Here is a 72,089-nt window from a genome sequence, read left to right on the forward strand (position 1 = left end):
ATTAATATTGTCCTTTACCAGTTGTAAGAAAATTCTAATCTCAGGGCACACACAAGCCTGAGATGTTATCCCACCAGCAGAAATCACAAACTTGACCTGTATCATAATAATAAGCTTAAAAACCAAAAATAGAATCATTTGGTCAAAGCATTTCCAAAATGAAACTGAAGTGTGATGGACGGACGGATAGACGAACAGACCAATTGAACATAAATTAAGTCGGTAGGGACTTAAAAAAATGAATAGTCAATTGGAGATCGTTGATATAAGAAGTCCAGTAATTGAATTCTGTTAATATATAGCTATTAACATATCTTTAATAACTCGTGTTGTACTACTATTCCGCAATTGGAATTCTGGATCTCCGAGATAGACGAATAGATACATCTGCTAAGTTGGAATTGTACTAATCCCGGTAAAAAATTATGCTATTAACGGCAAAAATATATCAAAACAAAGTGATTGTACAAAATAATTGTATAAATTATGCATCATTCTTAACTATGCACCGTACTACATATATCTCATAATTTCATGATTCCGGTAACATTAGATCTTTTTTTGCGGGGGAGGAGGGGATTTAGCTGAAGCACAAATTTAATCCTTCTGAAATTCCCCTCCTCTACTTTTTGATAGTAAACATGTAATAAACAGCTGCGCCATGAGTGCATGATACGTCCGTCGCATTTTCAAAACATAAAGTTCAATTAATTTACTTCTCTATATCTATATCTTATCAGAAATTTATAAAAATCGAAAGGGAGCTTACGTCATTAGATATAAACAATTCACCAAAGTTTCATGAGAACTGCTGAAAGCATTTTTGGTTTATTGTCCGAATACTGGAAAATCCCCCCTTTTCTAATGCATAAAACCCCATAACTCGGAAACGTAAAACCTAAAATTTATAAAAATTAAAATGGAGCTTACGTCAACAGATATAAATTATTCACCAAAGTTTCATTAGACCTGCTGAAAGCATTTTTGAGTTCTTGTCCGAAAACTGGAAAATCCCCCTTTTTTAATGAATAAAACCTCGTAACTTGGAAACATTAAATCTAAAATTTCCAATGTCCCCCGCGTTGCACATATTTTATCTATCCAAGGTACAAGGGCAATAACTAAAATAAACACTTTTTATGCCCGCGCCGCAATGAGGGGGGGGGGGGGGGGGGAGTAAGTTTAACCCTTGTCAGTCTGTATGTTAGTACGTCCTAAAGTTGGTTTCTATTTTCTAACTTTTTAGTTTGCCTCAACCAAATGTTATGAAACATTTAATGCTTATTACCACAAAACAGAGATCAAGTTTGAATTTTGGTGGCGTCACTTTAACCGAGAACCAGATCAGTTTAGAACTGTATAGTTGCCTAAAATGACCTGGTTAACTGAAGAAATTTCTGAAAGTGACCATGCATTTGATCTTAGGTGAACCCTTCTGGAGCCCTTTCTTTTCCTCTAATACATACCATATAATATCTTCGACTTTTCTGGTTTCTACTTTATTTTTTAAACTAACGCCGATCCCGGAGTCCCGATAAAGGTCCAACCCCCCCCCCTCATAGTAAATAATATATGTAATATATACCGATTCGATTGGCCAATAACTGTTTTAACACATGACGCCACCAATTTACTTGTACATTTTGGAAATATGCGGACGATGAATCGCAATCCACGGCTCCAAGGAAAGTTTCTTGTAGGGTAAAGAAAGGGAAAATACGCCTTTAATTATGTAGTAATAAAAGGATGGTAAGTTTTAATTTATTAACTTTTTTAAATTTAGGCTTCTTCCTAAGCTGTTCCATTTTGAAGAATTGCGATTTAATGGTAGATTTTTTTATCGTTTCTGTTAGATTTCTTCTCAATAATTATATAAATTAGTAAAGATTAAGAATTTGACATATTGTGTAGACACCTATAACTATTTTTGAAAACTGTATGTTGCCCGCTAGATGTCTTTAGTTGTTTTTTTTCGTTTGATTGCTGTCTTATTAACGTATAACCTACATCTCCTACAGTTTTAGTTCCGTTTTGGTGTACTTTCAAATAGGTGTATCATAACTGAAAGGGTTATTGAGTATAATAGATTAATTTCTTTTCTTTCCCTCAATAATATGCTGAGAGAAAGATGAACCGAGAAGAGATGTACCTAAATATAGAAAGTTAAATAAACAGAAAAAAAAGTTTCACTTTCCAATCTTTAACTTCCCAGTCCCCCCATTTTTTTTCCTACTGTATCAGTTTTGCCAAAATTTCTTAATTTCTTACAAGTGGTAAAGGACGTTATATTGCCAGAGCACTACTTTCAATAATAATATGGACCTTGACAAAATCTAGAATGGGCTATTGCAAACCCCATGAAGTCCATCATCTGTTAGTAACTTTTCATGAATAATTATTATTTACCAGATTGAAAACTCGGAACAAAACCTGACCAAATGTTGTAGCAAAAGTAAAATAAAATTCAGCGGGTATTTTAATTTCCCGTTAAGGTCCGAGTTTTTACAACAATATTTTTCATAATTTCTTTTTGAACATTATTTATATATAGAATTTTTTCGTTTCACAAAATCTAGGGTTGAAGGAAATCCATTTAAAAATAAAACAGTGATTGAAGTTTGAATAAGTATGATCGTAGAATCTCAGGTCCGTTCAGGTCTTCTTCTTCTTCTTTAGGTTTTCAGTAGTCCTTCATTGATCTGAAGATTATTTACTGTTTTGCGCAGCGTGGCTTATATATTTCATTTCTTTGTCAGGTCCTAGTTTTGGCATCAAACAATTGTTTTTTATTTAAAACATTTTTTTTTATTCTTATTTGTTCCTGTTTATCTTTTAAATTATACTATTTAAATGACATCTCCGAGAGATTGATATCGGAATTCATCCTGTAAAGGGGCGTTTCCAGGGACGCCATCATTCAAAAGTTCGCCAAATGACGGCGTTTGATTTAGAAATACCTCCGATTTTGAAGAACGTTGTAAACAAGTTCAAGGTAACGTAAAGTCCCTCCCGGTCGTTATATTGGTATATGTGTAACATACTGAATATTGCGATCGGGAACCAGTCTAGTCTTTAATAAGCTTTGGATTTTCAATTTTATTTTGGCCTTGAGAATCACTGAAGAGACATTGAAATATAGTTGACCTATTGCTTATAGTTTCTAAGAAACAGTCTTAACCAAGAAAACTAAACATTGACCAATGAACCATGAACATGAGGTCAAGGTCAGATGAACCATGCCAGGCAGATATGTACAGCTTACAATCCTTCCATACAACAAATCTAGTTGACCAATTGCTTATACAGTAGTTTAAGAAAAACAGACCAAAACACAAAATCTTAACACTTAGCAATGAACTATATGCTAGACATGTACACCTTAAATCATTCCATACACCAAATATAGTACACCTATTGCATACATTATAGGAAATACAGACGAAAACACAAAAACTTAACTATAACAAGCGATCAAATTCAATTTAACGGCAAATTCTGAGAAAATATCCGTTGTATTATTAATAGGAAACCATAAGAAAAAAAAAAGAAAATATGTCTGTCAAAATGGTTTAACTTTAATTTGGTCCTTATATATAAATTGTTCCTATGATATCATTAAGCCGCAAGTAAAATCGTAGACTTAAAAAATGGTACTTCGCAAGATCTGGTTTGTGTTAGCCCAGCTTTAATTAGCGTGGGGCGTTGCCTTCCTGCAGATATCGTTCCAACAGGGGCGGATTTAGGCGGGGACGTAGCGGGCGTGCGCCCCTCCCTAAAATTTGCAAAACATGGGTTATCTTCAACTTATTTAAGTATCAGAAGAGACCATTCCATCTTTTTTAACATTCAAAGTATATAAAACAGTCAGTTTAACAAAATCAACGTGATTACTAATCAACTGACGATTTATTTAAGTTCTATAAATATTGTATACTTCAAAGGAAGGTGTCAAACGCGGAGCTGCGTTTGATGACAAATATAATAGGGTTTTAGCAGTCAAAGTAAAAACAATTGTTAAATTGTATTTGCGGTTTTTATATATTAATTTCTTTGATAATCGAAGTTCCAAAACATCCCTTACTCACTTTCACAATTTCATCACGGCCAAGAAAACAGTCCAGGTGAGATTCTTTCTTAATATCCTTAATGAAAGATAGAAATACTGTTTCAAGCGAAAGGTTAGTTTATTAATTTGTATCTCTGTGACTATATATATTTCTCACTTGCATCCTAAATATTTTGCCGAATTATGTACCGTATTACATACATGGGATCCCCAGAAAATAAACATAACTTCGTAAATGCATCTCATTTTGATTTTAGTGGTTTGTGGCGAACACAGTATATATAAAGTCTGGCACGATCTCCGAAAAAAAAAAAGGTGAAAACAGATATTATGAAAGGACAATTAAAAATCGCTGGAAAGATAAAAAAATTTCGTTTGCAAAATATAATACTAGTATTGGTCAGGTGAGCTATTGTGATCTGTCTCGTCTCACTTTGTGTCCGTCGGTCCGCACGTCTATCTGTCAACTCTTCACATTTCCATCGTCTGATGTTTGGCAGGGCTGGTGTTATGGAGTGTTAAAGTAATTCTTAAGTAAACCGGTTTCATTTCACATTATTGAAACCATGTACAATTGGCTAAGACACATTGACGATGTGCAAAACAAGGGTTAATTTTTTTTTGGTGGTATTCCTGTATTTCTTTATGTCACAAATACCAGCACCATGTCTTTCAAGGTTTAGTTAAGATATTACCTGATATTGCTATATAGATAATTTTACAACAAGTGCTGGTGTCTTGATTGTAGATTGGTTTGCATAGGAACACAGAATCAAAATAAAATGTTCGCATGATCTTCAGCTTCTGTTTATGGGGCTGCAGCTTTATAACTGTAGCTTTATAAACTCATATATGCAATATGAATCCCTTAGTGCGTAAGTTAGGGGTGTTAGGAGGTTGTTGTAGATTTTTCCATTTTGTAGGAGACCTTGCCATCATAACTCGGAGGTTCTTCTCGGAACAGGGACATATTGTTTTACCTCTGTCCGACCATCCGTCAGTCAGTCACTTGATATTTGGTCCGGAGGATCCACTTGGACGCATACAAATCTATTGCGTCATTATTGCATTTTCCCCCTGGAGATATTCGATTGACTAATATGAATGCAACACCAGTGTTCCCAGCAACCATTGACATAACATTCGCTAGATTTTTTTTTAATATGGAGGGTCAGCTTGTGTACTCCGGATTGAGGTCTGTCTCTATCCTTGTTGTCTTCAGTCCCGTTTTCTGGGAAATATATGGGGGTAGTCTCAATGAATAGAAGCTCACAGATTTCTTGTTAATTATGGTGATTGTAGATTGTTGTCAGGGATGGATTTAGGCGGTTGCAGCTTGAAACTTTAATTTCTCGCTAATTTTACCACACAATAGTTCGAGATATCTACATTGCACCCAGAAGAATATTTCAATAATTTAACCTCAAAAAAAATTTCGCCTCGCTCCGCTCGCCGAATATAAAACTTTGCGCCCCCCTAAACAAGAAATCCTAGATCCGCCCCTGTTCCAGTGTACCAGCACTATACAGTCCTGCAACTACGGTAGGCTAGCACAAAGCAGTCAAAATTATACATACATCCTTTGTTTTTTTATTTATTTTATTTTATATTATTTATTTCGCTTTTTCTTGAACATACAAAACATTTAACTAATTATTTTTGCAAAAACTCACATACACAAATTTAGGCATATTTCGGATTACACAAAATATTTGGCAACTAAATTCACATACACAATTTGGCATATCAAAATTATCCGCTCTTTACTTGGTTGCTGGTGTACCAGTACAACGTTGCTGCCGCTCACTGCTGTTTGCTTGGCCTAGCTTTCCTCCTGTTCCTACTTTTGGTGGCTCCGTGTTTATCAATTATTTATTTTTACGTATATATTTTTTTATTTATCTTTGATTTTCTATAAAAAAAAAAGTATTTTTATATTTTTTTTTTTTATTTTTTTTTTATATATTTTTCTTTTATTTCTTTTTATATTCTTTTCTTTTATTTATTTATTAAATTATTCATCAATTTATTGATTCATTTAATTATTCAAATTTTTACTCTATTTTACTTTATATTTAACCTTTTTTGTCATTCTAAATTATATCAATTACCATATGGTAAAAATTAAATTATTAAATGCCCCAAAAGGCACAAGCTAGGGCCGAACGTGCAAGGGCTATATAGCCAGTCAAGGTCGTTAAAAACGTCCATTTGTTGTGAACTTTTTTTTTAAATGTGCACTGAAGAGATGAAAAACACGAAAGGCGACACATAACCTTAATATGTGAAAAAAAAACAAACACGCTATGATCCAAAATAAACTCATTTCAGTAAATTATGTTATATGTGAAACTAAATCTTGTTTTGTATCACATAGTAAATGGATGTAATATTTTACCTGAAAAGTTTAAGATTAAAAAAGAATTTTCAGACAACGTGTTATTCTTGACCGTGAAATAAATGCGTGCTCAGACAAGACTGTATAGGTTTTGCTTAACTCTGTTGACTACATCCTTACGAATCTAGTGGATAGTTGTCTCATAAGAGCTTTCTTACATTTTGACGAAAGGAACGAACGAACGTAAAGGGAGCATGTATTACACATTTCTACGATAATGCTGAGAGTCTGTGTTTTTATCCGGTAAAACAGCATTCTTTTCTGAATTAAACTTGAATCTCTTTAAAAATTTAAGCATATTGCAAATAAAACACGTTTTTGATATCTGAATTAAAGAAAAAAATTCAAATACACTTATGTCCGATACGTTACTATTGTTTACCACGATTACACACATTTGCGCGGGAATTGTTTTCAAAATTAACATTTTAATGAAATTATTCAAGTATGATACTCTAAATTTAACGACAAGATTCACACTTATTTTAAATGAGTATGCCATCATCAAATTGTCAACGCGGATCATCGTGATTTGCAAGACAAGGATTCTGCGATGTTTTGAAGTAGTGTGAACCTGAGACTACTATAACACTGTGTTATAGTAGTCTCAGTGTGAACTAAATCTGTGGAAAAAAGATTTTGCGATGAAGTTTTTTTCTATTAATATTACTCTTATATATCTAAAAAAAAAATGAGACTCTTGCGATCGCAGAAAACAAAAGTGAAACGGAACAAATATTTAGCCCCCCCCTCCCCATTTCAAAGTTAATGGTCGTTGCCTTAGTATTCCGCAGATTTTATTAATAATATTCATTATCTTCAGTTGATCTGAACATTCTTTTACACGTCGTTTATTTGTTTCATCTAATAATTGTGGACCTTTCTTTTGTTTATAGAATTTTGTTTCCTGACGAGCCTATATTTAGGAAATTTTGTAGAGTTATGAATCTCCTTCCCCCTGGTGGTATTTTTATTTTACAAACAATGGTACATTAGTATAGAGATTTTTTTGGGGGGCTTGCAAACACTATTATGAAACACCATCGAAGTTCCATGACGCTTCAATTAAGATTACATAAATATGTCAAAATAAAGGATCCCTTAAAACGAGTCTAACGTATGATTCGTCAAGCGTACGTACCTTTCGTCAAATTGTAAGAAAGCTCTATTTATAATTAGTATTGGCAATCATACCACATCTCATCTTTTTTTAATTTTTTTGAATGTATATTTGTATTTCAATACAATGTATGTGCTTGTACGGAAGCATATTAGTGCCGCATATTTTTTATTATATTTCTTCCTATGTTTGCGTTATTACCTTTGGTCGTTTGAATTGTTTTACATTTGTCATTTCAGAACCTTTTATAGTCGACTATGCGGTATGGGCTTTGCTCATTTTTGTAGGCCATACGGTGACATATAGCTTTTACTTTCTGTGTCAACTGAATGCATGAATGAATATTTTATTTGCAAAAGCATATAGAACATGCTATGCAATACATAATATAAACACAATGTGACAAAAGACTGATAACAGAGAACAATACACTAATAACATTACTAACCAATAATATCAGATCTAGCTTTCCATGCATTCTTCAAATAGTTACAGAGCTTAATTGTTAGCGATCTAGAATTAGCTTTCAACAAACAAGATAGATTAAAAATATTAGGCCATGAACAATAATAGTGTGGCAGAAAAAAATATTCTAATTGCCCTATATGCTGGACATACCAATACAAAATGAAATGCATTCTCAACACATTGCATATTACAACATACATAGACGCATTTCTCTTGGTATATCAGAGAAGCGACCAACTTCAACATTAAGTTTCAATGTACCATTTCGTAGTTTTTTAAGAATGTTAATATTATTGTTGTAGCTAAAATAATTCTCAAGACAAAATTGGTCTCTTGTGAAAAGTTTTCTCATTGGCAATCATACCACATATTCTTTTTTATAAAAAATCAAAGTACTGAAGTACTAAACATCGGATGACCGCAAGTTCTCGTGGATGGTCACAAGCACAAAAGTCTTGTCTCAGAAAAAAGTGAGGTTAAGGTACATATATATAGAGACAAGTTTGTGCGTGGATGATGAATAAATGACAGGGTATTCAACCTCACCGTAATAATTATTATATTGAAGGGATACAAATTAGTGTTGTTTTATATTATATTAATATTTGTATATATAATTTTTTATCCATTTGTTTATCATTCTTTTTTACTATTCTAATAATAGTGTAGTGCAAGTGCATGGTGGACACTCTTCTGTATTAATTGGATTTTTCTAAAAGATTGGACTTGAGTTGGCATTCATATTTTCCCGCAAAGTTTCTTGAAATATTCTTCCGCATGCGTTAACACAAATTTTCGGTATTCTTGATTTGTTATTGATATATATATATATACAGTGTTCCAGCTTAAATCTCAGGGCAGAAGGGTGCTAGTTGTCTGAAAGGGCACTTTAGCGTTATAACTCAGATTTTAAGGACACTGTTGGACAGTGTATAAATTACCTTGAATATTGCTAGGCTCATGCAGCTGGAGAACATAAGTTGTATTTAAACCATATTCAGAAATTATGTGTTAATGTGTTCTTGATGTTGGTTCCAGTAAGAATTTTTTTTTATCAAATTATCATACCATGAAGCAAAGCATATCATTTCGATGTTAATCTAAACAAACTTGTACATTTGGTAAGGAAAAAATAATCATCAGAAATTTCAATGTTTTATAACTTATACCAGTCTATAAAAATAAACAAGTAGTTTTGAAAGATGGAGTTATACATGCAAAATTGATTGTTTAATGTAATTAACTTATCTACATTTAAATTACTTGTTCAAACATATAGTATATATGTTATTGAGAGTTATTTATGATCATTTGAATTGTTACATAAAAGTATTTTTAAGTGCACACCAAAGTGCTCCTCAGTAAGGAGTTTTATAAATATAACAGGCGAGACTGTAGATGATCATTTTACATTGATGCAATAATATATTGCAGAAGGTATAAACAGTTACTTTCTTCTCCATCATTGTTAAAAATAAATTTGTTGAGTGCTCCTGTGTCAGGAGGATTATAAAATACAAGAAGTAAAACAGGAAGTAAATCTTGTTATGTTCAAAGTACAAATTTCTTTGATTCTTCTTTAAATTTCATACTCATAGTTGTGAAACAAAACCAATTAAGTCAAAACTGTATGTATGCCTTTAAAATTGTTTAAGATTTTATTTTTTATGTTATGCCTACTGAAATAAATTTTTTCAAGTGTACATGCTGTACATAAACATTACAAATGGATAACATGTGGACATTTCATTCTGTATTAAATATCTAGTATTTGTTCAATTATCTTAAATCCACTAATTAGCAGTAAACAATCATTAACAAAGGTGATAAAACTGCCAAAGCATTAGGTATTTAACTTAATCCCATTGTCAGTTAATTAGTGTTACACAATTCAGGTAACAATTTTACCGGAAACGTCGGTAGGCATGAAATTTGGAAATTTTATTTTTTTGAAAAGGCAGAGGGGTGCATTCTTTTACTTTGGAGGGCAGAAGGGCGGGGGTAAGGGCACCAAGGGCGGGCCGCCCTTCTATTTAGGGCAGGCGGGAACACTGATATATATATATATATATATATATATTTCTCACGACAGAACATTTTCATATCATTTATCTATGTTCCAAAAAAATATTTTCATGAATATTTATTGATGAAATTGATATATAATAAGCAATAAGGAATGTTATTTTGCGTTCGGTTATCAGTCAAAAAAGAAAGTCACGTGGGTGGAAATGACTGTAGCAACAATACACCGGAATGTCCTCACGGTCATCCGATGTAAAAATCAATTATGTGGCGCTAATACGCTTCCGTATTTAATCCTGTTTTACTTAAGAGGCAAAATAATTAGACAAATAGCAAGTCTGGATTCGCCTGCCTGGTGATGCATACAAAGCAGAAGGCGTTTGTTTATCATCTGGCCTAGATCCGTTTTAAGATAATAAGTAACCATAATAAAAAAAGGGAGATGTGGTATGATTGCCAATGAGACAACTATCCACAACAGTTAAAATGAAGTGGATGTAAGTATTTAGAGACCATCGAACGGCCTTCAACAATGAAAAAACTCATACCGTATAGTTTGCTATAAAAGGCAATTAGTGTGTTTTCTCATTTTAAGTATCTTCTTAAATTGTTTTTAATATAAAGGCATAGTCAATTCATAGCCCTAAACACGCATGCCTTGTAAAGGAGAAGCGAAGAATACCAAAAGAGACATCAAAACTCATAAGTGGAAAATAAACCAACAAAGCCATGGCAAAAAAAGACAAAGACAAACAACAGCTATAATATAAAAAAACACGACATAGAAAACTTAACACTGAGCAACACAAACCCTACCAAAAAAAAACCAGGGGTGATCTCAGGTACCCCGGAAGGGTTAGTAGATCATGCTACAATGTGGCACCAGTCGTATTGCTCATGTAAGTACACAACCGGTGATAAGTCTAGATCGGTAGGTCACATTCGGGGAACAGGAGAACGGGCCTGTGGTTACGACGACTAGAAATATATCAGCTGATGGAATTTGCTACCTAGAAATGGAAAGTCCACAATTGGGAGCCTGAAATCATCTCTTTTGTCGTAAAGTATTGTTGCCAACCCACCCGCAATTTTAATCTCTAAATGTAAGTCAAGATATAAGGCAGACTTAACTGTATCTGTAGGGGTGAGCAGCTGAGACATCAAGTACCCCACCCTTTTCATATATTTTCTTTATCAAAAATATATACCTGGTCATATATCAAGTAACAAAAACAGACCTCTGGTACATTAGTTTAGAGATATTTTTTTGGGGGGAGGGGGGGCTTGCAATGCATTGCTTTTTTCAATAAATTCTGAAATACTTTCCTCTATTTGTCCCTTTTATATATCTTTCATTGTGGAGAAATTTCAACAGACAATATTTATAGCATCTATAACTAGCATCAGTGGAAATACTACATTGGAATAAATAGAGATTAATTGGTTGGACAAATAGCTGATACATTTACGATTGTGCTTTAACCGCATCAAAAATAAATACTGACACCTGATAGTTTCAGATACTTATGATTTAACCAAGCAAGTGATAACATCAACCTAGTGGTATATTTAAATTGAATTTCTCACCCTTTTCATACATCATGGAGCATGAAATAGTGACCTATTCCAGCGACTCATCCCTACCACTCATTACATAGGAAGTGCCCCACCCCCCCCCCCCCCCCCACCCCCACCCCCACCTCTCGAGTATATTATAATCTAACTCGAAGTCAACATCCGGATGTAGTGATACTGCGAACTGCTAGCACTTTTGTCAGCTCAAACCTAACAATTATCTCTAAGACTTCATGTCTAACACAAAAAAGACACTGCCGTGTGTTTAGACATTGGAGGCATTGAAATGATGCAACACAACTAATTTAAACCAGAAATCGCTGTTTGATTTGTGCTGTTTATGCATAATTCTAGAACGGTAAAAGTGACGCCACCCAAATTCACACTTGATTATTGATTGGTGGTAATAAACATTGCGTTTAAGTTTCATAACATTTGGCTGAGGCAAACTTAAGTTAGAGAATGGTAACCAATTCTGGGGCGTACGGACGTACAGACGGACAAGGGTGAAAATTCATACCTCTTTGCTACGGAAATAGTCAGATTTCTTTTGTTGAAATCTTTTTTTAAAATAATTTTCGATTTTTGTTCTAATACTAAATTAAATTAAGGGATTTGTCCATATGCATACATTTTATGTATACCCTTTCTCGCTTTTTTTTTCACTCTAGTAAAGGTGCAGCGTAATCGAGAGCGTAATGATTGGCATGAATACTAAACAGATGAGGCTGTTACGATAACAAAAATACAAGAAGTCATTCAACCTTAGGTCACCGAAATACAAGGAAAGCTACGTCAGAGTACTTTATCTGTACATGCGTATATGAATCAGGAAAAAGTTTGTGATCGAGTCTTGTTCTTGTCTAACTTGGAAATTAATTAAACATATATATTTTTTTCGTTTACAAAAGGTAATGTATTTGTTTATATATATAATTTTTATATACAAGTAAATTGTAAATTATATATATGTAAACAAGATTTAAGTAGCAACATACAACGACATAAAGTAATCAGATGCTAAATGTATATAACAACGAGCTGCATCAATTATTTGACGATACTATTTATCATATTAAAGCTAAAACAGTCAGGTTACAGAATTATCTATTATAAACTAATTTTTCATGTTTTGATTTGGTCTTAAATATTTTCATTTTTTACAGAAATTTTGACAGTTTTTACATATAATCATAGAAATAAAGTGTGAACTGATTATCTTAACTACAATACTGGATTCGGTCGAATCGTCATGTTTGAAAACACGCAGAAAGACAAGCAAATTCAAAACTCAATGAAAAAAGTGTGCTCATATCTACTTTAAGAACTCTTTTCACTCAGAGGCGGATTTAAGGGAGAGGGCATCACCTCCACCTTCTTGAGATGCTTCATATACTGTTGCATCATCCACACTTTTTACCTATTCAACTCCAAACTTTTTCTATGTAGGGGCAACGCCCCTCTTTCAAATCCTGGATCTGCATCTCTTACTATACGTTACGGGTTTAATTATCTATTTGGTAACATATTAAAACTTTCAAAAATATATAATTTGTTTACTGGTAAAACACTAACTGGCAAACGATGCAGATTCATGGTTAAAGGGTCATCCAAATGATAAAGTGAATGGAGACGAACAATCGTATCTAAATATTCAAGATACATTCTTCCAACTGATTACTTAGAATCAGTAAATACAACAAAAACTTGCATATTCATATATTATTTTCTTTTGTGTGAAAATGCAGTATTTCGGAATATCTTGTTTCTCTTTTTGTTATATTTTTCTATGAATTTAAAGCATTACATATGATGACATGTAAAACCTTGAAAAAATAGAACGACAAACGATCTGTGAGAGAAAAAAAAAACATTCCTTCACTTCTTTCATCCGTGGCTAACCATATTCGAACTAGTCGCATCGATTTGGTGTAACGATAAATTCTGATGTATAATGAGAATATAGCACTGCCAAAACTTTTTAAACTGAAAAACGCAACAATCAGTGTAGAGGTCCTCATTGTTCCTTTTGATGGCATGTTGGAGGGTATTTTTTCTACTGCAGTCTAACATACTCGCCTTAACCAATGACAAATGAAATACTTGTAGAACCCAATGTGCCGTCAATAATTTGCTTTCAAATTTGCATGTACATGAAATATTTCCCACTGGACGTAGAACAAACAACAATAAATTACCAATCACTTTAATTTATTAACTAATTAGGATAAGAAAATTAATGTATACTCTAGTCTTTCATAATAAGGCTGCTTGATATACACATTTTTTTTTGGTACCTTTAATTCGGAAAAGAAAATCATAAAAAGTTCTCCTATGTACAATTTGTTTTTCTTCTTATCCGAATTCGGATAACGCAAAGACGACTTAATATTGAATATAGATATACTTATCCGAATTTGGATAAGGATCGTCACATTGTATACTTAACTCTGTGCGGTAGGTCATGCATTCTTCTTATCCGAATTTGGATAAGAACAGTTATTATTCCTTGATAATGTGTACTATGTATTCTATACAAATTCGGATAACATTAGTTTCTCTCCTTATGTCTAAACGATGATAATTCAATTATTTATTCCTCTTGTCCAAACTAAGATAATTAAATAACTACTGCAATTTTAACAAATAATGTTGTATAAAAAAAAAGAAATAGGTCTAAATACATTATTGTATTGAGTTCATCTTAAAAAAAAAAGTGTTGCCTTCCAACATTCTTATTTCAGAAATCTCGCTTATCCGAAACACCCATTGACTTGAGCATATGGAAATGCTCAAAAGCAATTGGAAGCTGTTACCAGGTATCTGATTCAGTTCCGTGGAGAACCACTTAAAATTGTCTTGTGGACACAATATCGTCAATCGAACCATAAGAATCGGAGAACACTGTTGGACAAACCACGGTTTATAGTATGTTTATAATTGTGTAACTTTTGAAATATCGTTTTCATCTTTTGATAATTTGCATTGGTAGCTGATCTATAATTTTTAATTTGCATTGTTAACTTATAGTCAGCTCGTACATGTATTCACTATGTGTTCGAAGATTTCATATGGATGTTACTGTTCACATTGGAATTCGGTAGGATCCAGAATCCTTCTAGAACAAATTGGAATTCCTCAACCTTATAGTAGAATTTAACATTCTAAATTGTATGAATTAAATTCCACTATTAATCTACTAGTATCTAGATTTGTTATTACATGTTCATAAACGATCAAACTCTTTTTCTGTACATTGAATGTGAGGTTCTGGATGGGGTGGGGGTTCTTCATTTCTGTATTCTTTTTTTAAGGCCATTTTTCTCTATTTTTTATATGTTTTGCCCATTATTCTCTATTCTTTATATTTTAGCACCTCATTATTTTTTATTCTTTATTTTTTTTTTTTTTTTTTGGTCAATTTTTCTCTATTCTTTATTTTTTTGCCCATTATTTTCTATTCTGTAAACCCCAAATCCAGACCCTCGCGAATGCCATTCATGGTCATAGTCCTTCTTTAAAAACTTTTTCTAAGGTACTCGGTGCTCTGTTTTTCGGCTTTACAAATAATTGATTATTGGTCGCATGATTAATCGATCGAAAAGGACAATAAAATACGATGATTAAAAATAATTCTTTAACAGCCCACTCTGCCCTCTTGGACGAAGAAAGATTCAGAAGTACAATTTTTTTTCCCAGAATTTGCATGCACTGATTATTGTTTCATTTATGTTAAAATATGCGTTCGTGAAAGTGGAGAAACCCTGAAAACTTGCTAACCTACGGCCTCATGTATATATGTTATCCTATTCCAAAGGGGAAACTTGTTATCATATAAATACGGCATTTTTTGGATCAACTCTTGACGAACCTTGTATCTGGGTCACAACTGTTAAGTTCAACTTCTGTACAAGAAATGTAGAAATTACTTGAAAATATTAATTCTTTATATTTTTAACTTTCTTTCTTTCTTGTTTGTTTGTACTATATTTCCTTCTTCGGTTTTAAAAAAGAATCTCTTACAGTTGTATGTTTGTTCAGTTGATATGATACGTAATTTTCTGTTTTTGCATGTGCCTTTGGACTTCCCATCGAATTTATAAATTAACCTTGAAATTTAGAACACTTTTGATTTCTTATTCTTACTGGTTCACTCCAACAAATCATTCAAATAAAACCAGGGTATTTAGTTAATAGATGTTTTATTCGAAAACGTTGTATGCATACCATATGGAAAATATGTTTTAATAGTTTGTTGGGCGGCTAAACGTCCAACAACAAACATAACACTTATATCGAGAACGATTATATTTAAACATAATTTATATTTGGTTTTTGTATACTCATATGGTCAATTACTTGCTTAAGAATCACGTGTCAAAAATTGATTGATTGATTGAATTTTACATAACGTCTAGTGGTCGTCGGAATATTAAACATTTCAGGGAAAATGTTGATGAATTTTTTTTTGGAAGTGGGATTGCGATATTTTTTTTTAACCAGTTTTCCCGTGTCTTATGCATGATAGCATGGTTAGGTAGACGTGGTATTCAAGTAATTCGCCATTTCAAAATCTAATGCATTCTGGGCAATATTTTCAAAAGCGTACACCAAAACATTGTGATTGGTTTAAAAACATACTAAACAATGAAAATCAACCAATGCCGCCGGGCGTAACGTTATTTTTTTTTTGTACGAACAATGAGATTGCGCATAGTCCATTAGAATCTGCCGAAAAGGCAAACTGACGTTGTCCTCATTTGCCGTTTTTAAACTGGCAATGGTGCACATATAGACAAGATAAATGAACTGTCGTTCTATTCCAAATAATGGCATTTTATATAATTAGTTACCGTTTAGCTCACCTATCCAAGTGTCTATTAGAATAGAAGATGATATTTCTTCTGATAATTTTATAATTCCAAAACCAAATACATAGTTGTACAAGTCTAGTTTCTCTTACAGTGGACCAAAAGTTTGGAATTCTCTTCCTAATGCAACTAAAAAATCAAACACAGTATTCGAATTGATACATATCTACAAATCTATGCACTTCGATGCCATAGAATAATTGCTTATCGAATTTGAATCGTATTGCATATTTATTTACCATTATTATTGAATTTATATTGTTTATTTTTTTAATGAAGTTATTATTGTATTAGGAGAGCCTTATTGAAAATTGGTGCAATCCAAGTGAGTTACTCTCTCTAAATAAAGATGTTAATATTATTATTATTTTTCATGCTTCCATGATGCGTTCATTTAAGTTATATCTTTATTTATTTATTTGTACCATAAGCATCAGGCATATAGGCCTGTATCATGTAAGCAGTAATAAGGCACCTAACTGCTTTTTGTAATATTATACAGGAATAAGAATGATTTTTGAACTTCAGTATAGTTGAATACCCTCCCCCAATATTGGAAACAAACTATTTTGAATTACTATCTGAAACAACTTATATTTTTATCAAGAAATTAACATTCAAACAATTTATCTTTTGAAAAAAATGATTCAGTGAATCAAATGGTTGTTTTTGAAAAAAGTGTACTTGTTTCTGTTGTATTTCCTTCTTCAAGTGTTAGTACGTTGCATACGTATTCCTTTTAGTTCGTTGGTGTTTAGGTGAAGTCCCATAACTTTTTATCCAATTAAAAATAGTGTTCTATTTCCCGTAAGCCAATCACAATAAATATTATATTCGCAATTTGAAACGAACTTGTTTACATCATGGCTGCCTAAAACAGTTTTTGAAAAAGATTTATATTGTAATCTCCTTTTCTTCATATATCTTCATGTGCAGTACTTTGAAAAGTTATCGAATACTACATTTAGTGTTAAAATCATTCAGCATAGTAATTTTTTGAAAGGTATCAAATTTAAACATCGCTTACACGGGGAAAAATATTTGGTTCATGTCTTGACTTGCAGTCCGAAATTTTTTATATGAGTTACTAAGTGTATTAAGATAGAAAAGTTTACATTTATGCTACCGCTCTAGATATTTTACCCAGAAATAATTTTAACATGATACGTATTTGCCATCTTCGTATACATGTTTATCTTGTCATGCTTGTGACATTATCATGATTATGGTCACAATTTTTTTATGAGTCTATAGTGATTTTCTGATTTGGCCACCCACAGAACAGAGATGCAGATAAACTTTTTTCCTGTCAGACATTGGGTTTTGCATGTAAGACAGTTTTGCCAGACCTACTTTTTTTTTTAAATGATAAATAGTTCCCAGTTCAGCAGAATTTGGATTAAGATACATCTTAAAATCTTGACTAGAACGACCATGTTAGGTATACATGTATGACCATGGGGTGATTTGATGACTGAGACCACATTCAATATGATTATCCAGAGATATTGTTTGCCTCAAATTACCTCAGAAATTCGGCTTTTTCCCCTAGAGAAAGGGGCATAAGAACAATTAGATCTGGCAAGCTACATCAGGCTACATTTATGTCAAAACGTATATGTGTGTACAAACATTAACTCAAATGAAAAAAATAGTCTTTGAAAACTAAAATAATACTTGTTTTTGTTTAATTTTATTTGCATAATTCTGGTCATTAGTCGTCCCTTATAACATGTGGAAGCAAGTTAACTCGTACCATTGTAAACTCGTACCACGTAAACTCGTACCAAAAAAGTTAACTCGTACCAACGTAGACTCGTACCACTGGGAAGTTGTACCAATCAGAACTCGTACCACTGCAAACTCGTACCATTAAAAATATATTCAAAAATACGAATGTTTTATGATTTTTTTTTTTGGTAAACTAAATAAAAAAAGTTGAATTACTTGAATTTTTTACTAGATTTTAATGAAAACTAAGACAAAAATACGAATGTTTTATGATTATTTTTTTTAAGCTTTATACAAAAAATTAAAATATCTTTGAATTTTATACCAGATTTTAATGAAAACTTAGACAAAAATACGAATGTAATTTCTTAAGTACCATGCTAATAAATATATTAAATTCCTTTGATTGTGTGATTATTGGTTGATTATTAACTAATCAACTTGTTCAGAGACATATGTCTCTGACTTGTTTAATCATATTAGCATGGTCATATTCTGCTTAAATGTGCTGAATATTGTATAAAAATAAATTTCATACTTTCTAACTGTTGGTCATAAACAATTTTAAACCTTTAAAACACAATAAATAAATTCTCATTAAATAAAATTACTTTTAGAAACAATAGAAAAATACCCAAATCTATTCAATGTTACTGATTTGGAATGATTAAAAATTAAATCAAATAGTCAGTAAAAGTTTAAAAAAGAGTCTATTCAAGGGAGACAACAAAGCCAATCTGCCACGGTTTTCTCTATCCAATTAGACAAGGAAAATTAGTTACAAACTGGTCATTGTAATTTCAAATTATATACATTTTACAGACTTAAGAGGTATTGAGTGAAATTAAAGTATAAATTCATCATTAAACACCATTTGAATGCATTTAAAGAAGTTGGTACGAGTTTACAATGGTATGAATTTACCGTGGTACGAGTTAGCAGTGGTACGAGTTTGCATTGGTACGAGTTTTTTTTTAGTGGTACGAGTTGACATTGGTACGAGTTTACAATGGTACGAGATAACTATAATTCTAACATGTACATGTATTAGAACTTTGGTTTTCAATGCTTTTTAACTACAAAATTGATTTGGCCTTCCATTGTTCCAACTTTTAATCCATGCATCACTGATTAGTCATATGGAGACAAAACCCGTGTTTGTTGTACTTACAATGTTCTGGTTAAGGTACATATACTTGGCCTGGACGCATGGTTTTCTGTCTGGATGCTTCATTGCATGAACCTGTGCGTCCAAGGGACGCGTTCTGATAACATTAGCTGAGTCTTGTTATCATCAGAATTATCCCTCAGCTATCAAAAAGAAACTGAAAACATGCTTCTATTCAATATTTTTACCAGAAATTTTCTTTCGTTTTTATTCATTGCTATGTCAGTCAGGGGACTTACTAAAATGAGTGATTTTTAAATCACTGATTCAAGTAACATTGTGTCCACAAATGTTGGAATTAAGAGTTGTCTTTCTTTAATAATCACCTATTTAGTAGTACAAGAAAATCACTAGACTAAGTGATTTAATTTTATTGTAGCTTTAAATATACAATACTAATGATACAGGGACTAATTATGTTGCTAAAATTATCAGAACCAACATCTGTGTTGATAGGATGACTGATCATGTCAGGTGATGACCTTGTACTGAATCTGGGATAATGATATTAAAATCACTTGTTTAAGTATCATACCTCTATTTTCTTCCAAAAAATCACTTCTTTAAGTATTATTATTTTAACTACCCCCACTAATTTCAACACCACCGAACAGTGAAATTTTGATCGCAAACAGTAAAATTTTATTACACAATCTAAGATGAAACCTTTAATTTTACAGGAAAATTACTCTCACTGCTGGGAAAAATCTGTTAAGAAATTATCAATTCATTATGTAAAGCCTTCATTATAGCATTTTTTCAACAAATATCGAATTTACAGCTAAATGATTGCATCAAAGGCATAAACCTTGCTATTTAAAAGAAGAAAAAGGTTCATTATTTCCAATTTTACTGATAATAAGATATAATCTCAACCTATATGTTCAAAAATTTTGGTAAAACTACAAAATCACAATTTGTGACAAAATTTTGAATTTGCTACTTAAATAAGTAATTCTATAAATCACTTATTTCAGTAATTCCCCTGACTGACATGACTGATGTGTAATGATAAATCCAGAGAAATACAAAAAATAATTATGATCACATGACTTACGCCAGTTGGTTACAATACACCCCCACCTGTACCCATGAATTTGATTATTATTAGGCAGATCAGAATCATTGAAGATATGCACAAAATTGAAACTTGGCAAAAAGGTTGAATTGCAAATATTATAGGGCCGCCAAAAGCAACTACTTTACTTTCTCTATCAGCCATTTGTGATGTTATTGATATCAGGCACATTTGTAAAAGCTTTATTAAACCCTAAAATTTGTATCGAGGTCTGTTACTTGAAAAACGAATGTTTTCTTGCACTTGTTGGAAATTACAAGTTAATCAATGTTAATACTGATAGTTATTAATTTCTGTGTCATTTGGTCTCTGAGGGTTGTTTCATTGACAATCATACCACATCTTCTTATTTTATTAAGTTTAAAGTTATTGTAATAAATTCAAATTGTTAATCTTTTTTGGACGCATTTACTTATAATGAGTCTGATTTTAAGACAAGTGATTATTCTTAAACTTAACGCATTTTAATTGCAATAAAATGCAATGGTAATATTGATTTAGCTTTAATACTCTTCCTAAAAAGGCCTATGTATTCTAAATAGAGAATACAATTGGTATGAAAAATCCATATAGACTACTGAAAAAGGTCGGAAAGAACCAGGACCTTCGGTAGGAAAACTGACAATCCTAGTCAATTAAGATTGGAGTCGAGTGCACCTGCCCCGTGCGGGATTCGAACTCACAACACCTCAGTGTTGACTGGCTAGTGATACAGTAGTTCGATTACTTAGATCACTGGGCCACCGAGGCCCCCTACTGTGATATTACACAAAACTTGTAGTTTCTCTATTATGTCTTATGTTTTATATTGATTATATTGATATGATTGGTGTCTAAGGTTCAGTAAACATGGTATAAATGTAAAAATAATCATCATAAAAATTGGAAATTTGGAAATTTTACATCTGTTTTGTACATGATTTCCATAAACCTGTCTGTTTAATAATGTTAAAGGTAAGAGAACTTTCATCAGACTGTTTGGTTTTCTGGTTTGAATTGTTTCATGCCATGCCTTTTGTAGCTTACTATGCAATTTAATTTATCATTTTTTAACATGAACGTTTAAGTGCCAATTAATTTTTCAGAAGTGATAGATTTAGATAAATCCAGCCAGCCATGTCTACCTTAGATTTAAGTGAACCAGAATTGCCACCCGATTCACCTGGAAGTTCGGTTTCCACCAGACTTATGGTAAATTATATAAACAGTACTACCTGTTTCTCTTAATTTTAAAGGAATGTCAAATATATATGATCAAGATGATATTGTATTTTTTTATATATATATATATATATGTTCTAAAGACTGGATGAATAGTGCAAATCTTAAAAATACATTTGTATTTTATTTAAATCTTGTACATGTACTTCTTACGTAATTTATTTTCTTTCACTTTAAAATTTTTTTATGTGTAACATTATTGAGGTCGAACTGTTGACAAAGTTGATATTATCATGTAAATTAAAAAAAAACTTGGCAAATATTGTACATTTAAAATGCATGCAGGGGAAGTTTCAGTTAAAAAAAAAATGTCTTTGGGGATATATCAGATTAAATGTTGGTTATTGTGAATGATTCACACTAAAATTGTAAATAGTGAAAGTGTTGTCACCAAACATACCAGCAGTCTCCCATGAGCATCACGACAGCTGCCACATGTGGAGCAGGACCTGCTTACCATTCCAGAGCACCTTAGATCACCCCCAGTTTTTGTCGAGCCTGCGACTTTTGTCGCAGAAAGCTCGACATAGGGATAGTGATCCGGCGGCTAACTTCTTAAAAGCTTTATATTTTAGAAGGTGGAAGGTCTGGATGCTTCATACTTTGTATATGGATGCCTCATGTTACGAAGTTTCCGTCAGTCACATGTCCAATGTCCTTGACCTCATTTTCATGGTTCAGTGACTACTTGAAAAAAAAGTTAAGATTTTTTGTAATGTTAAATTCTCTCTTATTATAAGTTATAGGATAACTATATTTTGTATGTGCGTACCTTGCAAGGTCCTTATGCCCGTCAAACAGTTTTCACTTGACCTCGACCTCATTTCATGGATCAGTGAACAAGGTTAAGTTTTGGTGGTCAAGTCCATATCTCAGATACTATAAGCAATAGGTCTAGTATATTCGGTGTATGGAAGGACTGTAAGGTGTACATGTCCAACTGGCAGGTGTCATCTGACCTTGACCTCATTTTCATGGTTCAGTGGTTATAGTTAAGTTTTTGTGTTTTGGTCTGTTTTTCTTATACTGTATGCAATAGGTCTACTATATTTGGTGTATGGAATGATTGTATGGTGTACATGTCTAGCGGGCAGGTGTCATCTGACCTTGACCTCATTTTCATGGTTCAGTGGTCAAAGTTAAGTTTTTGAGTTTTGGTCTTTTTTTCTAATACTATATGCAATAGTTCAACTATATTTGGTGTATGGAAATATTTTATGATCTATTTGTCAGTCACGCAGGTTTTATTTGACCTTGACCTCATTTTCAAGGTTCATTGCTCAGTGTTAAGTTTTTGTGTTTTGGTCTGTTTTTCTTAAACTATAAGCAATAGGTCAACTATATTTGTTGTATGGAAGAATTGTTAGCTGTACATGCCTGCCTAGCATGGTTCATCTGACCTTGACCTCATTTTCATGGTTCATTGGTCAATGTTTAGTTTACTTGGTTAATGTTAAGTGTATGTGACAGCTGTAATAAAGCTTTATATTTAGGACTATCAACATAATATCAATGATTAGTAAAGAAGGCGAGACATTTCAGCGTGTGCACTCTTGTTGGTTTGGTTTGTGATGCTCAGTCTTTAGTTTTCTATGTTGTGTTTTGTGTACTTTTGTTTGTCTTTTTCTTTTTTAGCCATGGTGTTGTCAGTTTATTTTCAACCTATGAGTTTGAATGTCCCTTTGGTATTTTTTGCCTCTCTTTCATATTGATTCACTTAACATTGGAAAGAGTGATTATTTACCTGAATCACAGTGTTTGTTATTAGAATTCAAAGTGTTGATTTATTTACAGGATGAGTATGAGGAATTGCTAAAGTATGCTGTTGTTGTACCAAAGTGTTGATTTATTTACAGGATGAGTATGAGGAATTGCTAAAGTTTGCTGTTTTTGTACCAAAGTGTTGATTTATTACAGGATGAGTATGAGGAATTGCTAAAGTATGCTGTTGTTGTACCAAAGTGTTGATTTATTTACAGGATGAGTATGAGGAATTGCTGAAGTATGCTGTTGTTGTACCAAAGTATGATCAGAGCCGATTACCTAAAACACTAACGGACATAAGAGAGTCTTTCCCTCAAAATAGACCTGAACCCAGACAGGAATCCATAGTAACAGTTACTAGGGAGAGACAAACAGGTAGCAAAAGTAAAAGTTTAATAACATATACATCCGTATTTGTGTATATACAGTTTCAACTTGAACTTTCATATAGATGTCCTTGTTTGTGCTGGTCCAGTGTGGTCAGAGGAACATAAGCTAGGGCAAAGTTTAAGCATATTATTATTTAACTGTGTAAGATATAATATTTTAATGTTTAAATTCATATATAACGTCAAATAATAAATAATTTTTCTAAATCACAACAAGAGCATTAAACATGAAGACAATTATAACAGCTATTATACATTTATGTAAATTATCATGATTCAATGTCCGTTTAGGTGCTTACACTATATATAGTGTAAGCACCTAAATGTACATATTAAAGTCTTAATTTTCCCCTTGTAAAAACATGAATAAGTAAAGTCATGTTAAGTTATGTTTTAATTAAACAAACATGACATATATATGTAAAATGCTCCAGCTATTTTAAGTACATATTGACACAAAAGACACTGCATGGCAGAATCTTGTACATGTTCAGTAACACAATAAATACAAGATACTTTATAATAGAATATACATGAAAAACAAAATTCGACACTGTTTTGAAAACAAAACAAAAAAAAACTTTTAAATATAAAACATGCGCTGGTGTGGTCACTTCCCAGTCCTTGATAACTTTAAACCAGTGTAATTAGGTTATATATATACTGACCATTGAACCAAATAACAAAAATTGTTACACAACCTTTTTAAACTCCCCATAATAAAATCAATGCACAATCTTTCAAACTCATTCTGCATGGTGCTCATAATTCATTTACACAATTATGAACATTCCTTCATGGTAGATGGGGAAACCATGTGACCATTATTGCAATTATCTGTAATCTAAGTTTTTACACATAATTATTATGCATAAATGTAAAATAATTTTCTCTAATTTAATTACTGTCATATTTTGTTCATTACTGATATATTCATGTGTTACAGATTCTAGTTCCAATCCTATCGTTGTCAAGGTAACCAGAGAAACAGGATTACCAGATTTTGGAGGTCAGAGTCCTATAGGAAGTAAACACGAGGATGACAGACTGAATGATGATACAGGGAGTGTTGAAGAATTCCTTACCAGAGACAAAGGTAACTATTGGTTATCTAGGAAACCATGTTAGAGACATAGGTAACTATTGGTTATCTAGGAAACCATGTTAGAGACAAAGGTAACTATTGGTTGTCTAGGGAACTCCTCCAGAGACAAATATAACTATTGGTTATTTAGAGAACCACATCAGAGATTAGTATTAATGCTGATGGATCTTAAAAGTTACAAATAAGAATATACCAAGACATGCCAGACTAGGTACAGCACTGTTAGAAGTACAGGTACAGTGTTAAAGTTTGCAAATATTTGTTGTTGCCACAGGCCATACGCTTATTTTTTTAAAAATTTTGTATAGTTTCTATTAGCCCGTAGAAGACATTCTTTCAGGTCCGATAAAAATTTTGCAAGCCGGAGCTCGTGGGCCTTTTGCCAACTGTGAATATTGCAGATTATATTTTTGGACAACATATTTCAATATTTACCAATCCTGTTAATAAAAATATTAGTAAATGGAATGTAGAAAAGGCAACCATTCAGAATTTTTCATATTGATTAGGAATGGCCTTGTACAAAAATTACTACTCTGAAGAGTACAAAATTAATGAAAATAAAAGTATTAATTTGTCTTTTCTGCAATGAAGGTTCGAGAGACAAAGGCTTACTTTTCAGGTGTTGGTTGTGTCAACAACTGTTAATGTTAAGACACAGGCTAACAGATGAGACAGTTCTCTGTGTTAAAAGATTGAACAGGGTAGCATTCGAGAATTAAAGTTATCTTTATTATTGAAGTGACGTTCTATATTATGATGCTGTTGCTAGAGACAATATATCTTTGTTGATTGTTGGAGAAGACCAGATGTGGTTATGGCAAATTATTGAGGAACTATTGGATCATTATAAAATGTGAAAAGAACAAAGAACAAACAAAAACAAATTAAAAGCAAACAAAAGAAATAAATACATAGTATTTATTCAATCGTTTATTCTGTTATCTCGTTTCGATTTCATAGGCTAAATATGTGATAAAAATATCATTACATGGCATTTTCCGTATCAGCCCTATCATAAGCCCTCGGTCTGATATGGGAGTCTTGGGCTAATGAATATGGCTAATATGGAAAATGTCATGTAATAATCTATAAATAGTGTTTTAATTTTTTCTTGATTGCTTGCTTTTGTAGGAAAACAGAAAACACAGAAGTTCTCAGCACCAAAATTTTTGTCCCGTGTGACAGATGGACTTGATAAGGAAACCAGTCGGATGTCTCAGAAAGAAACCAGTCATCTATCTCATAAAGAGATTGAGATAGAGGAGTCAGAATATAACTTTACAGCAACAGTGGACCAAGATGTAACTAAGATGGAAAATCTCATGGACCATTGGTGTTTAGACCTGAAAAGAAATGTCATGGTAACAACACGTTACATATTAGGCTTTTATAAAATTGCATTTTGATTATTATTTCATTTCAAACTGCACATCTAAACGGATAGCGTTATAAAGTATTGTCAAAGTAATATTATTAAATGGTTATTAACCTCGTTTGAAATATACATCTGCTTGTAGGTGTTATACCTCTTATATTCCTACCAATAATAATAATAAATTCTTTATTTAAAGCGGGTAAACACAGTTAGTTACAATTACTAATCTTCCCTGAGGCCCTCATATACAATACATGTAAAAAATAATAATAAGAGAAAAAAAGCAAACATACAACATATTAACACAATCGTATAGACATGATAGTTCAATGTACATGTACCATAATTAGAACATATAAAACAGTTACAGATTGCATGTAGTGAATAGATATTATATACAAATCAAAATCATACATTCTAAAAAAAGAGTAATAGTTCCAATCATTTCAAGACTGAATATTGGGACTGTCTCAAGTATTGTTTTATAATTTGTTTAAACGATAAAGTGTTTTGCACTTTACGCATTTCATATAGTAGTCCGTTCCATAAAACTGATCCAGAATAAGCAAAAGATTTTTTAAACAGTTCAGTTTTTGGCTAAGGAACTATCAAATTACCTTGAGTGACACCCCTTAAAGCATAAGGATTATTAACAGATATAAGTTGAAACTTTTGAAGTAGGTACTGTGGTGCTTCTTTCCGCATACATTTATGTAGCAGTAAATATTTGTGGTATTTGATTCTGTTTTCAACTGTCATCCATCCAAGTTCTTTAAATAAGGGGGATGAAGGGTCTGCATCAAGAATTAATCTTGCTGCTCTTTTTTGAAGTTTTAATATTCTTGCCATCCCTTCATTTTTACATTCTCCCCAAACAATACAGCAGTAATCGATGAGCGGCAGAATATACCCATTATAGTATGCTTTCCTGGCATTAATATCTAAAAATTTCTTTAATTTAGAAAAAAGATGATGAAATGCTAGCACAAATTTGATCAATTTGATTTGTCCAGCTAAGTGTGCTGTCAATTTTAACACCTAATAATTTTTCACATGATGAATTTTGTAGTGTTTCTGAATTTATTAGTAAATTTGGTTGAAAAGATTGAGTTGATAACTTCTGACTTGTTCCAGTAACCAAACATTTTGTTGTAAATTTTCTATGCTTTTCCCAGATTTATGGAGAGTAGTATCATCAGCATACAAGTCTGTTTTACAATTTTTAATGCAAAGGGGAAGGTCATTTATAAATAAGACAAATAATAGAGGACCTAGTATAGATCCTTGGGGGACACCAAATTTCACATCTTTTTTATCAGAATTAACATTGCAAATGTTTACTTGCTGTGTTCTATTACTTAGGTATGACCTGAAAAAACCTACTGCAAACTCACTGAATCCGTAAATAGCAAGCTTTAAGCAAAGAATGTCATGATCTACAAGATCAATTGCTTTTTTTTTTTTACCAAAGGACTTATTATATTGGTTATAAACTATAATGGAGGTTGTCAACATTTGTGTAAAAGAAAACTTTGGCAAACTGCATTTTCTAGAAAATGTCCTTGCTAATTTTTATACGCCTGTCAAAATTTTGACGGGACGTATTATGGTATACAAATGTCGTCTGTCTGTCCGGCGTAAACATGTCGCACCGTAACTTGAGAATGACTTATCCAAATTTAATGAAACTTAACATAGTTGTTTTTTTATGATGGTCAAACGATCTGTATACTTTTTGGTGAAAATAAGATTAAAACTTTTTGAGTTACAGGACTTAGTAACTAAAACAGGTGTGTGTTTTTTTTTTTCACATGTCGCGCTGTATCTCAAAAAAAATTTATGATTATTGCTTAAAATTTTACACACTTCTTAGTTATATTAATCTTAAGATTTGTATACTTTTTGGTGATGATTCAAAATTTTATTTTTGAGTTATTGAGTATTTTGTAAAAAAAGGGGGAGGGGTTTTTCACATGTCTCGCCATATCTCATAAACGAATAATGATTATAGCTCAAAATTTTACACACTTCTTAGTTATATTAATCTAAAGCTCTGTATACTTTTTGGTTTTGATTCAAAATTTTCTTTTAGAGATATTGATTTTTTTTTTTAAAAAAGGGTGGTTTTCACATGTCGCGCAGTATCTCAAAAACGATGTATGATTATTGCTTAAAATTTTACACACTTCTTAGTTATACTAATCTCAAGATCTGTATACTTTTTGGTTTTGATTCAAAATTTTATTTTAGAGATATTGAGTTTTTTGTAATGTCGCGCCGTATGTCAGAAACTATTTATGATTATTGCATAAAAATTCACACACAAGACGACGGGCGTATCATGCGCTCATGGCGCAGCTGTCTATTTTTTATTTTCTGCTTGATCAACGGGCACATTGTAAAGTTTTTTTATACCTGAAAAATTAATTTGTCCATTTGTTATTAAAAAGAACAAATGTTCGAATTGCTGATAAAACCAAAATTCTGAGAAATCAGAACCTGAGAAAAATAATTTGTACTACAAAGTGTATCCTATCGAGGTGATTGGTCAAACTTTTTTGCTGATAGAATAAAATAATATGGTGCTAGGATATTTTAGTTATGTATTACAATGGTATGTTCATCAAATTGTTTGATCTTTAAATATATAGGCAGAATTCAGTCAATCCAAAATCAGAATTGTGGAACATGGAAGACAACAGCTAGTCAGAGAACAAGAAAAGTAGGTTTGATATGAAGATCAATTGTAGTATCAGTTCTTTAATTTACTTCCTGGATTAAACAGTAAGATTTATCTACCATGTGGCTCCATTTTATTTGAAGTGATGACGAAATAGGACAAACCTTCAAAAATTTGACTGTGAATAAAATAGAAGTAAGGAATGTGTCAATGAGACAGTGACCCAACAACTAACAAAGAAATTTAACAGTCTTCAACAATAGACAGTGCCTTTAAAATATGTCAAAGATAACCCTTGCACATATTAATCAATTTTTAGACCATTTTCATATGATTATTATAAAGATAATTTAAAGGACCCTCAATGTAGTCTGACATGAAAACGAATTTTACCTCTACTCCTAAAATGGTCTTATAATTGATTAATTGGTGTTTGACGCCACTTTCAGCACTATTTTGCTATTTCATGGCAGTCAGTTTTTATTGGTGGAGGGAGCCAGAGTGCCTGGAGAAAACCACCGACCTTTGGTAGGAAAACTGATAATCCTGGTCAATTAAGATAGAAGTCGAGTGTACCTGCCACACGAAGCATTAGAACTCACAACCTCAGTGTTGACAGGCTATAGTGAGACAGCAGTTCGACTACTTAGACTACTCGGGAACCAAGGCCCCCAAAATGGCTTAGGAGTAGTTGAAACAAATTTTTACTTTATCCCCAATGTATTGAATTTGAATTGTTTATTTGTATTTTAAAATTGTTTTTACCATGCATGTTTTAAGCAAATCTTCAAATAATCTCAACCCATAAGATTTTATTTGGACTTCTTTCATATATATCTCTAAACCATTATCTCTAGAAAGGTCTTTTGATATTTTAGCAAAAAAGAATTTCTATTATCCTGTGTAACACAAGATTTAATGTTCACATGCATTTCTCAGAAATAAAGTGATTATATTTCAGTCCTTTTCACACATACGTTGATTTTGACTTGATTCACTATTCAGAGTACTATATATAAGGATAACAAAAATACCAAACTCTAAGGTAAATTAAAAAAAGAGGGAAGTCCATAAAAACTGTCAAAATCAAACATTAGACTTTATCAACCAAAGGAACAAATGGAAAAATGTCATATTTCAGGCGTTTTCCAACGAAAATGTTGGATTAAACCTGGTTTAAATGCTAGCTAAACCTACCACTATATTATTGTTAGTATTAAAGCTAATTTGAAGACATTCATCAATTATTTATGTATCTCTAAATCATGTTTGATATTTTAACCAGACATGCCGCAGAAAAGAATCAAATTCTGAATGAAATGGAGAGTCTGAAGGAACTATTACACACCTATGAACAGTCACTGGAGCGTAAAGATCAGGTCATATCAAACCTGACACATGCCATGCAGAAACAGAGAGAAAAGATTGAAATGCTGAAAAAATTTAATGAATGGAAAGTTAAACACATAGACAGGAAAAGGGAGGTAAGAAAGTTACATATAAATAGGAAAAGGGAGGTAAGAAAGTTACATACAATAGGAAAAGGGAGGTAAGAGTGTCACATACAATAAGAAAAGGGAGATAAGAGTGTCACATACAATCTGAATGTACTTTGGTTATAAGTAGTTTTTGCAAATACAGTTGTCTCTTGTTATTTCGAATTCAGTCTGACGAGAAATATTTTTAGATATATTACCAAAATTTTAACAGACAAAGGGACACAACTCTTGCTTAGCTTGGTAAGGCTAAAATAAATATATATATATATGGGTCGGGTCGATATTCTGGTCTTAGATTTATGTATCTGTATGGTATTGTACTTTATAGTTATAATAAAATTATGCTGGTTTTTTTTCTCTTTGTTATTTCTTTGTACAGTAACAAATTTTCCGATAGTTTTCTGCGAGAGAATAATTTTTTACATTGATTCAAACATTGTTCTCCCCAGATATTTCATTAAGCATCCTGGACAAATTGAAATACCATCTTGTTTCTAAAAATTAAAGCATCACATCCATTTATAACATAATCTTTAAGAAAATCAATTCAGATAGCATCACATTCAAGAAATCTAGCATCACATTACCATGATGCTAAAAGGCCCTGGGGAGAACACTGATTCAAAGGCATGTTGAAAGAAAACAAATCTTATATAACACAAGTAAATAATTTCTCAGATTTTAGAAGATTTAGAATTCTTTTCATTTTCTTTTATTTCGATCTTTTCCTGCAAGAGAATAAAAGATTGAGTAGTTTTGAGTTATTCACTTTATGCACAACTGAGCTCATTAATGTATGATTACGGTTAATTGATTATAAAACTTTTGAAATATTTTTTCATTATCTATAACAATGTATCCCTTATTATTTATTATAGTGATAAAAAAAAATATTAGGTAAACACCCTTGGAATAAGAATTTCATAAATCAAAACAGTTGTCAATGTCCAGAAATTTAATTACAGGTGTATTGTCAGATAACCCCCGAGGTCATGTTTTGACATATATGTATTATTTGGACACAACAAATGCAATGCATATGCTTTTGTTAACCTTGGGACCGTAACTTTGGTTCAACACAACAGAAATTTCGACTCATCAGGAGTCGAAATACATATATTTGTATGGAACAAAGTTCGGGACCACAGGAAAATTTTGACTCACCCAAAATTTCGAGTCAAATGAGTTCGAGACTGTTGTTACTCCTGTAGTTCCAAAATTACCTGTAACTTTGTAATTACTCATCCAATCAAGAGCCTGTAGTTATTAATCATTTCAATAGTGTTCATTTAAGGTGGTACCAAACACCTTGACTAAAATTAATTTGGCTCGTTTAATTTTCATAAAATTTTAACAAAATATTTACTTTGACCCTTTGACAAAAATATAAAAATTTCAAAAAACTTGAACCACACACTTTATTGGAAAAATTTCATTGGATATATAGCAGTTTGACAAACACTACTTTTGATCATTGAGAAGCTTAATATTTCCTTAACAATAGAATGTGATTAAAACGTTCAGCTGATTTTTAAAGAGTTATCTCCCTGTAGTGTTATGTACCACCTTAAGAATTTAACTATGGTTCTTTCAAAAAAATGTTATGATTTACATGCACACAACACCTAGGCCTGCTACTGACTGACCTTTGTCTGGTACATGCACACAACAACTAGGCCTGTTACTGACTGACCTTTGTCTGGTACGTGCCCACAACACCTATGCACACAACACCTAGGCCTGTTACTGACTGACCTTTGTCTGGTACATGCACACAACACCTAGGCCTGTTACTGACTGACCTTTGTCTGGTACGTGCCCACAACACCTAGGCCTGTTACTGACTGACCTTTGTCTGATACATGCACACAACACCTAGGCCTGTTACTGACCGACCTTTGTCTCGTACATGCCCACAACACCTAGGCCTGTTACGGACTGACCTTTGTGTGGTACATGCACACAACACCTAGGCCTGTTACTGACTGACCTTTGTGTGATACATGCACACAACACCTAGGCCTGTTACTGACTGACCTTTGTCTGATACATGCACACAACACCTAGGCCTGTTACTGACTGACCTTTGTCTGGTACATGCACACAACACCTAGGCCTGTTACTGACTGACCTTTGTCTCGTACATGCCCACAACACCTAGGCCTGTTACGGACTGACCTTTGTCTCTTACATGCCCACAACACCTAGGCCTGTTACGGACTGACCTTTGTGTGATACATGCACACAACACCTAGGCCTGTTACTGACTGACCTTTGTCTGATACATGCACACAACACCTAGGCCTGTTACTGACTGACCTTTGTCTGGTACATGCACACAACACCTAGGCCTGTTACTGACTGACCTTTGTCTGATACATGCACACAACACCTAGGCCTGTTACTGACTGACCTTTGTCTGATACATGCACACAACACCTAGGCCTGTTACTGACTGACCTTTGTCTGGTACATGCACACAACACCTAGCACTACAAAAGTCTAAAAGTCTGAAAAGACCAGTTTTTGTCTTAATTTGCATGAACTTTTACTCGACATTCTCCAAAAGTATGACTTGTGTCTTAATTTTTCTTGACAAATTCTCATTTATATTAAATTTGTATGAAATTTACTCGACATATTCTCGACATTCTGAATATGGTCTTAAAATTTCTTGACAAATTCTTGACATTTGAATACTGTCTTGAAATTTCTCGACATATTCTCGACATTCTTATTTTTTCTCAGTATGGCTTGACATATTCTGAACATTTTGAATCGTGTCTTAAATTTACTTGACAGTTCTGAGTTTTACAAATCATGACCAATATTCATGATATAACTTTAATCTTTATTTCTCTTTATATGATATACTGTTGTTTCAAGTTACACTTCTTTACAACAAAAATAAAAGTTGGGCATGTAAAATAATTGAAAATTTGGGTATATAAATATTTGTACAAATGCAAATATGGCTATGAAATCTAAAGTATAAAATAATTCAAATGTGGGTGTGTTGATATAAAACAATTTCAATGTGGGTTTTTAAATAATTACAAATTTTGATTCCTAAATCTTATAAATTAAATGATTCAAACCAATCATACTGTAGACATATTTCATTCTACATTCATAATATTCAATGTTGATATGGTAAATAATTATTACACCAAAATGTGGTTTATATAAATAGCAAATTATGATGATATACAAATCATTCATTTAACAGAAGAAAAATTTGTGTAATGTCATCTGTTGGAATATATTAAGTATTACACATGGACAGGATGTTCCCCATAAAATTAAGGTATTCCACACCCCAGAGTACACGCAACTGTCAAATAGAAGTTATTGCTTTACCTGTAATCAGCCATACAACTTATCAGTTGACCGACCATGCCACTACAATTTAAAAAGTTTGTTGATAGATGAAAATGAAAATCATCATTTTGATGAAAAAAAATTGAATTGAAATGGATTTTCTTCATCAAAATTATGAAGTTAATTATTTTAACATAAAAACAAATTGAATAATTCCCAAAGGTTAAAAGAAAATTATTATCTACTCCAGGAATAATAAAAAAAATGTATTTATAATGGGTCCCATCAATGATTTCTATAGAAATCATTGGTCTTATGAAATGGTTCTCAAACAGACATGCATAATATAGATCTAAACATTTTTTCTTTTCAGGAAGGAGTTATCACAAATATTTATTTTTGATAAAAAATTATAAAATTCAACACTCAAATTTGAATAAAAAATGTTTTTGGGTTGTTCTAAAAAATGAATAAGGTTTTTGAATCAAGATGGGAACAAATTCTTTGATCTAAACGAAAGCTAGAACACAACACCTATGCCTGTTGCTGACTGACCTTTGTCTGGTACATGCAAGACAAAATCTTTGAAAGCCAAAAATATTAAACCTTGGGCAAACATAAATACCAAAAGTGCATTTAGTGACAGTTAAATCCATCTGAGGTCAACTTTGCCTGAGAAAGTAACAACCTCAATTTTATCTTATGAAAATAAGCAGACAAACTGACACTTCACAAATGGTATAGTGTGTCACAGACGGACGGATGGAGCAGACTTTCAATGCTCTTTTACAATGTGATAAAAAAAATCAACTATTAGAATAAATAAATTATTTAATAAACAAAAGAAAATCAATTAGAAATAAAACAACAACTTATTACAAATGATTTAAAGTCCAAAACAAATGTCCAAAATAACTGCTGAGATTTTCGTCCGTTCAAATTACTTTCCTTTATATCATAGATGTCAGTCCGGTAGAACGAAAATCTGTAATGTGCATGACAGTTTCACACTATAATTGTAGATATGTTGTTCATGTTGTTATGACTGTAGGACCCACTCCTTAACACCGCAACATTGTAATACTCAGGTGCAGGCTAGAACCTAATAATAATATAATTGTACAAATCCTTTAATACCATTGTCAATTAGGTATGCATTTTACACTCACGTTAATGTAACACAAAAATGAACTGTATTTCACGTTCATATAATGAACACTTGTATTCTATCAATTTACGAAAATAAATATGCGCATACATTTTATATGTAGCAATTGTGTCATATACTTAAATAAATATCACAGTTTGTATAATAGTTTCACATACATAAGGAAATTCGGTACCTTGTACACATAAATATCACCTACATTCAATTGTACCCAGAATTAATAAGCTTGTTCTTATTCGCTAGGAAAAATGCAAATATCTGAATATAACAGGGGCGTTTCTAGGATATTTGAAAGAGGGGGCGTAGAATCAAATCTTTTGCCGAGCGGAGCTAAAAAACATAAAATAATTGTGAAATGCACTAATGTAACAATATTAGCAGATTACGATAGTTTTTTTTTTTTTTGAAAAGGGGGGGCATACGCCCATTACGCCCTCACCTGGACCCGCCCCTGTATAAAACAATGTTTTCATATCATTAAATCTGTTTACAAAGCATTCTAAATTATACAATTTACATTATGGAAATTTGTCAGCAGAAGTCTGAAAGTTTCAGAAATTCGATAAAAAGAATCAGAAAAAGTGTAAATAAATGTAAGAACAAAACACTAACCTCAGAATTGATGCACTATGTACAAAAAAAACAGCAGAACCACTGTAGGTTAGATTTAATTATCAGAATATAAATTATCTGATGGGTGTGGCATCCTTCCACACCAAAACCTCGAGCAGAAATTAATCTACCTGAATAGGTGTGTAAACCTGTCCAAAGAACTCGACTGACCACTATTTAAAAATAGCGAACAGGTATATAATAAGGCTATGCCTAATCAGTGTGCATTTTAACACAGGTGAACCTAACTTAGGCCAAACGTGAATATATGTATAAAAGCGTATGGTAAAACTATGTATAATAGAAACTATGAAAAAAGGCGTCTCGCACAAAGACCGCAAGTGCAATTCTTTTTATTCTTGATGACAATTTCACAAACTATATTATTTGTATACATGTCTGACTGAACAAATATCTGTATAAATATCTATAAACATGATAAAATTCATCTGGATCGCGACATAGTGAATAATGTCTTATTTAAATTTTTTTCAATGCTATAAGGATATGCTGATAAAAAATTATTGAAACACTCATCATTTAGTGTTATTAGGTCCTAACATCAAGGAGCAGGAATCCTATAGTTTTCAGTGGTTGTACATAATATGTAGATGTTCATATTTTTTTCGAATTTCTGGTTACCGGTAAACTAAGTTTATGTAAAAACAAATTGCAAATTTTGAGAATCATCATTATATGGTACGATACAATGAAAATGCATATGCTATTTCAGATTGATTCGTGGTGTCAAATTTGCAGTAAAAACCAAGTTTTTGTTAAAAAATCTTAATTTTTGGGAAAAAACATCTTTTTGTGCTAGGGTTTCAATGAGAATATGTATTTAGGTTATATATGCTACTCTCAATTGGTTCCCCTTGTCAAAAATTATTCATCAGCCACCATTTTTAAATGGCTACCAAAATACACAAAATAATTCTTAGTTCTTTGATTTTAACAAAAATAATTTACATATAGTGTGAATTACTTCCTGGTTTCAAAAATTACAAAAAGATGAAATTTTTTGATTTGTTTGCATCGGTATTAATTATGATTGATGAGTGTGCCTCACTCAAAAATGTGCACGAGGGCCCTTCCTGTCAAGCTGATTTCTATTTTTATTTTGGTTCTTGTATAAATCTGATATTTTTCTCATTGAATTCTATAAGAAAACTTGTTTCAGATTTTTGCTGGTAAACTAGCAGAAAAACATTATGAGAGAAAACTGTCGCAGAAAATATGGGATTCTTGGCATTCAGTGATTGTTGATAAGTGGCGCCAGCGAGTGGAGAAAGCCTGTCAAGCCAAGGCACAGGAAGTCTGCATCAACCTGACAAATGAATATGAGACTAAAGTCAAATCTGTATGTTAACTTTAATTATTGTTTTCTAAAACAGACATTTTAAGGAGATACTGTTATATGCTTTCCCAAAAGCATATGTTTTGAATGTACATGATTGCACAGGTGTATATTTCAACAAAGACAATGGTTTCTTTAATGTTTTGCATTTATTTGGGGTTTTGATGTCAGAGCTAACAGAAATGACCATCTGATTTATAGAAATGGAAACTTTGAATAAAACAAAACCAATTGTTGTGCAAAAAAGTTAAAATTACTCATGAACAATGAGCCTCAGATTTGATTTTCTCTTGTTCTAAACAATAATAAAATGACAGTAAATTGGCTGTTTGACTAAAATGGAAGCATTAAAGTTACACAAGTGATAAAGAGATGTTAATAATTACTCTAAATTCAATAACTATTGTGTGCATTTTTATTGTGATATTTGAAGAGTGGTCAAAAATGCAAGATTGATTATTGGGATTTCAGAAAAATTTGCATACAGATATATGTATCAGATATTAGGATACGATTTGTTTTTTATTGCAATACCTACCTAGTCGCATTATTTGCATTAATAAAGACCTCACAATAATTTATGAATTTACAGTTTCAAGTAAAGTATACTTAAAATACATGATTTGAAGAGACTGACATGGTCAATGTCTTACTTTTGGTTCCAAAATGAATACTCCATAAAGTGCATTAATGTTCTAAATATTTAGACATTCAAATTTCCCAACTCGCACAAAAAAAGCCTTTCTAGGACCTTCATCTTTGACTTTTTAGTAAAATATGGTATATTATGACCAATGGGAGGTAACTCTAACTTCTTAAAATTCTCGAAATCTTACTTGTTGGTTTTTTTAAAATCACCCTTCAATGAAGTATTCAGTTTTGCAGGAAGCTAAGCATACATCAGATAGGAATCAAATTACAGTAAGTTCAAAATAAATTGATGCACACAAATGTATTTATAGCAAGTCTTAATAAAGGGTATAAATTTCTTTGAGAAGGAAGTCAAACAGCCTGTACTAAAAGGAGAGCCAAGGTTTTACCTCAGAACTTTAAAGACTTGAAAGATTTAAAAAAAAGTCTTTTTCCCAGAATTCAATAGAACAATGTGCATGTTCATTTGTAAAACAGATGGTATTTTGTGACCAAAAGTTTGCAAAAGTTCATTAAATTGTATTTTTTATCTGATTATTTTGTTTCTGATGACTAAATTTCTAGGCATTTCATTATGATTGTGATTTCATTAGTATTCTATTTATTATTGAAGTTGACAGAAGCATTAGAGGAAGCCAGGACTGAAGTGTCAAAGTTACACAAGGAAAGGGATCGTTATGAAGAAACCATGAAAAAAGCATTCATGAGAGGAGTTTGTGCCCTCAACCTTGAAGCTATGACCATGTTTCAACCTCAAGATGACCAGAAACCAGAACAAGGTATGTTTACAATATGTAACTTTCCATCACTTGAATTTTGAAACATGCACCTATTTCAAGTTTGTCCACAAATGAAAGAAATTATATGTTTTCCCTTGATTATTGAGCATAAAAATAACATAATTGAAAAAAATTCCGGTAGAAAGGCTTGTATAGTTCGCACTGGTACATAGTCCGCACCCCCTTCTCCCCACGAAATTTTAGGTAAAAAAACTTTTTGTAACTGTTAGAAAAGGTCTAATGAAACTCTGGTAATTTCAAATCCTGTGCGGTCGTTTGCGGTATTTTCTTGGAAAAACCTGTTTTCCATCATCAAACAGAAGCTGAAACTGCTTCTAGAACGCTTCATGATTGTTAAAATAAGTTTAATTCACTTAAAAAACAATTTAGAAACTTGTGTATGTTTAAACAGGAAGTTTATAAAGCACGTGTAAAAGAACAAATTAACCGGTAAGAGTCTAAATCCGTACATAACAGATATCACTATAATACGACTTTGAAAGTAAAACAGTTCCATCCTTTTGTAAAACAGTCTTTAATATATCTATCACATTAATGTTTGAAGGGTCTTAAGCTAATACAAACCATATAAGTCAGTATGAAACACCAAAAGGGAACGAACAATAACCGATTACGTTTTGTAGTTTACAAATTCTAAGCTGGTTTACGGTTGTCTTTTTCACTATGTTTGTATCGTTTCAATCAAGCAGATACCAGTTTATTTCAACCAATGCATTGAAAAGAAACGAGAAATTTGTAATGAAAGGTTTAGTTTTTATATTTATCAGTATTAATTTGATATTGAATAGAAATATCTTATTAATATGGATGAGTTAAAATTATTAGTTTGAAAAATGATAAGAGCGCCCTCTACAATATCAATAACAAAGATGGCGGAACGTAAACAAACCACCTCGCCCGCGAAATTGAATTTTTTCTCTTAATTCTTGCTTATTGTACTCTATAGTCCGCACCCCTTCTGGAAGGTCCAATTTTGGAGAATAAAACCGTGGACTATACAAGCCTTTCTACGGTATGTATGGTGTATCAGTTCATGACATCGGTTTCCTACACACACTTAATATATCACAAACTAGAACAGTCATAAATTTATTTTGCTTTGGTTGATTGATGACTATTTTGTGGTACCCAATTTTTATTAGTGCAAGAAGCCCATGTTTTTTTTTCTTTGGGTTCTATAAATACCTGTGGCTCTTTTCACAAAAAATCTTGAAGAGTCAAAATACTCATAAGTCATACACATTTCAGTATAACTTGTGAACAATTTTAATCGTAAGATTTTTTGTGAAAAGAGTCACAGATTCCTTCCTTTCCATTTCCACACATGAACATAAACACAAACAACATGACATACACATCATGACATAAACAACATGACATAAACATCATGACATAAACAAAATAAAATAGATAGCCTAAACAATGTGACATAAACATCATTACATAAACAAAATAAAATAGATAGCCTAAACAACATGACATAATTTATCTTAATTGACCTTACTTCAATAAACATAACATAAACAACAACAAACTTAAACATAATTCAAATTTTAAAATGCATTATAATAGCAGTTTTCACGTTGAACCAGAGGCCCACCAGCCCAGGCTTGTAAAACTGATTTCTGACCTGTAAAAATAAGTTTTACAGGCCAATAGATTCTAATTGAAATTATAGTAAAGTTGAGCTTCGGGCCTGTGGGTTCAAAAGTTTATCATGAAGACTGTAATAGGACCTTCATATTTGCATATAACACTATATTAGCTTGTACATAATTGAAAGAAATCTATTAACTTACCGGTTAATAAATTTCAGCGTACCTACCATAGTAAGGACATTGTCAATTATTTCAGGTCAAGGAGGTCACATGTCTTCTGATTTCTCAGACAATCTTAACAGTAGTATACCAGAGAAAGATTATAGTGCTCCAAAAACAATCCCACAGGAACCAATATACACAACAGATCCCAGGAATGACCTGGTACCACCAAAAATAATCACCAGTCAGGGAGCCAGACCTTCATCAGCTACTAGTGTCAGATCTAAAGCATCAGTGAGTATATCATAGAGGAGAGAAACATTAGGCAACATGTAGGGCTGTTCCTTTTAAACATGTATGGTACAGTGACCTACAGTACAGCCTGGGACATAGTCTGATAAATCATCAACATCCTCTTTGTCTGACATAAGGATGTCAGAAATTTATTAGGGGTCATAAACCAAAGACCACTAGCGAAGTTAAATATTACCATCTGCTGGTGTATATGTATAATCACTCTTAATTTCATCATTTGAACTAAGGTGGATAGTGACAAGTCTCATTAACAATCGTATCACATCTCCTTATTTTTATATGGTACCCAGGAAAGGCAATTTCAAAATGTTACCACCTGTAGAGGCAAATTAAAAACAAAAATCTTTTCACTGTACACATTGTTTTTAACACACCTGGGGTACCCATAGTTGAGATTTAAAAAAAAACAAAACAACAACAACAAAATATTTTCTTTGTTTAGAAGAAATTTCTCAGTGGAAGTTAGTCCACATACAATGCTGACTTATGATCTTGGCTTTTCCATAGTCTTAACTGTAAATGTTTGGTTGAGAAAATGCATCATGTGCATGGAATCATCAGACCAACAAAATTGCTGAACTTGATTATATGTTAAATGTTGTTTAATTAATCTATAGACAGTATTGCATGTTTTATGGACCCTACTATTTGCAATAATGATTTCTACTTTATCTAAAAATCACTTATCTTCTTATGCTTACTGTGCATTCATTTAATTTCGTGGATTGAGAAAAAAGTGACTATTGATTTTTGTCAAAGTTTGCATTTAAGTCTTTTTTTTTTTTTAATTTTCATTTTTTATTGAAATCTGTACATTTGTTAGTAATGAAAACATTGAAAACCGGTACCTTATCCCGGCCTCGTTAATGTTAGAAATAGAAAATGTAAATATATATCTGTTAGTATTTGTAAGTTCATTTTACAAAACATTATATCAGCTGTAGTTACTTAATATAATACCACATATTCAATTTGCATTTAAGTCTTAAGAAAATTTGTTATTCGTTAAACATTTAAATTCATGGTTTATCATTACCCACAAAATCCACGAAAATTGGTAATCCAAGAACAATGATGAATCCACAATGAATAGTAATTAAACATTTGTTTTATCTTCTAGGTATGCAGTAAGACTAGTACAACATCCTCCAGTAAAGGGAAAGTGTTGTCTACCAGAATTACAGCTAAGACTGACTCTGGCCGTACTACATCTAGTTTGGGCAGAAATCCTACCCTGGACCCTCCAATGAGTTCTGTTATTGTAGAAAGACACCCTCCAGTCAATAAGGTACATTTAAAGGTGAAGAAATAGGAAGGAACTATGTGCTAGAAGTTTCATGTGTTCATGGTAAAATCTCATTTAGTGAATTTGCATTTCTCATTGGCAAAAAGGCTTAAGCCATTTTTATGCCCCACCTAGGGGCATTAAGTTTTTCGGTCCGTCTGTCTGTTTGTCGGTCCATCTCGTTTTTCTGTCCATCAGTCCCACTTCAGGTTAAAGTTTTTGGTCAAGGTAGTTTTTGATGAAGTTGAAGTCCAATCAACTTGAAACTTAGTACACATGTTCCCTATGATATGATCTTTCTAATTTTAATGCCAAATTAGAGTTTTGACCCCAATTTCACGGTCTTCTGAACATAGAAAATGATAGTGCGAGTGGGGCATCTGTGTAATATGGACACATTCTTGTTATTAATACTTTCACCGTGTTCACCTTGGGTTTTTTTATGTTTTATTTTTATTTTCAAATATTCTTTAAAAAAACACATAGTGAATCTGAACAAAACAATAAAAACCATTCCCCCTCCCCCCGACTTTTAAGTTATTAACAATTAGAAAAATGTGTAGCTAGTTGTCTTTTAAAAGTAATGAGGCTGTTTTAAGTGCTATCCTGATATATATCCCTGTTAATTTTTTTTACAATAGATACTTTAACAAGTTTTTTTACAATAGATATTTTAACCATGATTGGCTATCTATTTTAGGAAACAATTGGACAGGCAACAGCAGGAAGACATCCCCGACAAACATCAACTATAGAAAACTATCCACAGACAGGAATCATTCATCGGCGGATTGCCGGACAATCTGGTTCAGTGACGATATCACCCAATATACAAACTGTTAAAGTTGTCGACTGATATGCATTCAGTTATAGCATTTATGTATATTTATGTTTTACGAACAAGACTGTTATGACGGTAAACAAGAAAATGAACACACTAGAAATAAACATCATTTCTCTTTATTTAAAGCTCAAAAACTTGGGTTTTTTTTTTGGAATTTAAGATTCAAGAAGAAATGGATAAATAATCAGCAAAGAAAAACTTTGGTTGTTTACATCTTTGTCATTTGGTCTTAAGTGGATAGTTATTGTATTGGCAATCATACCACATCTTCTTATTTTTAAACAAATATGAAGATTTTTACTTCATCACAAGAAGGTGATGGTTAGATTTTGACAAGATAATTTCCTTCCTTGCTGGAAATGTATGTATGTTTAGTTTCGAATCCACTCATTCTCAGTTTGTATTATCTTCAGCAGTGGTCAGTTTCACAAGACATCTTACGACTAAAGCTGATAATAAGTATACTATTGTTCATGACTTACGATCAACTTTAGTTGTAAGTTTTTTGTGAAACTGATTACTGGTAACAATAAATCTGTGTAGGTCGGTGTGGTCAAACTGTACAAATAAGCTTTTAAAACAATTTTATAGCTATAAAGAAAACGACTGTGATATTTATTTTATTTTATATATTGATTTTAATGTATTTGTGAAATTTCTCTAAATCATACGTAACTATAATCAGTGCTGATAATTTCATAATCTTGAATGTTTATTAATTGAAAGTACAATTAATAATCTGCTCCAAGTGATATGAAAAATTAAAAGATATAGGGTTGACATAGACAGCAAACCAACAATGACAATGTTGTACATCTGTCTTCAGAATTTCCAACTTGTATTTACACGTGTTCTCTTTCATTAAAGGTACGTATAGAGAGATTTCACTATATTTTATTAACAATTTCATTTTTAACATATTTTTGCAAATGTATGTCGTGTTAAAAGTTGTATCAACATTAAAACGCATTTTTAACATTTTATTAATTGTGTTTATGTTTAAAACAACTGGGAAGCATTGGTAAATTGTAGCAATATAGATTTTCTTGGATTACCTCACCCTAAAGGTTCATATGGCATATTGTCATTATTTGACATTCATAGGTTTTTATCTCACCTGCCCTAAAGGGCCTGTATTAGCTTTTAGCCTGTGGTGTCAGATGTCAAGCATTTTGTTTTTTCATAAATTTTCTCCTCTCAAACCAATCAGTAAATTGAATCTTAAGGGTTTACAGAACACTTTAAGGAGTTAACTCTTTAAAAATTAGCTCAACGTTTTAATCACATACTATTAGTAAAGAGAAATCAAGCTTCTCAACGATCAAAATTGGTGTTTGTCGAACTGCTATATATTCAATGAAATTATTCCTGTAAATTGTGTGGTACAAATTTTTTGAAATTTTTGTATTTTTGTCAACAGGTCAAATTAAATATTTTGTCAAAATTTTATGAAAATGAAACTAGCCAGATCTATTTTAGCCAAGGTGTGGAGTACCCCCTTAAGAAGGCTACAACTATCCTTAGGATGTAATGTTTTAAAATTATACCTGGTGGTTCCTACAACTATCCTTAAGATGTAATATTTCAAAATTATACCTGGTGGTTCTACAACTATCCTTAGGATGTAATGTTTTAAAATTATACCTGGTGGTTCCTACAACTATCCTTAAGATGTAATGTTTTAAAATTATACCTGGTGGTTCCTACAACTATCCTTAAGATGTAATGTTTCAAAATTATACCTGGTGGTTCCTACAACTATCCTTATGTGTAATGTTTTAAAATTATACCTGGTGGTTCCTACAACTATCCTTAAGATGTTATGTTTTAAAATTATACCTGGTGGTTCCTACAACTATCCTTAAGATGTAATATTTCAAAATTATACCTGGTGGTTCCTACAACTATCCTTAAGATGTAATGTTTTAAAATTATACCTGGTGGTTCCTACAACTATCCTTAAGATGTAATATTTCAAAATTATACCTGGTGGTTCCTACAACTATCCTTAAGATGTAATGTTTTAAAATTATACCTGGTGGTTCCTACAACTATCCTTAAGATGTAATGTTTTAAAATTATACCTGGTGGTTCCTACAACTATCCTTAAGATGTAATATTTTAAAATTATACCTGGTGGTTCCTACAACTATCCTTAAGATGTAATGTTTTAAAATTATACCTGGAGGTTCCTACAACTATCCTTAAGATGTAATGTTTTAAAATTATACCTGGTGGTTCCTACAACTATCCTTAGGATGTAAAGTTTTAAAATTATACCTGGTGGTTTCCTCTTCATTTTTATATGCTCGTCAATTTTTGACGGGACGTATTATGGTATACAAATGTCCGGTGTCCGTCCGTCCGTCTGTCTGTCTGGCGTAAACATGTCACACTGTAACTTGAGAATGACTTATCCAAATTTCATGAAACTTAACATAGTTGTTTCTTATGATGGTCAAACGATCTGTATACTTTTTGGTGAAAATAAGATTAAAACTTTTTGAGTTACGGGACTTAGTAACTAAAACAGGTGTGTGGTTTTTTTCACATGTCGCGCTGTATCTCAAAAACAATTTATGATTATTGCTTAAAACTTTACACACTTCGTAGTGATATTAATCTTAAGATCTGTATACTTTTTGGTGATGATTCAAAATTTTTATTTTAGAGATATTGAGTATTTTGTTAAAAAGGGGGAGGGGTTTTTCACATGTCGTGCCGTATCTCAAAAACAATTTATGATTATTGCTTAAAACTTTAAACACTTCTTAGTGATATTAATCTTAAGATCTGTATACTTTTTAATGATGATTCAAAATTTTATTTTAGAGATATTGAGTATTTTGTTAAAAAGGGGGAGGGTTTTTTCACATGTCGTGCCGTATCTCAAAAACAATTTACGATTATTGCTTAAAACTTTACACACTTCTTAGTTATATTAATCTTAAGATCTGTATACTTTTTGGTGATGATTCAAAATTTTATTTTTGAGTTATTGAGTATTTTGTAAAAAAAGGGGGAGGGGTTTTTCACATGTCGCGCTGTATCTCAAAAACGATTTATGATTATTGCTTATAATTTTACACACTTCTTAGTTATATTAATCTAAAGATCTGTATACTTTTTGGTTTTGATTCAAAATTTTATTTTTGAGATATTGATTTTTTTTTTTTAAAAAGGGGGGTTTTCACATGTCGCACCGTACCTCAAAAACGATTTATGATTATTGCTTAAAATTTTACACACTTCTTAGTTATATTAATTTAAAGATCTGTATACTTTTTGGTTTTGATTCAAAATTTTATTTTAGAGATATTGAGTTTTTTGTAAAAAAAAAAGGGGGTTTTCGCATGTCACGCCGTATGTCAGAAACAATTTATGCTTATTGCATAAAAATTCACACACAAGACGACGGGCGTATCATGCGCTCATGGCACAGCTGTTTTTGAAACAACAGACACCTGCCATTAGAATATAATATGTATAAAAAAATCCAGAAAAATCTTTTGAAGGTCATTAAGCTTCCAAAGTCTAGATTGGTGAATCCTGATAAGAATAATCACTAAAGACCCATGTTTCTATAATACCTGAGGCAGTGGCTATTTTGCTGGCTCTGTTTATAATATCTTTTAAAAAGCCAGCTTACTGGCATATTTCTATAGTAATGGCTATTTTGCCAATGCTGGCAAAATAATGAATTTGTTATTTTGCCGGTTCTTTGTACAGTTTAATATTTACTGTTGAAGTAGGAAAATGTGTATTGTCAACATAAAAGCATCAAATTATTAAATAGGACAAAATTGAAATTAAAAATATCTAAAAATTCTATTCAGGGCTAGATGCTAGCAAAATTTGGGTCAATTATACCTGAACGATGCTCTTTAGATATTGTGGTAGATAAAGCTGACCTCCATTATACAGTGCTGCTACTTTTGCTCAATTTTTTTTTAAATTTACAAAAAATAAGCAATAGAATAATTCTGAGAAAATTCAATCATAACCATGCTTTGGCTAAATGATACAATAATGGCATTGGTGACTTTTAATGATATTTAATTTGGTTGATGACCCCAACCACCATCCAATATGGCTGCCACCATTACTAAAAAAAGAAAAATCACAGAAAATTAACGGGAAAAAATCTGAAAAATCCTTTAAAGAACCAAGCTGATATGTTTCTTAACTTAGGAAGGTGATATTTTTATGATGGCTTTTTCAAATTATGATTTATTAGGACAAATGTTTTTAATTCAATCTTTCTAACAATCATTGATGACTAATGATTTATTGGTGATAAAAGCATATCAGGATGAAAATATATTATGATATGAATGTTAACCCTGCTTTGCATTAGACTGGCATGCTGATATGGATTTTTACGTGCTAGTTCACTGGTAAAAAGAGTGCAGGAAGACATATCACCCTATCAGGACACATTATTATGACAAAAGTGCTCTTGCTGTATACTGTCTAAATAAATGAATCTCAGTGCCTGAATAACTGGACCTCCGTGTAACTGAATATACAATAAAGAAGATGTGGTATGATTGCCATGGATCCAACTTTCCACCCGAGACCAAATGACATAGATGTTGGCAACAATAGGTTGGTCTCGGGTGGAAAGTTGGATCAATGGCAATCATACCACATCTTCTTTATGTTCCTTCCTTTGGGACTCTGAACAACTATGTAATATTTGGTGGAGTTCAACTGACCGTAAATATTAAACAGTAGTATCCTCTCACTGAAGTACGTATTCATTATTTTGTTTTTCGCGTGAATACTGAAATATAAACTCTTTCAATATTCATCATTCATTACTAATAGTTGAATAATTCAGTATTCATTATTGAATTTTGAAAAAAAATTGAATAATGTATGTACTTCAGCGCAGTTCAGTAAAGTGTACATATTCATGGATATTTAAGCTGATTCAGTGATTGGAAATTTTGGAGGAAAAAAATATTTAAAAAGATGACGCTTAAGACAGACTCTAATAGTATAACAACAAAGATTCAGATGTCATAATCTTGTATTTACTTTTGAATACAAGGAACCAAATGTACAATGTGTTGGTAAACAAAGGATATGGTGTATCAATGTTGTTTTACAGTCAAATCTGACCTGCGACATTTGGGGTTAGGGGTTAGAGGGTGACCTTACGACCTGACCCCTCATTTAAAAGGACCTTTGACCTTTAGAAATGTTCAAAACCGACAGATCAGTTTAGAACTGTATAATTGGCTTCAAAGATACCTGGTGACATGAGGCAATTTTAAACGCGACCTTAACAAGGGGAGGGGGGCTACCCTCTGTGGCAAGAAATCACTGCAAAGCACATGAAACTAATATAGGTTAAGTAACAACGATTTTATGGCTTTGTTTATTTTTAACCCTGTACTGACTTTGTTCCAGATTTCCAATGGCAAAATAATATCGACATGACATCTTACATTGCTAGTTAAGAGGTATATTATCCTTAGGGTTTTCACAGCACAATCCCGATTAACCCAATTAAATCAGAATTATCTTAGCTGAATTCAAATCCGAGAAAATCTGGCATTTTCTTAGAAATTGTAGATTGAGATTCAATATTTTATTATAGTCTCACCACATAGAAACAGAACTTCAAACAAGATACATATATATGTATATATAGCAAATTTTAAGGACAGTAACATTGACCATTAGTCTAATTACCGGTGCAGAAATGTTCAGAATGTTGAGCTCTACCAATTGTCCATATACGTCAAAACTGTCAGACGACTTCTTATAGGAGTTATTGCCCTTAAATAACAAATTTTACCATTTCTTTTCATTTTTGCCTCTTATCTTGGAAACTATAATAGATACAGAGAAACTTTAAACTGCAAAAATGATAAGCAAGACAAGTTCTACAAATAGGTCTAACATGGTAGAAATCATCAGTCGACTGCTCATTATTGGCCTATGATGATGATTTTTACCATTTTTTTTTGCGTTTTTGCCTTATATTTTAAAATTATAATAGATAGATGCAAACTTTAATAAGAAAAATGATTAGCAAGACAAAATCTACAACTAAAACATATGGAGGAAATCCTCCGACAACTAACTCCTTATTGGATTTATTGTTCTTTAATGACGATTTTTACGAATTTTTTTTGCGTTTTACCTTATATATGATAAAAATTATAATAGATAAAAAGACACTTTAAATCACAAAAATGATCAACAAGGCAAGATCTACTGACAAGTCAAGTTTTGCCAATATAGTTAGTAGACTGTCACACTTTATAGGAGTGATTGCCCTTAAATGAGGATTTTTTGTACCCTCTTTTGTGTTTTGTTGAGAGAAACTAAACAGACTAAATGATCAGCAATACAAAATCAACAAAACAGAGATTTTTGTCATGAATTCTATTCTCGTCTACAATGTTGGAGAGTGTCCTTTGTTGAATATGCACAAGAACCAAGGTGAGCGACACATGCTCTTTAGAGCCTCTAGTTCTATTCTCTACTTTTTGTTTTTGTCCATTTTTATCTATTCTTTATTTTTTTTGCTCATTATTTTTAATCCATTATTATATTTCCTTTATATTTTGTCACTACATTATTCTCTATCTTAATTTTTGTTTTAGTTCATTTTCTCTATTCTATATTTTTTTGTTTTAGTCCATTAATCTATTCTTTAATTTTTGTTTTTGTCCATTTTCTCTATTCTTTTATTTTTACCTATTATTATATTTTCTTTATATTTTGGCACTACATTATTCCAGAGACATATATACACATGTATATATGTCTCTGATTATTCTCTATTCTTAATTTTTGTTTAGTCCATTTTCTCTATTCTATATTTTTGGTTTTGTCCATTTTCTCTATTCTTTTCTATTTGCCTTTTATCACATTTTCGTTATATTTTGGAATCCCATTTTTCTCTATTCTTTATTTTTGCTTTAGTCCATTTTCTCTGTTCTTTTTATGCCCCGCCGTAAGTGTTACCCATGTCCGTCCGTCTGTCCGTCCCGAACTTCCCCAAAAATTGGTTTCCGTTTTCTAACTTTAGTTTGCCTCAACCAAATATTATGAAACTTATACACAATGCTTATTACTACAAAAAACAGATCAAGTTCGAAATTGGGTGGTGTCACTTTTACCGTTCCTGAGTTATTCCCCTTTATAAATGGAAAAATTGCTAAATCGATCGTTTCCGTTCTTTAACTTTAGTTTGCCTTAACCAAATGTTATGAAACTTATATACACAATGCTTATTACCAAAAAACAAAATACCAATAATTCACAAAAGCATAGATGACAGAGGTGAAGGACGACACATTTAAAGTGCCACTTACAAACGGTAGGTCATTAATTTCATATCTTTACATAATCTTATGGAAGCCAAAGAAACAATTTGTATTTGTAATATGTTCACATTGAGAGGAACCATTCCATAATTAACCGACATGTTTTGTGTCGACACGTGTATCGTGAACATGTATGTGATTGTTGTTTCAACTATGTAAAACCTCAGTGGCAAATATTTCATGGATATTCAGGACGAGAACAAAATACCAATGATTCACCAAAGCATAGATGACAGGGGTGAAGGACAGCACATTTAAAGTGCCACTTACAACAGGTCACGTGCCGATCTTTTAAAGAGTTGTTGAAATGGATTTTTAACTGAAGAGACCGTGTCGCTTTTGCTTCTCGAGCCATCTCATTGTGTTGTGCATTTCGCGGACCAGAATATATCTTGTGAATTGTTTAGACCAGAAATCTGTATTGTGAATTGTTCAGACCAGAAATCTGTATTGTGAATTGTTCAGACCAGAAATCTGTATTGTGAATTGTTCGGACCAGAATCTTTGTTGTGCATGTGCATTTACAATTTACCTTTTCATCCTATTCATAAGAGATTAGAAAAAAATGTGCAACTTTTGAAAGTCTATGTTAAAATATATAATTTTTCACATATGTTCTAGTCTCTGGTCGGTCTAGAGTCTGTCATGTTGTACATACGCATGTGTATGGTTAAAGACTATATGTCGATCTCTATTGTTTTTTGTTTTTTTTTTTTTTAATTTTTGTACCGATGGGTTGTTGTCACATGATCGAAAATCTCACATCGTTAAAATCAGTATTAAGTTTGGCTAAGCAAAAACATTTAGGAACGGGAAAACGTGAATATTACAGACCATTTTATCAAAAGTCATAAACGGGAATAAATATAATCAGATTTCCCATCAAATGACGTCACTATAATTTTGGCAACGTTAGCTATGGGTTAGACATTTTTTGGTAAACATCCGACGGGAGAATCATGTTATGAAATTCAGGATTATTATAGTAGTGCCACTCCTTTTTATAAATATAGCAGGTAAGTTCATTAAAGAGCATTTTATTTGCGGCTGACAGAATTTTCTATAAATTTACAATTTTTGCAACTGTCAACACGAGGGATACATTTATCTTAAAGACCAAACAGCCTATTCAGTTCTACCAGTGATTTTTCCTTAAAATTTTGTGTGAAGGTATTTCATGATTTGAGGAACAAAATATGATAAAAAAAATTGGGGGTCACCGACTTAGTTTTGTCACTATAGCAACCTCAGTTTCGTGTTTTCCCGAATATTAACATGATATTTGCTTGTTATTTGAACTCTCAAAAAATCCCATTATATCAAACCTACAAGCATAATTCTTGTTTCATGTTAAACAGTAGATTTTTGTCTATCAAATACAAGTTCAAGAGTTTAAGACTCTTATTGTTTTGATCTTAAAAAATATGATTTATTTCATTCCCGCCAAAAATAAAACGCAAGAATGAAAAACGTTTCAAGTATTAGAAAATATCTACCAGTGATTTTTTCATAAAAATTTCAAGAAGGAAAGTGCCATGTGTACTCTTCAAAATAAAGCAAAAAAATGTATATGTCACCGACCTTTCAAAAGAGTTATGATTAATTTTCATGTTTTTTTCTCGTTCGTTTTGAAGAAAAGAGTTGTCTTTCTTCAGAACATTGAATCTGACGTCATAGTACAAGTTTTCCTTGCTGGCGTACTGTTTGAAAAAAAAATGCGAATTGGACGTTTGAAACCCACATTTAAATTTTCAAGAATCAAGAATAACAACTATATTCACCTACTTTATTATGCGGTAATACAAGAGATCACATGTATGTATCAGTATCAGATCTCATGATGTTGTTGCCGCACAAAATTTTAACCTTCAGAAACACCATCCATCGGAATGAAAAATTGTTTGAAATAACCTTTCACGACGCTTTAGAAACGAAATAAAATTGAGAATGGAAATGGGGAATATGTCAAAGAGACAACAACCCGACCAAAGAGCAGACAACAGCCGAAGACCACCAATGGGTCTTCAATGCAGCGAGACAATCCCGCACCAGGAGGTGGTCCTCAGCTGGCCCCTAAATAAAATTGTGTACTAGTTCAGTGAAAATAGGCGTCACACTTAACTCCAAATCATATAAATGAACTAAAATTAAAAAACATACAAGACTATAACAAAGACCAGAGGCTCCTGACTTGGGACAGGCGTAAAAATGCGGCGGGGTTAAACATGTTTTGTGAGATCTCAACCCTCCCCCTATACCTCTAGCCAATGTATGAAACACATAGCAATACGCACAGTAAAAATTCAGTTTAAAAAAAGTCCGAGTCCGATGTCAGAATAGGTAACAAAAGAAACTAAGCAAAATGACAATGATACATAAATGAACAAAGGACTACTAGCAGTTACTGACATGCCAGCTCCAGACCTCAATTAAACTGATTGAAAGATTATGTCTTCATCATATGAAAATCTGTTTCTGTCCTCTCCCTCTCATTAGCAAAATCATTGAAAATAAAAAGAGAAATGAAAGATGACACTGGCTAACTTACAGACTATTTGACTATATTAGACTAGATGTGTGGGTTTTTTTGTCGCGTCAATTTCAGAACTTCGCCCTAGCGCACTCTTTCGCTACTGTTGTCAGACGGACAGACATTAGCACGGACGGACTTCTTTATACCATTATGTGTCCCGACTAAGACGAGCATAATTATACAAATTATTCCATCTAGTTTGTGGATTCATTTATTTCTGAATATTTAAAATATAAGAAAATCAAAATTATAGGTATAATATATGAATTAAAGTTTTTGATTCTAAAACGTTTTACATCCATTTAACCTATCATAAAATACGATCCCCGTTATTACTAACTCACGTGTTTTCAATAAACGAGACAGTAAATATAAAATACAAATAAGTTTTTAATTCAAAAATTGATTTAGAATCTAAGATATAATTTTCCGTTGAAAACTATAAAGTATTTCTCAAAACAGGATGAAATATTATGAATCTAAATAGATCATTTTGGAAATTAAAACAAAGACAAGGTTGTAATATGTATAGATTGCCGGCATAGAAAATCGAAATTTGTTTTCAATCTTTCTGGTCATAGCTTTTTGAAAGTGAGAAATTTTATGTTGGATCTTATTCTTGAAGCAATTGTTTTTGTCATAAGTTAAATTTACAACAAATTTAGTTTTAAAAACCATAAATTTTTATTTTAATTCACATTCACTGAGTATATTAATTTCTTATATTTTTTGTCTTAAGCTTCTGTGATATCGGGCGAAATCTTTGTCATTTCTCCTTGAGACAATTTGAAATGAAACAAATGACAAAAGACAATGAACCTTTATCATTTTTATTTTTTTTTATATATACGATTTTGTCAATTAAGCAGTATAGATAAAATTTAACTTCATTGCAAGATCACCATTATTTTACGAGAATCTTAAAGAAATAAGTTAATCTCAACATGCATACGTTGCCAGTATATCGAAACTTCTAGAAAGTATTGTTTATCGGCCTAACCTTCTGAAAACACAGTTTTGAAAATCACATATTAAGTTAAAATTCTAAGCGTAAGTCATATAAATTTACCAGTGTAAAGTTACACGGGCGTACAAGATTTGCGCCGATTAAAATTTTTTTTCGATCTTTAATTTGCGCCGATTTGATTCTTTCATTAGCGCCTATTTCATTTTTTTTATCACTAGCCCCGATACTTTATTTGCTATACGAGTAAATACATGTACATGTAGTAAACCTAGAATGTATATTGCTTGGTAATATATGGATATAAATAGTGTTCCTTTATGTTTAAGATAATTTTGGTCATATTGTTCGAGAACTTCGTTTTGACACGAGAAAGAAAAGATGGACTTCGTTATTGGCAAGTACAAGAAGTATAGAAAAGATAAAATGACAAGAAAGTAATATATCAGATGTGTGGCATATAAATTCTCGGCAAGATACTAATTCATTGTACTAGTATTACATTTTTATGGATTTTATTGTGTTGCTTTGAAATGCTGTAAATAGAATTTTACTCCGTGATTTTAGTGGATGTAAACAGAGTGCACAAATATCTTTTAAATTGACTTATCCTGCTCGAAATTCTACTACCTCCCCTTTGTGAGCAGGAGACAACAGTTAAATACATGTTATAATTGACAATTCATCATAAGTACAACTGGCTAACGGAAGAGGTTTATATGATAAATAAAAAAATAACTTTCACCTATAATTTACCTGTACACATCGGCGCAAATGAAGACAAAATCGGCGCAAGTGAAAGAAAAAAAGTGAAATGCAGATCGGCGCAAATGCAAAAAGCCGAGTTCAAAATTTATATTTTTATTATTATTTTTATTAGAACGGAGGTTACAGATAGTGTAGTATCTTTTGTGTCCATTTGTGTTTAATTTCCACTGGGTATCAGTGCGACGCTTAATTCCACTTTTCTTGGAAGACGTAGTTTTAAGCGTACACCATGTTGGAATCCGTGAAAAACGCGAAATAGGACGTTATAATTTGACGTTTTTTTCATGGCTAGAAACAACGTCATAGAGCTTTTATGTCACTACCAAGTTGCGTTAGTTGATGCGCATCAACAATAGGCTGTTTGGTCTTTAATGATAATACTACATTAATGAAATCTTGGTGCAATAGTTTGCTTTTCAGGAGTTTTCTGCATGAAATTGTAAAAAATTCCGTGAACGACAAACTACATTGTAAATGAGTACTACAGAATTTCGCATTAAGGCGAAGTGTACGTAATTGCACGCCTCTAGCGGAATTCAGGATAAAAAACGTGCGTCGTTAGTTACGCGGGTTATCTCCCCTACTCCAAGAAAGGAAAAATGGGCACATGAAAGAAAAATGACTTCGTGCGGTCTTTCATGAATCCAAACAAGTATTCATGTGCTATTTCAAAACTTCAAAGAAATTATTATAATGACTCCAATCAGAAATCTGAGGATCCTATTGTGAGTTAGTCTGACTCTATTACCACTGTTTTTGTTTTAGACACGCAGAAGCAGGTACACAGTACGACTCGTGTTTATTTCAACAGAAGGTAAAAACGCCTAAACAACAAAATTATAACCAAATAAACAAATAAACCAGTGACAATTCTGCTTCTATTCGTATCAAATTCATTAAAATCAAACCAGAATTGACCCCACAATATTTTTTGAAAAACCATAGTTTTGAATGAAATTCAGTGTAGCGTAAAATTGTAGGTAACGAATAATTATATTGCATGTGAATTTGTGTGTTGAACAAGAAAGACGTTGGCATGTCCGATTTTATGCAATTGATGTTTTATATTTTATTATTTATGTAAAAAGTATAAAAGATACTAAGGGTAATCGACCACTAGTACAACATTTATAAGCCGAAGAAAAAGCCAACAGCAAAAAAAAACCCATCAGATTCCGTCCACAAAACATTACACACTCAGAAACTAAGAATTGAGCACTATTACTTTTATCTCAGAATAAGTAAAATCTATGTCATCCAAATCTCAGTTTTCAAGGTGCAGAAAATAAACAGGTGTTTTCTATTCCGTCCGCAATTTTTTGGGAAAGTAAAATCTAAATTTAGAACCATGGTTGAAACTGAAACTACACATGTATGATAAAAATAGAACGTGTTATTTTTTCTTTATCAAATTCCAATTTCGAAGGGATAGCGAAATTTGTTTTCTTTTGTTGTGGTTTTGTGTATCATTCAGCAGTAGTATAAGGTAGGGGAAGAAGGGGGAGGGGGTGAAGAAACTAGGGTCTACAATGTCGGGGCTTTTTATAACCGACTATACGGTATGGATTTTTGTCATTGTTGAAGGCCGTATGGTTGCCTATAATAATTACATCCACATGATTTAAGGTAGCTGGGGTGTCTAAATATTGGACGATAGATTTTCCTTAAACTTCTGTAAAAGACTTCTGGGTCAATGTAATTTCAAATTTCAATACAAAAACTGGGGATCACGGACCTTGTTTTTTCGTAATAACACATTGAAATTAACGAAATTTGGGTTATTTTATATTGTTAATATAGAGGAAACTTAAGTTTTCCTTATTGTGGAAACATTAAACGATAGAATTGGCTAAAATTCGATGAGAGAATTGCTTTTCATTAATAACTCCGAAATATCAAATAAAAATAGGGGGTCACGGGCCTTATTTTCTTGAAAAAATCCCCAAAAATTTTAAATATACTTTACGACACTTAATGTTTTGATAGTTCAATCTTTAAATTTCAAGTTTTAGGTATTTTGTTGTATATTAAATGATACTTGGTAAAATATTTTTAAAACAAAAAAGTATTTTTGCAACATGATCAGAACGGACGCTCAGAAAAAGACACCCGGTCTACCTTAAACTGTGGCAGATAGTTGTCTAATTTGCAATCATACCACATCTCCTTATTTTCATATTATATTAACAAAACTGCAATTCATTTGCATTATATACAGGAACAATTTGTATGGCGCTACACTAGGTAAACTCGTATAGCATCGCCCATGGTACATTCTTATAGCATTACACCAGTACATGTTTAGTATTACACCAGTACATTTATAGTATAACACCAGTACATTTATAGCATATCACCATGCACAAAGCTTTAGCATTACACTATACACAATGCTATAGCATTATACGCAATATACACAATGCTAAGGCTAACACTGGGAATGATCTGTGCTACGGGAAGTTATATCAAAAACTCCGATCTGTTTTACTTTGCTAAAATTCATATGCGTGTTCTTCTTTTGACCTTTATAATAGCGTTATATAGAGTAGAAATTGTGATGACGTTACAGTAGACATCAATAACGTCGCCGAATGTTTTTATTTTTTCCGCTAAAAATTAAACTTCCACAGGATATAGCTTGAAAACTAGCACGGTTGCTAAGGACTTTCTTTGCACCAATGGGTTCGTCGTTCATTTTTGAATCGCATATCGATTTTTAAAAAAATTCTGTGGACCAACGAAATAGAAAATCTTGATAAAGTAAAAGTATCTGCCGATTTTTATGATTTTCCCTATATATCCTTTGTATTTTTGGCGTATCAAGCTGTTAATTTCGACAGCTTGTATCTGAAAAACGAAAACGGTTACCCCCTTTTTTTATTTTACTGTCTGATGTATTTTTACAAGCAGAATCCACATGTAAAATTTAAAAAAATTCTGTGGAGTAGTTAATTACGTACACTTCGCCTTAAATGTCTGTCTGTCAATATTCTGGGCCTTCTTAATGTGTCCCTGTGCTTTAAGGTTAGGATTTTAAAATTCGCGGTAAGTGTTAGATTAGTTGTGTTTTTTTTTTTTTTGGTAAGTGTTAGGGATAGATTTAGGATAATAGTTAGTGTTAGGGTAATGTTTAGGAAAAGGTTAGTGTTAGGGTAATGTTTAGGATAAGGGTTAGTGTTAGGGTAATGTTTAGGAAAAGGTTAGTGTTAGGGTAATGTTTAGGAAAAGGTTAGTGTTAGGATAATGTTTAGGAAAAGGTTAGTGTTAGGATAATGTTTAGGAAAAGGTTAGTGTTAGGGTAATGTTTAGGAAAAGGTTAGTGTTAGGATAATGTTTAGGAAAAGGTTAGTGTTAGGGTAATGTTTAGGAAAAGGTTAGTGTTAGGGTAATGTTTAGGAAAAGGTTAGTGTTAGGATAATGTTTAGGATAAGGGTTAGTGTTAGGGTAATGTTTAGGATAAGGGTTAGTGTTAGGGTAATGTTTAGGATAAGGGTTAGTGTTAGGGTAATGTTTAGGAAAAGGTTAGTGTTAGGGTAATGTTTAGGAAAAGGTTAGTGTTAGGGTAATGTTTAGGAAAAGGTTAGTGTTAGGGTAATGTTTAGGATAAGGGTTAGTGTTAGGGTAATGTTTAGGAAAAGGTTAGTGTTAGGGTAATGTTTAGGAAAAGGTTAGTGTTAGGGTAATGTTTAGGAAAAGATTAGTGTTAGGGTAATGTTTAGGATAAGGTTAGTGTTAGGGTAATGTTTAGGAAAAGGTTAGTGTTAGGGTAATGTTTAGGAAAAGGTTAGTGTTAGGATAATGTTTAGGAAAAGGTTAGTGTTAGGGTAATGTTTAGGATAAGGGTTAGTGTTAGGGTAATGTTTAGGATAAGGGTTAGTGTTAGGGTAATGTTTAGGATAAGGTTAGTGTTAGGGTAATGTTTAGGAAAAGGTTAGTGTTAGGGTAATGTTTAGGAAAAGGTTAGTGTTAGGGTAATGTTTAGGAAAAGGTTAGTGTTAGGGTAATGTTTAGGAAAAGGTTAGTGTTAGGATAATGTTTAGGAAAAGGTTAGTGTTAGGGTAATGTTTAGGATAAGGGTTAGTGTTAGGGTAATGTTTAGGATAAGGGTTAGTGTTAGGGTAATGTTTAGGAAAAGGTTAGTGTTAGGGTAATGTTTAGGAAAAGGTTAGTGTTAGGGTAATGTTTAGGAAAAGGTTAGTGTTAGGGTAATGTTTAGGAAAAGGTTAGTGTTAGGATAATGTTTAGGAAAAGGTTAGTGTTAGGGTAATGTTTAGGATAAGGGTTAGTGTTAGGGTAATGTTTAGGAAAAGGTTAGTGTTAGGGTAATGTTTAGGAAAAGGTTAGTGTTAGGGTAATGTTTAGGAAAAGGGTTAGTGTTAGGGTAATGTTTAGGAAAAGATTAGTGTTAGGGTAATGTTTAGGAAAAGGTTAGTGTTAGGGTAATGTTTAGGAAAAGGTTAGTGTTAGGGTAATGTTTAGGAAAAGGTTAGTGTTAGGGTAATGTTTAGGATAAAGGTTAGTGTTAGGGTAATGTTTAGGATAAGGGTTAGTGTTAGGGTAATGTTTAGGATAAGGTTAGTGTTAGGGTAATGTTTAGGAAAAGGTTAGTGTTAGGGTAATGTTTAGGATAAGGGTTAGTGTTAGGGTAATGTTTAGGAAAGATTAGTGTTAGGGTAATGTTTAGGATAAGGGTTAGTGTTAGGGTAATGTTTAGGAAAAGGTTAGTGTTAGGGTAATGTTTAGGAAAAAGGTTAGTGTTAGGGTAATGTTTAGGAAAAGGTTAGTGTTAGGGTAATGTTTAGGAAAAGGTTAGTGTTAGGGTAATGTTTAGGAAAAGGTTAGTGTTAGGGTAATGTTTAGGAAAAGGTTAGTGTTAGGGTAATGTTTAGGAAAAGGTTAGTGTTAGGGTAATGTTTAGGATAAGGGTTAGTGTTAGGGTAATGTTTAGGATAAGGGTTAGTGTTAGGGTAATGTTTAGGAAAAGGTTAGTGTTAGGGTAATGTTTAGGATAAGGGTTAGTGTTAGGGTAATGTTTAGGATAAGGGTTAGTGTTAGGATAATGTTTAGGAGAAGGTTAGTGTTAGGGTAATGTTTAGGAGAAGGTTAGTGTTAGGGTAATGTTTAGGAGAAGGTTAGTGTTAGGGTAATGTTTAGGAGAAGGGTTAGTGTTAGGGTAATGTTTAGGAGAAGGGTTAGTGTTAGGGTAATGTTTAGGAGAAGGTTAGTGTTAGGATAATGTTTAGGAGAAGGTTAGTGTTAGGATAATGTTTAGGATAAGGTTAGTGTTATGGTAATGTTTAGGATAAGGTTAGTGTTATGGTAATGTTTAGGATAAGGTTAGTGTTAGGGTAATGTTTGGGATAAGGTTAGTGTTAGGGTAATGTTTAGGAAAAGGTTAGTGTTAGGGTAATGTTTAGGATAAGGGTTAGTGTTAGGGTAATGTTTAGGAAAAGGTTAGTGTTAGGGTAATGTTTAGGATAAGGGTTAGTGTTAGGGTAATGTTTAGGATAAGGGTTAATGTTATGGTAATGTTTAGGATAAGGGTTAGTGTTAGGGTAATGTTTAGGATAAGGGTTAGTGTTAGGGTAATGTTTAGGATAAGGGTTAGTGTTAGGGTAATGTTTAGGATAAGGGTTAGTGTTAGGGTAATGTTTAGGATAAGGGTTAGTGTTAGGGTAATGTTTAGGATAAGGTTAGTGTTAGGGTAATGTTTAGGATAAGGTTTAGTGTTAGGGTAATGTTTAGGATAAGGGTTAGTGTTAGGGTAATGTTTAGGATAAGGGTTAGTGTTAGGGTAATGTTTAGGATAAGGGTTAGTGTTAGGGTAATGTTTAGGATAAGGTTAGTGTTAGGGTAATGTTTAGGATAAGGGTTAGTGTTAGGGTAATGTTTAGGAAAGATTAGTGTTAGGGTAATGTTTAGGATAAGGGTTAGTGTTAGGGTAATGTTTAGGATAAGGTTAGTGTTAGGGTAATGTTTAGGATAAGGTTAGTGTTAGGGTAATGTTTAGGATAAGGGTTAGTGTTAGGGTAATGTTTAGGATAAGGGTTAGTGTTAGGGTAATGTTTAGGAAAAGGTTAGTGTTAGGGTAATGTTTAGGATAAGGGTTAGTGTTAGGGTAATGTTTAGGATAAGGGTTAGTGTTAGGGTAATGTTTAGGAAAAGGTTAGTGTTAGGGTAATGTTTAGGATAAGGGTTAGTGTTAGGGTTAGGTTTGGGCACAGATGATATTTTAGTTGTTAATAATTCAGATGAAGTTTTACTGTCAATGACGGTCGCTATTCTTGTTAAGTTGGTCAGATGAGGTTTTACTGTCAATGGCGGTCGCTATTCTTGTTAAGTTGGTCAGATGAAGTTTTACTGTCAATGACGGTCGCTATTCTTGTTAAGTTGGTCAGATGAGGTTTTATATATTTATTCAAGATAAAAAGGCATGAATTTGACAGATACAAAATATTACAAAGACACAGATATAGCACTAGACATAGTTTATAGACACTAAAATGATATACGAGTTTACTAAATATTTTAATTTAAGAAATAAGAATAAAATTATGAAAATTTTCATGATATTTTGATAACATGATTAGACTAGATTAAAAATGAGTGAAATTTAACTTGACTAGATTTTCACTGTAGCCTAATATCTTAGGATGACTCACAAAAGTTAGTAAAACTTATTTCCAGTGGGGTCCTTTTATAACGTGCCTTCCAGTTTACACCAAGGGTTGACACATAGAAAATACAAGCACAAATCATTTAGAATTTATCACAGATAAATGGTCAAAGCCCCAGTATAATTAATAAAAAACAAATTCACTATTAAAGATGGATTTAAATTTATCCATCAAAAATTTTTTCACCTGTACTTTAAAATTATATTTTTTAGAGCAACTTTTAATCATGTCTGGTAACGAATTCCAGTCTTTTATTCCATTATAAAAGAAAGTGGTGGATTCACACCCTTTAATTCCTGGTATATAAAAGTTTTTACTACTAGATCTTGTATTGAAATATGTTTCATTTTTAACAAAATTAGTATGTAAATAATTTGGGCATAAATTGTTAAAAATGTTAAAAACATGATTGAGTCTTAGTTGTTTGACTCTATTACTAATATTTAAAAAGCCCAATTTCTTAAATTCAATATATGTCACACTCTTTCTGGGATGTAATTGCAGAATAAATCTCACAATCTTATTTTGTGCCACTTGAAGTTTATTCTTCATTTGTTTTGATATACCTTCATACCAGCATGCACATGCATAGTCAAAATGACATTGAATCAGGGAAGAGCACAATGTTTTCCTAGATTGAAAATTTAGACACTCTTTGTTTCTATATAAAAATTTAAGCCTTTGATTGACTTTTTTCACTATAGAGTTGACAATAAAATCACCAGTTAGAAACTGATCAATTATTATTCCCAAATATTTTACAAAAGTTTTGGATTTAATTATTAATACCATTACAGGAGATAGCAAAATCACCCGGTATTAAAGACCGAAGTTTTCGACCAGGACCAAAAATTATACTCTCCATCTTTCCCAAATGTAAGGACAATTTATTGTCAATTAACCAATCGTGGCATGATTCCAGCATTCTGGATAATTTATGCGAGATGACCCCAGGGTCTATATGGGAAAATAAAATTGCAGTATCATCTGCATATATCAAAACTTTACAATCTGAGTCGATGCTAGTTTGAACATCATTGACATAGATCAAAAACAAAAGTGGACCCAGTAAGCTACCTTGAGAGACACCACATGTAATATTACACACTTCTGAAATCACCCCATTTACACTTACAACCTGTTTTCTGTTTGTTAAATATGACTCAAACCAAGGTATAGATCTAACCCAACTTACTTCTAATTTGTCACATAATATCTTGTGATCTACTGTGTCAAATGCCTTCTGTAGGTCTAATAGGACCATGCCTGTAAAAAGACCTTTGGCTGTTTGAGCTTTAATATGATCTATCAAGTGAATGAGACAAGAATCAGTTGAATATGAACTTCTAAATCCTGATTGAAACTCATTTGAAATCAAAATTTTTTCAAGTTGCTTATAGGCAGCTTTTTCTAGAATTTTAGAAACAATACTTAAAATGCCAACAGGCCTGTAATTTTCAGGCTTAAGTCTGTCATTTTTCTTAAATAGGGGCTTTACTGTCAATGGCGGTCGCTATTCTTGTTAAGTTGGTCAGATGAGGTTTTACTGTCAATGGCGGTCGCTATTCTTGTTAAGTTGTTCAGATGAGGTTTTACTGTCAATGGCGGTCGCTATCCTTGTTTAGTGGATCAGATCATTTAGTTTTACTGTCAATAGCGGTCGCTATCCTTGTTTTATTCTATATAAAATATCAAAAGCACCCACTAAACAAGCCCCTGTGGTTTGGGATAAGGGTTTTTATGAGTATAGCTCTATGTTGCTTTGGGCACCTACCGTTAAATAGGGCCATTATTTTTAGAAGGAAATTCATGGTATGTTAATCATAGCGGAAGATAAAGGAAATAATGTAAATTATTTAAACTACACTGAGCTGAATAAACTGCAATACAGAATATGTTTTTGGCGAATTGCCTCAGGATTGCTGCGTAAATGTATACACACCTGTCTATACATGTATCTATGTAAGAAAAAAAGATTGGTAGAGACACGCTAACCCTCCATAAATAAAACCTTCAGATCTTTTTCATATCTTCATTTTACGTAAAGTCAGTGGTTCATCACTATTTTCTTGTCAGATATACTGTGTTTTGACATTAATTTTGTCAATTACACAAATATATTTGTTTTAACAAATACTTTTTATCAGAATTTCAGTGAAGCACTGTTATGACTTTGACAATAACAAAGTACATTTCAATTGCACTCATGTCAGTATATTTCTTTTTTGCAGCGGAATATTCTGAATATGTTAAAAATAAAACCTTTTCAACAGGAAATAAGGTGGTTAACCAAAGTCATACGATCGACCAGTTACAATTACAGAATACAACACCAATAATCTCAAAGGAATTCGATTCCTCTTTACAAAGACCCGAGACGTTGCCGAGAAGAAACATTTCATGGAAAAGGCATCGACGTCGGCGGTACGATTATGAAGATTCACATGACTGGAATTACGATTTGGAAGATTTAGATTACGATGAAAATGACGTGAGTAGTAATAGTGAGGCTGCTTACCTTCGTGACATATTTAGTATGCCTCCGAAATATACAAGTATTGTCAAACTTGTCAAATAACGGCAAGGTACCAGTTTAGTATACTGATGCATGATTATTGTCTTACAAAATGGAAAATTTAAATTGTGTTATAGCTCTATTGAGGATAGGTCATTTGTAGAAATATGAAATTGATGTAGAACTTCGTCTGGGTTTGAGTATTTTGTAGATTTGTAGTACCAACAGTGTCCTCGAAAAAAAAACCCAAAAGAAATCAAAATCATACCGGAAATCTGGCGTAAACCAGGCGTAACTGGTAGTTTTGTGCCAATGAGCAGGACAGGTATAAATACATATCAGTGACAGGCGTAGATAAAAGTGTTAGACTTGGCGTAAATTGAAATACGCCAGTCGTAAAATTAGATACATTTATTTATCACTTATGTCAAATACAAAAGGGGAAATACATCTCATATAGATTTGAATATCGCTTCGGTTAAAATAATCCTGAGGATTAAACGAGCAATTTTGAAAAAAAAATTTGTCGTTGTTCGGTTTAGCAGGGTAAAATTCAAAAGCGCATAAACTGTTCTAAATATCTAAGCGACATGTTGCGAAACAAAAATTACACGCAAGAAACAAATTTAGCGGAAGAAAAAAAATATATAATCAGAACAAAATTAAAAGGGTTTCCACAGGAAAGTGGAAAGTCGTAAAAATAAAAAAAACCACACACACAAGAATAACAAAGGCTGGGGGGTTCCTGACTTGGGCCCGGCGCAAAAATGCGTCGGAGTAAAACATGTATTGTGAGATCTCAATTCTCCCCCAATTCCTCTAGTCAATGTGGAATAAACGAACAAACAGGAATAAGCACAGTAAAACTCAATTTTTATAAGCACTGCTTCAATTAAATCATTTACTTGTAAATTTCCTTCCAGAAAGAAGCAATGATATCTGTCATAACGAAGAACTGGAAGACGCTGCTATTCAAAGCATTTGTTTGTCTGTGTTTTTTCTGCTTTATAGTTTGCTGTTGTTACATTTGTTGTAAGAACATGTGTCGGACCATCTGTGCCTTCCTTGGTCTATGCTTTTCTAACTGTTTCAATATATGCAGACTATGTGGATGTATCAAGGACGATCCAGGTACGTAATTCTTAATTTATGTTGATATATCAAGGACGATCCAGGTACGTATTACTTACGTTATGTGGATGTATCAAGGACGATCCAGGTACGTATTTCTTAATTTTATGTGGACATATCAGGGACGATCCAGGTACGTATTTCTTAAGTTATGTAGATGTATCAAGGACGATCCAGGTACGTATTTCTTAAGTTATGTAGATGTAACAAGGAAGATCCAGGTACGTATTTCTTAAGTTATGTGAACATATCAGGGACGATCCAGGTACGTATTTCTTAACTTATGTGGACATAGTAGGGACGATCCGGGTACGTATTTCTTAACTTATGTGGATGTATCAGGGACGATCAAGGTACGTATTTCTTAAGTTATGTGGACGTATCAGGAACGGTCCAGGTACGCATTTCTTATGTTATGTGGACGTATCAGGGATGATCCAGGTACGTATTTCTTAAGTTGTGCGGACGTATCAGGGACGATCCAGTTACGTTTTTCTTAAGTTATGTGGACGTATCAGGAACGATCCTGCGGCTCTTTTCACAAACAATCTTAAGAGTAAAAATACTCGTAAGTCATACACATTTCAGTATAACTTACGATCAATTTTAATCGTAAGATTTTTTGTGAAAAGAGTCGCAGTTACGTATTTCTTAAGTTATGTGGACATATCAGGGACGATCCAGATACGTATTTCTTAAGTTATGTGGACTTATCAAGGACGATCAATGTACGTCCTATTCATTTTAATATCTGCAGACTATGAATATATATGGAGATGATCTAGGTACATTCTAAACGATATCTGTAGACGTTCTAAACAATATCTGTCGATGTTCTAAACAATATCTGTAGACGTTCTAAACAATATATGTAGACGTTCTAATCAATATATATAGACTAGGTGGATCCAGGTACGTCTTAACTGTTTCAGTATCTGCAGACAATGCAGTGTCAATTAAGTTGTAGTGATAAATATTGCTTTTAAATGATACAAATCCGTGAATGTACATTCATATTAAACAAAAAACATGTTTGTTTTAGCTTACAACCAGATGAAATTTATATGCAAAGCTATGGGAATGGAACTGGACTATAAGACATACCTTAACATGAAGAAAAGTCTTGAAGAGACAATTATAGAACAGGGCTCTGATCCTAACAACTTAGAAAAATTGGCGGGCTAGATACTACAAGAATAGTAATTCAGCAAAGCTAAAGGGATACTAGAGCAAATGTATAGATTGACACAGAGAGCTGCATTCGAGGCACATGAAATACATGTACTTTAGCAAACAAATAAAAAAAAAAACATTAGAATAAGACAAAACCAGTTAGGAATGACAACGAGAAACTGCGAAAACATGAACTTTTGAAAATAAAATGATTATAGGAGTAAGCAAATTTGTCTAGAAGTTATTGTGTAAACTGGACCGATTAACTCACGAAGTGAATGAAAGTCCGTTGGATTCTTTTTCGTTTATCGCGCATGAATATATCACAGTGAAATCGACATAGTGGTTACATAGGTTATGAATATAGTTTTGGCAACATGGTCTATCGAAGTGAAAACATTTCAACAGAGCGGGACCCATCACATTCAAGTATTTTAAAACATGCAAATCATACAAAATGTTTAAAAAAATCTTTCAATAACAAATATTGAACAAACAACCTTGAAATGTCACCGAAGACGAGGCTAGGAATAGTGAATAAAAACAAACATGATGTAACAAACTGGGCACTGTACTACTCAATGCGAAATATCAAATTATCATCATAAAAAAAGATACAGAAAGAATAATCAGTTGTAACACAGAGACATTGAAGACCTGAAAAAATTATATAATAAACCACTTGCATGAAAATTAACACCGACAAACACTGATAATATCACACAAGGATCAGTTTTAAACAAAAAAGAAAGCATTAAAAGTTGGTTGATGGGCAAATAAAACAAAATGTAATTGAACATGTTTACGATTTTCCCCAATTTATTTCTAAATAATTATACTTATTTTAGATTCTTTTCGCTGGGGTGCCGTCACGTTGACTTTTATCCCACACCTATTTCATTCATAGAACCAGATTATAATTTAATTTTTGATGTAACACGTCTTCTGATTGGCTGAAAGTTTTTTGTCTATCAGCTCATACACATAATGTTGTCATGTGACCGTGACGTCATCAACGTTTTTTTCATGATTTACTCCATAAAAATGGAATTTAGAATTAAATTATAAGGAAAGACTGTAATATTTTTTCTGTCTATTCGAAATAACCTCAAAAATGTGGTGCACACTTTTAAATATAATTAACCCGCTACGCGGAATATTCAGTGTGCACCATATTTTTGAGGTTATTTCTTCATAGACAGAAAAAATATTAGTCATTCCTTAAATGAATTTCACGAATCTTTTGGCGTCACAAACGTTCATATTCGGTACCATAGATGTAAACACGTATCAAATTGTTTATGAACGGCGTGTACAGTAGTCTGCAAATTTCACCCATCCAGATTCATTCGTATGACAATTAAAATCTATTCTTTCAAAAACGATTACTGATATTATTTAAATTCTCTCCCTTTGTCCATTCTAGTGGGAAAATTCAAACATTCGAGATATCAATCTATTTGTAAAAAAATTAAATTAAAAATAAACGATTGGTATAAATGGTATAATGAAGTATTGTATTCCTATTACATACCTATCTTTTAACCAGACGTCTTTAATTAATAGGCTGTTATTGTAAGTCCAGTTGCTTTTATGCGTTTCCTATAGATAAGTTAATGAAAATTTATTTCTTAAGATCAACACATTTGCTGGGTCCTCACATTACAGAACTTGGAAGTTTTCTTTTTTACAAAATTTTAATGTATCGATAACAGCATCTCACTGCATTATTTTATTAAAAAGAGGCTACTTGAAATATATATTTTTATGGCTGGGTTGCTGTCTCCCTGACGTATACTACACATATACATATATGGGTACAATGATATTATCTATCTAGGGTCCTTAATCCCGTCTGTCATTCGGTATATCGAGAAAACTGATCGTGAAAGAATAACTAACGGGGATCAAGCATTTAAGAACCGTTTAAAACAGTAATATGAAAGGATATTTTTAAGAAAAAGTAGTTGATGCATTCAAAATATGAAAATAATATCATGTTTGTTTACATTTTTATTTCTTTGAAATTTCGACGAGCAATTTGTCTTTTGTAGTTTTGTAAAAACGGTATTTTGGTGTGGTTCGTGTTGCTTAGTCTTGAGTTTTCTATGTTGTGTTTTGCGTACTGTTGATCTTGTTTGGTTTTTTTTTGCCATGGCATTGTCAGTTTGTTTTCGACTTATGAGTTTGAATATAATTCCTTTGGTATCTTTTGCCTCTCTTTTACTTGTTCCCATCCTGCTATATATGAGATAGTTGCCACACTTAACGTAAACATCAATCTTTCATCATCATCGTCATCATCGTCGTCGTCGTCGTCGTCGTCGTCGTCGTCGTCATCGTCATCATCATCATAATCATCATCATCGTCATCATCCTTATCATCATCATCGTCGTCATAATCGTCGTCATCAACATTGCCGTCGTCATCTTCGTCGTCATCATCATCATCATCATCATCATCAACGTTGTCATCGTCATAGGTATTTATCTGATATGTAACAATACAATTCATTCATAAAGTAGCAGAATGAAGAGAGGAATTGACTTCATATATTTAAAGACCTTTCAATCAAGAAAGATAAAGAGTAACAAAGAAGACTTTATGAACGTAAGATCTACCGTGAAAAAAAGGAAAACTGCTATCAACTACTGTAAATTCAGAAATTTTGCGTGCATTTATCATTGCGATTGTTGAAAAATGGACAGACATGCGAGATGAATTATTGCGATTTCAGGAAATATTGCATATAAATAGTACTAGTATCATTACTTTTATTTTCATACTGGTTATCGATAGCCTGGGTAAAAATCCTGATGTGTCATTTTGGTTATGATGGTAACTTGCACAAATAGATGACTGTTTTCGGGCAATATCACGAGTTTCACATTCAAAACAGTGTTAATAAAGTTTAACTCAATTTATTTAATCTCATTGGTATATATTTTAATTCATGCATAAACAAATAGCAAAGTTTAATATTTCAATTAACTGTTTCATGCTTCGGATGAATAGTGCATTTAAGCAATATTACATGTGGGTCTGAATGGGATTGACAGAATAGAGAATAATGGGTAAAAAAGTGCCGAAAAAAAAGAATAGAGAAAAATAAGCATAAAAAAGAATAGAGAATGAGGGGGTGCTGAAATATAAAGAAAAGAGAATAATTGTCAAAATAGTTAAATGGAGAAAGCATGGTCTACAAAATTAAGAATAAAGAACTGAAGGACCTCATTCAGACCCTCTCATATGGTTCTTGGTCCACATCTCTTTTCATCTATTTCTATTACGAAACTCATGTTGTATATATGTTTCAAATATTAAGGGTTTACAGCGGTTATCAAAATGAATTATAGATGAGTATTCTTTAAAATGTTTCTAGAAATGTCAAATATTCATCACAAAATATCACAAAATTGTTTCTAGAAATATCAAATATTCATCACTAAATATCACAAATTGTTTCTAGAAATGTCAAATATTCATCACAAAATATCACAAAATTGTTTCTAGAAATGTCAAATATTAATCACAAAATATCACAAAATTGTTTCTAGACATGTAAAATATTCATCACAAAATGTCACAAAATTTATGCCATGACTTTGATTCTTTCATATTTCCTTTCAATACTTTACTGTTAGACGTTCCTCTCTGAAATATACAACAAAGCAATGATGAAAGTGTTCTTCTTTTTATTGCATTCAGATGTAATAACATTAACGGTACCAATTTTACTGCATTAGATGCGCATTTCGACAATCAATGTCTCTTCAGTCACGGTGCTTCAGTAATGCACGAGGCCAAAATATTTGTGAGTCAACAAACTTAAACAAACGTTGAAGAGCTTATTAAACAAAAAGGACACAAAATATAGCTTAACTGGTGAAAAGGAACCAGAGCTATCTATGAGGGAGATACAGTTCTGAATTTAAAATGATTTCGAAATTTTATAACAGCAAATTTAAAAGTACAATAGCGGTATTTTCATTTTTTGCTGAAAAAAATATCATGATAAACTATTTCACTTAACGAAGACTAATTTAATATTTATATTTTAAGAATATGAACCTCCATATATAATGTTTAAGCAGCTTTTCCACATCCTATTACCGGCTATCGGTACTGCAGATGCAGTAGATAAGACGTCTCATCTGATGTACACGACAGCAAAAATCGATTATATTGCAATGACAATCGGAACACTAGACTAAAATCTTCTGTAGTACACGATAGCAAAAATAGATTGTATTCCAATGACAATCGGAACAAAAGATTAAAATCTGCTGTAGTACACGATGGCAAAAATCGATTGTATTTCAGTGACAATCGGAATAATAGAATACAATCTTCTGTAGTACACGATAGCAAAAAATCGATTGTATTGCAATGACAATTGGAACAATAGAATACAATCTTCTTTAGTATACGATGGCAAAAATCGATTGTATTGCAATGACAATCGGAATAATAGACTAAAATCTGCTGTAGTATACGATAACAAAAATCGATTGTATTACAATGGCGATAGGAACAGTAGAATAAAATCTACTGTAGTACACGATAGCAAAAATCAATTGTATTACTATGGCGATCGGAACAGTAGACTAAAATCTGCTGTAGTACACGATAACAAACATTTGTTTTTACTGGCAGTCAGGAAAACAGAAGATATTGAACGGTATCAAACATATTTGTTTTAATGACAATCAAGAACCCAAATCATATTGCCAGATAACAAACACATTTATTTTTATTGGCAATCAGGGAAACAGATGATATATCACGGTATCAAACATTTTTGTTTTGATGGCAACCAGAACCACAGATTCTATTGTAGCTGCCGTAGTCATAGTCGGTAATAGGCTGTATCTTGCTACACAAGAAAATAAAACAAATCACCTTTAAAAAATGACGAAAAGGTAAATTCGTTTTTGCTTTGAATACTTGCCAGTTCTATAAGTTTTTCCACCACTGATTTAAATGTCAGATCTATGTTTATATCAGCTTTAGCACTGACTTCTTTGTACATACTTATGTTGTTTGCAGCTGCCGTCTATAAAGTAAATCACACTTGATATATCTCATGTAAATATATATATAGAAATAGTATCAAATCGGTTAGGAAACGGTCTACTGCATTATTTACTCGCAAGAAACCAAGTCCATTAGGGTTAGAGATCAAATATATTATACCACATAAGGACAGGGACTTTAATATAAAAAGAATACAAATATCGATGAACTTCATATTTTTTAATAACAGAAATCAAATGACATTTCTTAAAAAAGTCTCAAGAAATTTTTGACTTCCACGTCATTTCAACTCTGGTGGATAGTTGTCTCATTGGTAATCATACCACATCTTCTAATTTTTATAAATTCCTGATTAAAATTGTTGTTTGTGGTAGGACAATACTGTAGCACTAACCTTAATATACACATATTACCATCTTTAAGATAAAAAAAACCTCATCGAAGATAGAGGGCATGCAAACAATACAGGACTGTAATCATAATCAACATGCAACGAAACACTTCAAAGAGAACTCAAAATTGAGCAATCAAAAAATATGGTAAGCATTTGTTAATTTGTAATATTACTACCGTATCTTCAAAAATATGGATAAGGAGTTTTTATGTTGAATTTCGATGTAGATGGGTGGATATTGTTAATTTAGAATTCCACTAGACTTTATTGGATCCATATGTTTTGATAATTTTGATCTATATTATATCACTGGACTCAGTGCCTCATTTAGGATTTTGGAGGGAGAAGTGACGACAGAGTAGGGAGAAGTGGTCAACTTCTTGGAGAAGTGAAATTTCATTACCGTTTCATTAGTGTATTGTTTTCATGCTTATCTATGACATATACTTTAAGGAAATTGTTTTATATATGCAATAAATAAAAATACCTGCAGTATATTTATATGACACTGTAAATATTATAAACTCTTAATAAAATTGTATTGACAATATAGTTGTTATTCATTTAGTCATATCATTTGTACTGTCAGTTAGAATTTAAGTTGAAATAAAATGTGTTGCTAGTATATCCCATTTTGTATCTGATGACTTGGTTTTTGTTTTTTTTTTTAAAAGAACTGCTTGAGAATGATTGGGAAATTTAATTCATATATCTACATAAGAAAATGCCTGTACCAAGTCTGGAAAATGAAAGTTGTTTTCCATTCATTTGATGTGTTTGAGCTTTTGATTTTGCCATTTGATAAAGGACTTTCCGTTTTGAATTTTCCTTGGAGTTTGGTATTTTTGTTATTTTACTTTTCACCACTGTTCATGTGGTCACAAGTTTGTAAAACATT

General features: G+C 32.3%; 2 protein-coding genes and 3 long non-coding RNA genes across 6 annotated transcripts in view; 2 read left to right on the forward strand and 3 right to left on the reverse strand.

Annotated features, from left to right (window-relative positions):
• Positions 1–6,758: 6,758 nt before the first annotated feature.
• LOC127721979 (uncharacterized) lies at positions 6,759–7,700 on the reverse strand. Its single transcript, XR_007991558.1, has 2 exons — positions 7,083–7,700; positions 6,759–7,038 (listed from the first exon to the last, which is right to left on the reverse strand). It is a non-coding gene; the product is annotated as an uncharacterized LOC127721979 (long non-coding RNA).
• Positions 7,701–17,374: 9,674 nt separating this feature from the next.
• On the forward strand, positions 17,375–43,632 carry LOC127721968 (centrosomal protein POC5-like). Of its 2 annotated transcripts, none has more exons than XM_052228813.1 (12): positions 17,375–17,526; positions 21,586–21,691; positions 23,701–23,860; positions 24,821–24,970; positions 26,114–26,343; positions 29,009–29,079; positions 30,323–30,521; positions 36,818–36,997; positions 38,259–38,424; positions 40,300–40,499; positions 41,641–41,808; positions 42,506–43,632. In XM_052228813.1, exons 2-12 carry the CDS (start codon positions 21,617–21,619, stop codon positions 42,659–42,661), a joined length of 1,755 nt encoding a protein of 584 aa, XP_052084773.1. In that variant the 5' UTR covers positions 17,375–17,526; positions 21,586–21,616; the 3' UTR covers positions 42,662–43,632. The 2 variants fall into 2 exon arrangements, with proteins under 2 accessions (XP_052084773.1, XP_052084774.1); XM_052228814.1 differs by having other exon boundaries at positions 17,375–17,424.
• Positions 43,264–46,937, reverse strand: LOC127721977 (uncharacterized). The gene is made up of 4 exons (XR_007991556.1): positions 45,858–46,937; positions 44,881–45,376; positions 44,489–44,635; positions 43,264–44,245 (listed from the first exon to the last, which is right to left on the reverse strand). It is a non-coding gene; the product is annotated as an uncharacterized LOC127721977 (long non-coding RNA).
• Positions 46,938–63,171: 16,234 nt separating this feature from the next.
• On the forward strand, positions 63,172–65,988 carry LOC127721980 (uncharacterized). The gene is made up of 3 exons (XR_007991559.1): positions 63,172–63,431; positions 64,379–64,586; positions 65,629–65,988. It is a non-coding gene; the product is annotated as an uncharacterized LOC127721980 (long non-coding RNA).
• A 3,345-nt stretch (positions 65,989–69,333) lies between these two features.
• LOC127721116 (uncharacterized) overlaps positions 69,334–72,089 on the reverse strand; it is a 9,471-nt gene continuing 6,715 nt past the window's right edge. Inside the window, exons 5-6 of the mRNA XM_052227793.1 lie at positions 70,712–70,816; positions 69,334–69,414 (exon numbers count right to left, since the gene is read on the reverse strand). Of these exons, the coding sequence (XP_052083753.1) occupies positions 69,334–69,414; positions 70,712–70,816 (186 nt within the window). The remainder of the gene's footprint in view (positions 69,415–70,711; positions 70,817–72,089) is intronic.

Source organism: Mytilus californianus, unplaced genomic scaffold (assembly GCF_021869535.1).
Source record: "Mytilus californianus isolate M0D057914Y unplaced genomic scaffold, xbMytCali1.0.p SCAF_12, whole genome shotgun sequence".
Lineage (NCBI taxonomy): Eukaryota > Metazoa > Mollusca > Bivalvia > Mytilida > Mytilidae > Mytilus > Mytilus californianus.

What these genes read in the sequence shown, in the direction of transcription:
- LOC127721968 (XM_052228813.1), top strand. Translation starts at nt 21,617, where the DNA reads ATGTCTACCTTAGATTTAAGTGAACCAGAATTGCCACCCGATTCACCT. An exon ending in ACATAGACAGGAAAAGGGAG is followed by an intron (nt 30,522 to 36,817) that starts GTAAGAAAGTTA and finishes AACTTGTTTCAG; the next exon opens with ATTTTTGCTGGTAAACTAGC. An exon ending in GACACCCTCCAGTCAATAAG is followed by an intron (nt 41,809 to 42,505) that starts GTACATTTAAAG and finishes TATCTATTTTAG; the next exon opens with GAAACAATTGGACAGGCAAC.